At 34.8% G+C, this 72,089-nt stretch overlaps 6 protein-coding genes, 1 non-coding gene and 2 pseudogenes across 9 annotated transcripts; 2 read left to right on the top strand and 7 right to left on the bottom strand.

The window, feature by feature from the left end:
* Nucleotides 1–658, top strand: part of LOC112088291 — an 8,963-nt pseudogene extending 8,305 nt beyond the window's left edge.
* Nucleotides 659–2,532: 1,874 nt separating this feature from the next.
* Nucleotides 2,533–3,677, top strand: LOC18009937 (annotated as a pseudogene).
* A 3,439-nt stretch (nucleotides 3,678–7,116) lies between these two features.
* On the bottom strand, nucleotides 7,117–11,309 carry LOC18009924 (shaggy-related protein kinase delta). 3 transcript variants are annotated; one of them, XM_006392295.2, is made up of 14 exons: nucleotides 11,097–11,309; nucleotides 10,551–10,587; nucleotides 10,236–10,461; nucleotides 10,009–10,101; nucleotides 9,869–9,928; nucleotides 9,514–9,786; nucleotides 9,245–9,319; nucleotides 8,762–8,818; nucleotides 8,539–8,679; nucleotides 8,400–8,450; nucleotides 8,151–8,246; nucleotides 7,760–7,843; nucleotides 7,571–7,673; nucleotides 7,117–7,477 (listed from the first exon to the last, which is right to left on the bottom strand). In XM_006392295.2, the coding sequence occupies exons 3-14, from the start codon at nucleotides 10,371–10,373 to the stop codon at nucleotides 7,389–7,391; spliced, it is 1,260 nt and encodes a 419-aa protein (XP_006392357.1). In that variant the 5' UTR covers nucleotides 10,374–10,461; nucleotides 10,551–10,587; nucleotides 11,097–11,309; the 3' UTR covers nucleotides 7,117–7,388. The 3 variants fall into 3 exon arrangements, with proteins under 3 accessions (XP_006392357.1, XP_024015615.1, XP_006392358.1); XM_024159847.1 differs by lacking the exon at nucleotides 11,097–11,309 and adding an exon at nucleotides 10,708–10,936; XM_006392296.2 differs by having other exon boundaries at nucleotides 10,236–10,587; nucleotides 11,097–11,281.
* Nucleotides 11,310–15,124: 3,815 nt separating this feature from the next.
* Nucleotides 15,125–16,634, bottom strand: LOC18009923 (probable purine permease 23). Its single transcript, XM_006392294.2, is given in 3 exon segments — nucleotides 15,125–15,581; nucleotides 15,583–16,417; nucleotides 16,496–16,634. Coding segments are annotated over 3 exon segments (1,146 nt in total). The 5' UTR covers nucleotides 16,509–16,634; the 3' UTR covers nucleotides 15,125–15,283.
* A 7,854-nt stretch (nucleotides 16,635–24,488) lies between these two features.
* LOC18009835 (probable purine permease 18) lies at nucleotides 24,489–26,001 on the bottom strand. Its single transcript, XM_006392293.2, has 2 exons — nucleotides 25,858–26,001; nucleotides 24,489–25,777 (listed from the first exon to the last, which is right to left on the bottom strand). Exons 1-2 carry the CDS (start codon nucleotides 25,889–25,891, stop codon nucleotides 24,633–24,635), a joined length of 1,179 nt encoding a protein of 392 aa, XP_006392355.1. The 5' UTR covers nucleotides 25,892–26,001; the 3' UTR covers nucleotides 24,489–24,632.
* An 18,900-nt stretch (nucleotides 26,002–44,901) lies between these two features.
* On the bottom strand, nucleotides 44,902–45,932 carry LOC18009897 (putative F-box protein At1g58090). Its single transcript, XM_024158579.1, has 2 exons — nucleotides 45,373–45,932; nucleotides 44,902–45,268 (listed from the first exon to the last, which is right to left on the bottom strand). The coding sequence occupies exons 1-2, from the start codon at nucleotides 45,930–45,932 to the stop codon at nucleotides 44,902–44,904; spliced, it is 927 nt and encodes a 308-aa protein (XP_024014347.1).
* A 9,980-nt stretch (nucleotides 45,933–55,912) lies between these two features.
* LOC112082399 lies at nucleotides 55,913–56,017 on the bottom strand. The gene has a single exon (XR_002897071.1). It is a non-coding gene; the product is annotated as a small nucleolar RNA R71 (small nucleolar RNA).
* Nucleotides 56,018–63,333: 7,316 nt separating this feature from the next.
* Nucleotides 63,334–69,867, bottom strand: LOC112088254 (putative F-box protein At1g58090). Its single transcript, XM_024158571.1, is given in 7 exon segments — nucleotides 63,334–63,441; nucleotides 63,443–63,587; nucleotides 63,589–63,725; nucleotides 63,727–63,789; nucleotides 63,791–64,000; nucleotides 64,002–64,118; nucleotides 69,562–69,867. Coding segments are annotated over 7 exon segments (1,086 nt in total).
* A 1,015-nt stretch (nucleotides 69,868–70,882) lies between these two features.
* LOC18009960 lies at nucleotides 70,883–71,858 on the bottom strand. The gene is made up of 2 exons (XM_006392290.1): nucleotides 71,625–71,858; nucleotides 70,883–71,005 (listed from the first exon to the last, which is right to left on the bottom strand). Exons 1-2 carry the CDS (start codon nucleotides 71,856–71,858, stop codon nucleotides 70,883–70,885), a joined length of 357 nt encoding a protein of 118 aa, XP_006392352.1.
* Nucleotides 71,859–72,089: the final 231 nt, after the last annotated feature.

Here is a 72,089-nt window from a genome sequence, read left to right as displayed (position 1 = left end):
AGATAAGGGAACAACCACTGTTATTCTTGAAGCAGTTGCATCTTATGACCTATGGATCTGGCATGCTTTTTTTGGATGCCCAGGCACGTTGAACGATATAAACATTCTTGACCGTTCACCAGTGTTCGATGATGTTGAAAAAGGAAACACTCCAAGAGTAAACTTCTTCGTGAACCAACGTCTATATAATATGGCATACTATCTAGCTGACGGTATTTATCCTTCTTATCCGACATTCGTCAAATCAATTAGACTTCCTCATAGTGAACCATATAAGTTATTTGCACAATGTCAGGAGGGATGTCGTAAGGACATCGAACATGCATTTGGAGTGTTGCAGGCTCGATTCAAAATCTTTCACGAACCAGCTCGCTTGTGGGATATAGCCGATTTGGCTATAATTATGAGGTCATGTATAATATTGCATAATATGATTGTTGAAGATGAACGAGATACATATTCTCAGAATTGGACTGATTATGATCAGTCTGAGGCAAGTGGGTCTACTACACCACAGCCATTTTTTTGACCGAGGTGTTACCTGCATTTGCAAATCATGTCCGTGCTAGATCCGAGTTTTGATTCAAATATACATCACAAATTGCAAGCAGATCTCGTCAAACACATATGGGCAAAATTCGGAATGTTCCATGATTAAAGAGATGTTAAAGTATTTGTGTGTGATTTGAAAATTTCATTGTTTGTGAGTTGAGTCTATCATAATTTTTAAAGTACTATGTGTGTTTTATTTACTTTTTTTTCATATGCTTATTCATGTATTGTATTTAATTTTAAGGTTTTCATAATTTTAATTGTTTTAATAATAATTATTTCTATTTTCATTTTTATTAATTAAAAATGTAGTTAAAATATAAATGTTTTTTTTAATTTTAAGTACTTAATTTAGTTTTATTCAAAATTATTATTAATTTGTACTATATAATCATAAAACATAATAAAAATATAAAGTAAAAGTTGTGGGGTTGAGTGTTGAATTTTTATTAAATAAAACCATTGTAAATGTAAAAGTTGAATTGTTTGTTGAATAATTAAGTGGAAAAGAGAGAAGATGATGTGGAGTGTTAAAAGAGAAAAAAAAGGATGTTGAAAATTATAATCATTGTATATAGTCTAAGGCCTAAGAGCATGTGCAATAAGAGAGACCTTTTGGGTTTCTTAAATATTTTTATATTATTAAACTTGATTAAGAGACCAATCAAAGAAACTTTCATTTTTAGGAGGTCCAATGGTAGAAATCCAATTAGATTTTTTAAAAAAAAAAATTCTTATAATAATGATTCTACACTTTCTCCATCATCCACCGTTGATTCTACACATTTCTTCTTCAACTTTTTCATCCACTCAAACAACCCCACATGTATTTAAGAGGCATCTCTTAATTACAGCTCTTAATTAAGAAACGTCTCTTGCCAAATTTTTTCTTTTTAATTTAATTAAATACCCTAAACCTTCAGAAGTCCTTCTAAAATACCTGGTTGCACATGCTCTAAGGGTTTAACTGGTTTAAAGGCACCGCGAGAGTTTGCAGAAATTGGCTCTTGCGATTTCGGGAATTATTTAGTAGTTTGCACGATTGGTTTAACAATTGAAAATTGGTATTTTTGCGGAACATTTTTGACTGACTAACCAGCAGATGTATCAGCAGCTAAACATAAACTTACAAAAAATATAATATATTTAATAACAAAAAAACATAATAATTATAAAAAACATAAAAAAACTATATTATTATGTTAAATATCAAAATCACTGGTTTAATATAATTAATAATAAAAAATTATATACTGAATAATTATTCAAAAACTAATAATTTTTATAATGATATGTTTTATTTCAATTGTTGGGAACATCACCCAAAATTGTGTCTAGTAATGTAACAAACTAGAAAAAATTTGCTTCAATACGTGGATCTTCAGGATTTTGGATACTCAGGATTTGTTATATGCATGATCTAAAATTTATTCAATAGATCCAATTTCTCCATAATTTTATGGCACTCACGTTTGTGTCTTGACTTTCTTAATAAGTATGAAAGCCATGATTAGTGTACGAAGACTGAAACTTGATAAATATAACTGGTATGGTTAGGATTTATATATACAGGAGACAATACGGTATGATTAGAGTTTCATAATATTTTTTAACATAATATTTTTTTTTCTTTTTTTCTAGCATTAATTTTTTTTACCTACCCGCTATCGTCTGAAACTGCAAACGCTTACGGGAATTAGCTTTTAGATTTCAGCGTACAAAACGATACGCAGTGAGCAATTTCTATGATTGTTATAAAACGCTACTTACCACTACCAATCACGGGTGATAGAGGTTGAAACAATCAACACTTAAGAGCATGTTCAATGGAATCTTTAAGAGAGTATCTTAGGCATTTTTCTTTTAAAAAAATCTAGATAATGTCAAAAGGGAAGAAACGTCTCTTAATTAAAAGACTGAAGAACGTTTCTTATTTGACAAATGTCAACATATTATTGGAGAATGAAGAGAAAAGGCAATATGTCAAGTTTTTATTGGGGGAAGGGGTAACATGTCGCTTTCTTTCTCTCTCTTCTTCTCCTTTTTTTTATTCTCTCTTTCTACTTTTTGACTTAAGTTTTGATATTAAAATATTTTTTAAAAACTCTTATGAGTTTCTACCGATGCACATGCTATAAGATAAGGATAAAAAAAATCACAAACAAAACCTAATGGTGTCGAGAAAGCTTCGGTCAGAGTTGAAGGAAGAGATACTCACTAGGGTTCCACCTCAATCTCTAGTTCGCTTCGGAGCCGTTTGTAGAGAATGGAACGCTCTTTTCAAGGAGAGGAGATTCGTCAACAACCACTTTGCTTGCGCAAGAGCTCCCTCAGAATTCATGTTACAGACCAAATCCAAGATTTATTCGACAAGCCTCAATCTCAATGACAACATAAAAGTGCGTGAGTTAACCACTTCCTTTGATACTCACGGTTTAGCCTCGTTTAACTGCGATGGGCTCTTCTTCTTTTATGACAAGTCTAATGAAGGAGCCACAGTTTGGAACCCGTGTTTGAGACAGGCTAGGTTGATTGATATCAAGCTTAACCAATGGAGATTGTATATAATTGGCATGGGTTACGATAATAGTAGACCAGAAAGGAGATATAAGATCGTTGGGTATACTAGCAACCTGAGAATGGCCATCTACGAATTTGCAACCAATGCATGGAAGTTTGTTGATGATAACCTATATCATGAAGGAATGTTTACAATACAAACTGATTATAATCTCAAAACCCATCAGTGTGTCCCTGAATGGAAACAATACAAAGGAACATTATCTTATAACAATGTGTCCCTGAATGTAAATTTGTATTGGACTGATTATAATCTCATTGTGCACTGAGTGTTTTGTCCGAATCTTTGATTTTTTGAAAGAGATACTGAAGTCTTTCTGTATTCTACCGTGCACTGTGAAACAACATAGGCATTTCCTGGCGGTTTACAAGGGAGATTGATTTTCTTTGTTAGAACAATGCTATATAACAGAGAAGATTAAGATTTGGGTCACAAAGAAGAAAATTATTAATGAAGACGATGTGGAGACGTGGAGTGAATTAAGTTCATGAGTGTCTTAATACCTAACATCCCTTGTTCAAAAGACGACCAATATACAAGTTGAAGCACCAAGGAACGAGGTGGTTGCACAACATACTTGTCTGTGCAACACAAGATTGTCTTAGCAAAGAAAATTATGCCGTGAAAAGGAGCTGACGTGGCATGACATGAGTGGAGCTAAAGAAGTCATCAAAATCGTGGAGGATATCAAATCTAAAGAAAAGGAAGATTCCAATTTGAGGAGTTGTAGAGTATATAAGGCTTGTAACACCTAAGTGTTAGGGTTAGCCGTCGAGATTTAGAACAGGAGAACAAGAGTGTTCTAGAGTTTTTGGGTAAATTAGAAATTGGTCAGTGGCAAATCAAGTTGTGATGTTACGTGATTAAACAACTTGTAAAAAGTGTGTTTAAGTGATTTCTAATAAAGCAAATAGACAATTTGCGGAATCCGTTCGATTGTTCAATTGATTCTTCTTGTCTAATCATATTCTCGTTCTTACAATTGGTATCAGAGCAGGACACCTAGCCGAAGGAGTATGCTTCGAACAAAGGTGAGATCCTGAGAAGAGAATATGACAACATCTGCACAACTAATTGGTGTTTGTAGTCCCTTGTTGTTAGATGATACAAATTACGGGTATTGGAAACTGAGAATGAGGGCTAATATTAGTGGAATCGATGAGGAGGCAAAGCGATTGAGTATGTTTGGGAAGAACCGTGTGTGACATCACAAGATGGGATGAAGAAAATTAAACCCAAGACAAGGTGGACCGCAACAGAAAAAAGGCTATCAAAATTTAATTGGAAGGCATTGAACAAAATCTTTAATTCGGTGGATCAAAAAAAATTTGAATTAATACAAGGGTGTGAATCAGCTAAGGAAGCATGGGATATACTACAAAATGCTTTTGAGGGTACATCAAACGTCAGGAGAACACAGCTAGATTTGCTTGCATCTCAGTTTGAAAACATTAGAATGAGTGACGATGAGAAGATATCAGAATTCAGTGCCAAGCTCAGTTCAATAGCTAATGAAGCACGAGTTTTGGGTAAACAATACAAAGACGCAAAATTGGTGAAGAAATTTTTGCGATGCTTGCCTGCTAAATTTGCATCACGGAAAGCTGTGATTAAGATGACGATGAATACTGATGAGCTTAAGTTTACTGAGACTGTAGGGATGTTAAAGGCTGAGGAGATGGAAATGGAATCTAAATCACCCAAAGTTATAAGAGATCTAGCATTTACAGTTGATGAAGACCAGCACAAGTTTCAAAAAATTGAAGAAGATGTTCGCTTGATGTTTTAAAAACTTGAAGAAGAAGTAGATCTCTGGTTTAAGACATTCACTGAAAGATTTTCAATAAACGAACGAAGACAGAAAAGACATGAAGTTGAGTGTTACAAGTGTCATGGCATTGAATATGTCAAAGCAGTTTGTCCATCGTTCAAGGAAAAAGGAATCAAGTGTAATGCGTGCAACAATTACAGTCACACAAAAGCAAACTGTGTAACACAGAAAAGGAAGAAGAAAATTGTTCAAAGTTGCAGTGATACAGAGTCATACAGAGATGAAGATGGTCTTAATTTCGTGGCCTTGCATGGAATTATGAAACCTGGGAAAGAAATCAACGAAAAGGAATCTGATTCTGAACCTGAATCAGATGAAGATGATGAAATTGATGTCAAGGCTGAGTATCGACTGCTTTATGATAACTGGGTAAAATTAAGCTATGACAACCTGCAGTTGCAGAAAGATAAAGCTCTCTTGGAAGCTAAAGTTAATATTCTTGAGCTTGAGAATGCTCCAACAGTGGAGAAAAAAGAGATAAACAAGGATATTGAAGTGGAAGTTAATGGGTCAGATGTTTCTTTAGAGAAAGAAGTTCTCAGAGAAAAAAAAAAAAGCATGCTACTATTGTGAAAAGAGTGGTCACTTTAAGAGAAATTGTTTTGAGTTAAAGAAGAAAATCAGAGAGGCTTGGAGTAACAACAATTGCTACCTTGAGAGAAGACACTATGGGAAGGTGTGGATAGTCAAGAAACATCTGTATTCTAGACAGTCAGCTGAGACCAAGATAGCATTGATGCAGAGATCGGAACTAGTTGAATCTAAGAAAACTGCAGAGGTCTGTGTTACACAAAATAATGTTGTGTGCAATTTGGTACTTGCAGAAATCAATGAACGTCACGAGGAGTTGTGTGAAACCAGCAAAGAAGAAGCTACTAACATTGATGTTTTGTTCACAAGCACTACAAATCAAAACAACATTCAGAAAAAGGGTGGTGTCCTTGAAGAAATAAAACAAAAGGAGACAACAGATGAAGTGTTAGGAATGATGAAGGATTTCCTTGTGTTATTCTTGTTATTTTTCTCTGAGTGTGCACTCAAGCAGGAGAAGAATAGATGGAAGAAACAGATCCAGATTGAGAGAGCAGAGAATAAAGAAGCTCAGGATGCAAAATGTTTGAGGTGTCACACTCAGACAAAAAAGGGAAGATTGTTAGCACCAAGGAACGAGGTGGTTACACAACATAATTGTCTATGCAACACAAGATTGTCTTAGCGAAGAAAATTATGTCATGAAAAAGAGTTGACGTGGCATGACGTGAGTAGAGCTAAAGAAGTCAGCAAAATCGTGGAAAATATCAAATCTAAAGAAAAGGAAGATTCCAATTTGAGGAGTTGTAGAGTATATAAGACTTGTAACACATAAGCGTTAGAGTTAGCTGTCGAGATTTAGAACAGAAAAACAAAAGTGTTCTAGAGTTCTTGGATAGATTAGAAATTGGTCAGTGACAAATCAAGTTGTGATGTTGCGTAATTTTGATTAAACAACATGTAAAGAGTATGTTTAAGTGATTTCTAATAAAGCAAATAGAGAATTTGCGGAATCCATTCGATTGTTTAATTGATTCTTCTTGTCTGCTCATATTCTCGTTCTTACACAAGTTACTTGGTCGATGATAATATATACGGAAAGAGCTTCGTCATGTGTTGTAGCCACAAGACTATACGGGATTGCGAGGTGTATAATGTGAGGAGAGATTATAATACATGATTTGGTTGGTACGATACGACACTGCTCTGTTTATGTTCCTAGTTTGATCCCATCCCTTAAGAGACTTTTAGATGAAGAGAACAAGAAGTATTATTTTACATTGTGGTTTTTTTGTTTTGGGTTGGACAAACACATTCTGGTTTTTCATTTTTGGCATTTTAATATCTACCAATTGCTTAGTCTCAGTTTAATAATATATATAGGTCAAACGAACAAACTTCCTATGTGTTCTTGCTCATGTTTCGGTCCAGCACCTCTTATCAAATTTTAGGAGATTTTTACATTGTAGTTTGTTTTGTTATGAATCAATTTTTTTTTTTTTTGGATTCTGTTGTCACTTGTATGAAAGGATAAAAACTTTCACAAACGTCCTGTGCGTTCTTGTTTATGTTCGAATCTAAACCAATCTGAACCACAGATAATCAGCTTATATCAACAATATTTTTGGATAATGTGTTATGGCTTGGAATTGTCAGTCCACATTTGAGTCTTTCAAAATGTTAACAAGTATACATATATATCTGTTCTCTATATCACCGTCCAACAAAGTAGTGTAATATTCATGCATCGCCACTTCGACACAACAAAGATTGGCAAAAAACACAAACATAGAGAGAGTGACGAAGGGAGAAAGACCTCACCGAAACCAAAGACTGAGAGCTGCTAGAAAGCTTATAGAGAAGAGAACACCGATATGCTGCGCAGAAAACAAGTTACGAGTGCAACGCCATGAAGAGGTTCTGCTTACGGGCATGTTCTGGGACAAGCCGGTCCACGGTTTCAGGAGGGATGCCAGAGAGCTCTGTAGGACATAAGGTACATCAACAGAGTTTGATGAAGGATCACAGATTCATATTCAGATTCATAATAAGAAGTAGCAAATAAAGAGCGGTACCTTGTGGTTTAAAGTTGAAAAGCAGAGGAAGTGGCCGACCGTTTGGGAGGCGAGTGTTTGGGTCTCTTAACTCATCAAAGAACGGGTGCATACAAGCTTCCACCTATCAGAACACCATGAGATGTAGAATATGTAACAAAGTCAGACAAAATATGTAACAAAGTCAGAGAAAAACTATGAATAACTTACCGCTGTGCATCTCAAATTAGGAGAATACTGGAAGAACCTACAAAGTAGATCTACTGCTTCAGGTGGCAAACGTTTTTGGAATACCTGAGATTAACCACAAACACATGATGCAAGCAAAACACTCAATAAAGCCAAAAATGGAGAAAATTTCTATAGAGCAAGCCACAAACATTCCATTGATCAAGACCACACAGAAAGAAGTTGTTTTAATTCCACAGTACTATGTCATTAGGTCATGTCTCTCATATGAAAGTTGATTCACGACATATACTCCAATCAACCTCACTAAACGGAGACAACGCTTGAACAAATATATACACCTAGAGTCCAATTGATAAACGAACACCTTATTAGTATTAGGTGATAATGGATAATATTACTAGTGGCATACCTTGTGCCAAGGATGAGGTTTTATCTGCGGAAATTTAAACTCCGTGTAGTTTGGATTCATGCACTTGATCTCCTCCCTTGTTGGTGTACCCAAAACCTGCATCAATTGAAAGCCTATTAAGAAAGAATATAAGAAAAGGCTGACAAAGACCTTTTATATAAAGCTTTTAGGCAACTATTAGTCAGTGCCAAGCCTAACACATGTGCTTGCAACACTAATCCTCAAAGAATTGATAGCAAGAAAGACCACCTTAATGATTTCAACAAGCTGATCGACTCCACTTTCGCCAGGAAACAGAGGCTGAAACAAGTCCGCGAGAGCACACACATCTAAGAGGGTGACAAATAGAATGACAAGCACACTGCTAATGCAAAAACAGCGCTTTAACCTGTCCAAGAAGCAGTTCAGCCATCACACACCCTGTGGACCATATGTCTATTGCAGTTGTGTACTCAGTGGCTCCGAAAATGAGCTCTGGGGCACGATAGTATCTCGAACAAATGTAAGAAATATTGGGTTCTCCTTTCACCTGTAGAACATGAACACATCATATTCCAGGCATAGACTAATAAAACTAAACCACTAAGAGCTAATAGCTGATACGATTTTACCAAAACTTTCGCACTCCCAAAATCACAAATTTTCAGCTGATGTGTGTGTGGGTTCACCTGCACATCACAATCGGTGTAAAGCCAAATATAAGTTCAGTTTAATAAAAACAAGGCCACATTTTATAGAAAAATTTTAATGAATGGGCAGGTAAGGTAAGCAAGTTTATTCTTTATGATATCAAAAGAAGAGACTTCTAAATATTTGAACCAAAGAAACAAAACAGCATTTCCAGTGAAATTAATATTAGCTAGATGTATACATAGCCTCGCTACCCTCCAGGCCTATTATAACGAAATATTTATCATGTCAGCATAAAACCTACTACAAATGATCAAACTTCTAGAAAGTAAATATCAGTGTCTTATATTTATGTAAACTAGTGTCTTTGAAATCCTTGCATGCGGCGGGAAAGAAAATAGCTTACAGAAAAGAAGGTAAATCTGTCATCAGTTTCATTTCGGTGAGAATTAAATGGAACTTACTAGCAGGTTTTGAGGCTTGATATCACGGTGACAAAGACCACAGCAATTATGAAGGTAAGCAAGCGCCCTGCAAATCTGTACCCAATAACATAAAATTCTCAAAAATCGTTGGAGAATGTCCAACAAATTATCAGGTCCAATTCACAGTTAGATCAATATTTGGGGTGTTCCTTTGCATAGAAAATGTATCTTCAATTGTGAGTGAGTATATATGACGCTTACATAAGGAGAAACAAGAAAAAAAAAGATCAAATCCAGGAAATAATCACCTGATAAGTGTAAAGTTTGACATATATCAGTGGCATCAGCTGCTTCATTCTACTGTAGCTTCTGGCAGTACGATTGACAGTCTCGGGAACAAATTCGAGGACGAGATTCAGATACACCTCTTCATTTTCTGTTCTTGAATAGAAGCTATGCTTTAAACCAACAACATTCGGATGATCTAGCATCTGCATAATTTGTAATTCTCTGTTCTTGTAGCGCTTGTCTTGTAAGACCTTCTTGATGGCAACAACCTCGCCAGTTTCTCTGCATTTAGCCTACCACAAGGAAACATTGAAAAAGAATTCTTTGGGGGATCTTAACCAATAGTAAGACAAGAAGAAAGATAATCTGACTTACTTGGAAAACCATTCCAAAGGAACCAGTTCCCACTACGTGTTCTGCTATGTAACTGACTGTCTGCCAATCAAAGATAAACATTTGTATAAGAATTATGTCTCACTAACATTCTAGAAACAAATTCTCAATAACCATCTAACCTGTCTTGATTGACCATTTCGTCCACGGAGTGTGGTTCTGATCACATGGCCAGGTTCTGCACCAGCCCCATCAATGATATCTGGCTCACTGTCCTGCAACAAAGCAAATAAAAAAGTCAAATACATTTTAAACTAATTCATTAAAGAGATGAGCGCATGAGAAAGGAAGATAAGCTAGAACAGCTCAAGGGGATACAAAAGGAGATGCAAAAACTGTATAAGCTTACTCTCTCCTCATCCTCCGTCTTGTCCCTTATCCTCATCTCAAGCATATCTTTGTTCAACCAATCAACTGAACTAGAAGTGTTCTTTACAGGATTGGCGGATCTGGAACTACCTACTCCATTTCCCATGTGTGATTCCATTGTGATTGTTCTTGAGATGACACTTACTAGTACTTGATAGCACCATAAACCTTAGCAAGTTGGTGTCCCATCCCATCAAAGCACCGGCCTTCCTCGTAGAATTGTAAGGTCGTTTTCAAAAGAAATATCAGAGCTCTTAAGCAGAAAAGCAGGAGAATAGGAACATGCAAAACTCACCAAGATCTCTAGTTGCTTATGTTCCCTTGATCAATCACTACAAACATTTCAGCCAACAAAGAAAAAATGAAAGAAGAGACATATTAGCAGAAGCTTTGGACCATTTACATGTGAACAAAGGAATTAAATTAGCAGAGAACCTAATTTTCAAGCTTACAATGATTTGTTCTGAACTCTGAAGTTATTGTGATCACATAGAAACACGAAAAGTCAAAAATCGTAATAAAAATTTCAGCTTTTCAGAAGCACCATTAAACTTTGAAATAGTGGTAATAACACTAATAGTAAAGGTTCCCACTTTCGCAAAATTGAAACCCAGACGAATTATGACAAAACCAGATCTGTTCTTGACTAAAGCCGACAAAGGCCTGTCCTTTACTCAGTTTCTACACAAACAAAAACCCCGAAAAATCAGTAAGTTACTTATAAATAAAAACAAACCCTAAATTCCTCCAAAGAAAAGAGGTCGAAATTGCTCAATTAGAAGCCAAAAGAAGCAAAACGTTTCAACTGATTCTGAGCGGTATCGTGAAGATGATCGATCACCTTGAGCTGTACTGAAGAAGAACGGAAGGTAAAAATCACGCATTTGATGAGCGTCTTCTTCGATTGAAATAAGGGAAATCGACAAGGATTTTCTGTTGATTTAATCACTAAATGGAAAAAGCTGATCACTAGATTTTACTTGTTTCTTTGTTTTTTCCATTTTTCTTTCTCTGTGGTTTGTTTTGTCGATTTTTACCGTTTTTTAAAACAAAAGAGAGAGGTTCAAGAGAAAATAAAGGAATTAAAATTCTTATTTACAAGCTCATTGTAATGCATTGTATAATTCTGTTTTGCGGAATGCATAATTGTAGAATTACGGAAAAAACCTACAGAATAAACGATTTAATACTCATTTTTCTGCTTAATGGATTTTTCTTTGTATTTTTGTTAAGCAAAAACGCAGACTGTATTTTCGCGTTTTATTTTTCATTCAAGATTTTTTTTATTGGCAAAATTTTTGCGGAATTGCGTTTCCACAGATTACCAATCACAGTCTAAATCTTTAATCAGGTTAAAATATAGAGGGTTACTCAATAATCAGGAGTCTAATTAATTCTCTGAACCATCGATGAATAATTTTTGGAAAACTAAATCGACCTGAAAAATTATGCTGAATGGTCAAAAAAAAATTCTTTTATTTTTTCTGAAAAAAACTAGATGTTTAGCTTACATTTTGAGCAGACAATTAGATTTTATAAACTAATCATATTATTAATTTATTAACTTTGTTACTGGTAAAAAATTGATGATCAATATAACAATAATGTTAGATTTTTGACCAGTAAAAAAAATAAGAATAACTAATATTATTTGTAAAAATCTACGACCAATAATGTTTTATTCAGTTATACAATAATTTTAATTACGAACGGTTCTTTTTCTTTCTCTTTTCCAGCTAATTTTTTTAGTCTCTTTATCCCTAGAATGCTCTCTCCATTTTGTTATAATTGTTTTCTTTATGTCCTTTAACTTCTACTTCTTCTTCATTTATCATATTTGTTTTTTCCAAAAATTCTTCTTCTTCTTTCCTTTCTGGTTTGTTTCCATCTTTCTTTTCCGATTTTCCATTTTTATCGTCTTCATTCTCCGGCTTAATATTTTTTTGATTTTCATCGTCCCATCTTCATCCTCAAATTTTTCTGCTTTGTAATCTTCTTCTTATTCTTTATATTTTAGTTTATATTCTCTTCCGTTCTTTTCTTTGGCTTATTCTTCTCTTCTTATACTCCTCAAGGTTTTTCTTTTTCTTTGTCATCTTGCTCTTCTTTTCTGACTTTTACAATTTTGGCTGATAAGGAAGTTCACTTTAGAATTAAAAAAAAATTAGAAACACATATAAAAGTAAAAAATTAAAAACACATTTTTGGTTGATCCTTAGAGATCTCAAGCTCATAAAACTTTTCAAGAATTCCATTTATAATACTTTGGCTGATTTTTTATTTTTGGTTAAAGTTAATTCAATTTGTAGGGTTTAATTTAAAATTAAGTGGTTAAAATCGGATTGAAACACTATAAACCAAATTAAACCGTGTAAACCAAAATAAACCAGGATTTATGTGTAAATATGTTTCGAATTTTTAAATTGTGGAGAAATACGTTTTCAACTTTCAAATTATAGAGATTTATGTCGAAGTCGAAAGTTTGGTTGGATGGATCTGTTACTATATAAAACTTTGGAGGGGAAAATATGTCGTTTTCCCTTAATAAATTATATAGTTTTATAATACGTTATGTAATTGTATAACTTATATGTTAACATGTATGAGATTAAAAATAGGACGCTAAAGGATTATTTTGACTGAGTAATGTATTTACTGTCAGTATTTGCTGCTCTTTTATATATTTATTAGAACTATACATTTACAATTTTCTCCCTTTAAACCAACTAATGTATCTCTTTTTATATACAAGTTATTTACTGAACAAAATAAAAATAAAAAAAGAAGGGGAGTAGCCGTAAGAAGCCGAGAGAGATAAGAAGAGTAATAAGAAAGAAAGAGAAAAGAAGAAGAATAGAGGAGAGGAGTTTGTGAGGAGGAACCGAGGAGGAAGAGAAATAAAGGAGAGAAGAGAGAGAGAGATGAGGAGATTAATGACAAAGCAGAGATAAACAATAGGAAGAAGAACAAGTGTGTGTGTGCGGTATTGTAATAGGATTGTGTTTTTTGAAGATTTCATTGGCAACTGTTACCGTCTAATTAAGTATTCTAGAAAATACAATTCCAAAATAGCAAAAAAGTTTTTAAAGTGGGTTTAGAGATTAACGAATATCCTAATGTTGCAACGATTATTTCTGATGATGTAAAACAAAGAAAATTTATATGATTATGGTTAAGCGAGAGCTATGAAATTTTCATAGGAGTTGAGAGAATTTTCATATAGTCTTAAAATTCATCTGTACGCTCAAATTGAACAATAATTTTTAGAACAACTTAATGTTTTTATCATCAGTTGTATAATGGGGATAATCAATAGATTTTTGCACTGTAATAAGGTCACTAATTTGTGAGATTAAAAAAATGCATTACAAAAATCTCACGTGGATATGTGAGTATTCATCTGGTTCACTTAAATATTAAGTGTATTAATGTCTACTCTATTTTTCTATAAAGGAACTGAATACAAGTCTTAATAAACAACTAGATTTTATCTCGTACATTCGCACGAGAACTATTTTTAATTTATCAAATTTTATAATATAATTTTTATTTTTATTTTTGTTTATATATAATATTCTACTAAGGGATAAAGATTTATTTTTGTTTATATATAATATTCTATTAAGGGATAATTTTCTACTAAGTTGCTTATATTGATTTGTTTTTTTAGTATATATATGACTACAATTAGAAAAATATTATTCTAATTCGTCCATTCATATTAATACGAAAAGTACAATGATTATAAAAACATCATTATAACATATCCATTTATATTAATTCGAAAAGAACCGCAATTATTAAAACATAATTTTAACTCGTCCATTCATATTATTTGTATATTTTATATTTTTTTAAGTTTGAACATATAAAAATTTAAATTTTTTTAATAAAAATATATAATAATATATCATTTTTATTTTTTTATTGAAATTTTATTTAAATTTAAATATTTAAATTAAATCTAAATTAATATTAGATTTATTATTTTGTAAAAATATAATAATAACTTATTTTATAATTTTTAATAAATAATATAACCTATATTTAATGAAATCTATGAAAAAATCTAAATTCAAATTTAAATTTTCGAACTTATTATGAAATATAAATTAAAATATATTATTTTATTAATATTACATTAAATTGATTTGTTTGGTAACATAAATAGAAATTATCCAAAAACAGATTAGTATAAAACCAAGTAAAACCTGTTTGGACACAAATCATGCTTTTGTTTTAATAGTATATAAGCATTGTAATATAGAAAGAAGAAATCAGACTAAAACAATTAATTAACAAATAAATTACAGTAAAACCTTTATTAAATAATCTTTTATAAATTAATAAACATAAATTAATAATATTATTTGGTCTCGAATTGGTTTATATAAAAATTTATCAAATTCAATAAGATATAAGATAATAAATTTTTGAAATTTTTATATAAATATATTGTTCCAACAAAAACATAATTTATAATCATAAATCTTTAAAAATCATAGAGTTGTTTTTTCAATCTGCATCCAAAAATTTATGAAAAGTTCTTGAAATCATATAATTGCTTCCTTATATGAAACTGTTTTCAAAAGTTTAATAGCATCGTTTTCAATTTCATCATCAACATTAATACATTATGAACAGTAACTACAATTTCTTTTTCTAAATTCTGAAATTTTGAGCATATGGTATTTTCTCATAGATAGTCGAGTATATTGATAACCGAGATTAATAATCAAACCTTGAAGTTCATAAATGACAGTTGATTCATCTTGACATAATATAAAATATGTAAATAGTAAAGTATAAAAAAATAAATTTAAAAATATTACTTACACAAACATTTTTTTATAAATTGATAAAACGATAAATTAATAAAATATCGTAGTCATAATAGTATTATTTTATAAAAAATTTACTGTACATAATTGTCAGAGTAGACATTGACATATAAGATTAAGTAGAACGAGAAAATATTGATGAAAAAAAAAAAGACAATAACATACATTTAACATGACTCATGAGAGACTAAGCTTCAACATTGTTTTCTGGTTCTCTTTGATATTTCTTGCTATTCTTGTACAGTGAGCAGAAGTAAGATCCTAAAGCCAAAACGGTTCCTATCAAAGCACCTATTCTAGACCAACTAAACTCATCATCCACAAAATCAAATGCCAACACAACAACCAAAGCCACAAGTGGTGAAGCACACATATGTACAACATCACCAAACACACCCGAAACATAAAGCACCAAACCTACTAGCCCGACCGCCCAAACCTGCCACGACAAAGCCAACCCGACCAAACTCAAAACGTAATATGTTCCCCTTCTTAAACCTCTCGCTATCACCTTTCAACTCCTTAAACTCACCACTCGCAAACAAACCAATAAGGCAAACTACCGAGGCCACAAAAGATACACATATTTGCATCTCTAAGACCATTCTAAACACTTTCTTGTTACCATATCTCTTTGTCTTCACCAAAAGTTTCTCGAAACCTAGTTGGAATAAACAGAGATATAATGCGAAAGCAACTACAGCAGCAAAGGTTAACCAAGCTTGCTTGCTATAGGATACTTCGGCTTCAACAGGCTCTCCTCCAAATTCAGGATTACCGAAAAGGTATACAACAAGAGTGAGGATTATAGATATGATAATCCATCGGTTAAACTTGAATCGGTTTATAATGGCAGTGAAAATCACGGTAAATATCAACTGGGAGGCGGAAATCAACGTGAATATGGCATAGTTTGCGTATAACTTCCCAAGCGCGAATAATTTGCTATGAGCAGCAACAAGAACACCAAGAGCGAAGTAAAGCATGAGAAGACGAAAAGAGAGGAAACGAGTATTGTTGGTTTCAGGGTTTGGTTTTGGTGAAGGAAATATAAAGAAGAGAGGGATAAGGATTGGAAACGCAGCGTTTTGGATCAGAGCTTGAGTCCATGTTCCTTTGTACTGTAGATCTTGGTCATAATCTTCTCGATTGTCTTGGACATAGAAGAAGTTCAAGAGAAGCATGACGAGAGAATCTCCGAGCAAGACTAAGAAAAGACATAAAGAAACAGAGATCCACCATTTTCTTTGATTTAGCATCAACAATCTTCTTTGGCTCAAGCTCTGGTCTGGTTCTGGATTCTGAACTTGTTCTGATTCTTCTGTTAGTTAAAGAAAAATTGGAATTCTCAGTGTTTATCAGATAATATCATAGAAATGAGTTGAGACAGTGAAATTACCATTTCTTGTCATCTGTTTGGAAGCTTCTGACTTCTGGTCTTAACTCTGAAGATTTAATTAAAATATGTAAAATTTCATTCTATGTGGATATCTTATATAATATTTTCAATTGTTTCTCTTAGATATTATGAGAATAGTTCCGACAAAAAAGAAAGAAGATATTATGAGAATAGTTGAGGACAGGTGCGTTAAACAATGACTAGTTCCATCTTGGCGGCGATATAACTATTTTCAGTAATTAAAAATCCAGATAATACGATAAGATCCTGAGACAATATAACTATTTTCAGTAATTAAAAATCCAGATAGATAATACGATAAGATCCTGAGACAAGATTGGTACTTCGAAAATATCTCTATATTTGAATCAAAATGCGAAAAGATGTTAGAATATGGATGAAACCTTAAAAATATTAAAAATTTTCATTCAATTTTATTAATTTGGCCAATAAACTTATTTTTTATAGAACGTAATTGCATATCTTATCTTATACTAATAAAAGTTGAAGTTAAATGCATATGATTAAAAATGGCAATTCTATTGGTCCACATCAACAATCAAAAATAAGAAAAGTTTACAAATTTTTAATATTGTTGCTAAATAAATAAATTAAGAAAGTTTACAAATTCTGATTATTGTTGATTAAAAAAATTCTATATAAATTTTTTATTGGTCCATCTCAACATTGAAAATTACTTTTTTTTTTCAAATTCCATTATTATTTTTAAAAATTATTAAAGATAAAGTAATTATATATAAATTTTTTGTTAATAATAAAAAACTAAAATAAATAATATTAAAATAGAAAATTTTAAATTTAAATTAGATGTATACACACATATTTAGAGATTCTTACATTAGTATCCAAATTTTTGTCACATAACTATAATAATTTTTTAAGTTTTTTTTTTGTGTGTACAACCATTTCAAATTAAAAAAAAAAAATAGAGTTAGGTTTCACAAAAAAATGAGTCATTACAACGTAAAATAACCAACTTGGCTAAACTATAAGTTTAGCTATTAGCTAAATTATAAAGAATATAATGAAACGAGATATAAACAAAGTCTTTACAAACTGCTTTAATATCGAAAAAGAGACCGAAAAATAAGTTTGGCCACCAAATTTGAGAAGAATGATAAATTTCAAGCAATCCGAGAAACATGTCAAGTGATTGATACTCGACACTTTTAAAAAACAAAGCACTAAAAATAGAGAAAGATGTTTCGTCATTAAGACGAAGGAGATTAAGTTATTTGAGGAAGATTTTTGAAATAACATGGCATCTGATACGATTTCAACAACCTAACATTAAGCACAAAAGTAACAATTAGCTGACCAAGAAGCATCCAAATATATTAGGTAAGCCTCAAAAACAAGGAGGCGAGACCAAAATCATGACACTTTTGAAAAACGAAGCACTGAAAATAGAGAAAGAAGTTCTGTCATTAAGCCGAAGATTTTTGAAATAACATAACATCTGATGGGGTTTTAACAACCTAACATTAACCAAAAAAGTAACAATTAGTTGACCAAGCAGCATGCGAATACATTCGGTAAGCCAAAAAACAAGGAGAGACCATAATCACTTGCCTCGTGTGGGATCTTCCAACTTTGATTTCTAAATCTATTATTAAAAAAAAATTAAAAGCTATATGCCTCTAAGAATGTCCACATATGATGTAAATGTTCAATTTGATTGGTTTACATCAATATTTAAAATTAGAAAAAATTTTCAAAATTTAAAATTATATGGTTAACAAAAAATATGTTTATAGAAAAATAAATATATAAGCTATATGCCTCTAAAGACATCCACATAAGATTTAAAAGGTCAATTTTATTAGTGTACATCAATAACTAACATTAAAAAAAGAAATCTAAATTATAAAATTACATTGTTAATACTAAACAATATAGAAAAATTATTAATTAAAACTATTCTATTATGAATAAAAATTAAAGTTATGTTATTTTCAAGGCATCCACATCAGCATTTAAAAATTAAAATTTATTCGTATATATCAAAATTGTAAATTTAAAAAAATTTCCTAATTCTATTGAGAAAGTAAATTAAAGAATAAAAAATCTCTAATAATAAAAAACCATGATATTAAAATCTTCATTATTACTGTTTAAATTATAAATTTAATTTATTATCTATAAAACTATATATTACTTATACAAGTTTATGTTACTTGATTTTAAGACTTTTCATTTAGAATTTTAAATAACTAATAATTATAATTTATATTAATTTTTTCACATATGCAAAACATATTTCCACATAATCTCATTTAATATATTATGCAAAAATGATCGAAAAATTTATATTTTGTATATTCGGTTTGGAATTGCAATAGATTAATGTAGAAGTTTTTAGTTTTGAGGATTTCAATTTGTTATTTTATTTTTTTTAAATTTATATGTATTAAATTGTACCGACTGCCTACTTAAATATAATTAAAAGAAGTAAGATTGAATATGATGAAACTGAATATAATCATATAAAAATCATTTAAATAAATAAATATGATCTATTAGTTGAAAAAACAGATATAACAAAAATAAACATGATGAAAAAAAATCATTCTTATTAGAATCAATGACGTATAATCATTGAAAAATTATTTAAACGTTTACACAACCAATTGATAAAAATATATTTAATTCACAAATTTTGTATGATTTTCTTTATTTTATATTCAAATAATATTTTGGTTTCAAATTTAAAGTTGTTATTAATCTAAAAGCAAATATTTTATTTATTAGTTTGTTTTTTAAATTAATATAACAAAATAAAAAAATTTGTATCGGTTAAACAAGAGAAAAAAAAAAGATTAATTTTTAAATTTATTATTGTTTTTAAAAAATACATATATAATTGGAAGAAAAGTGAACCATGAAAAAAATTATCTTCATGATTTAAAGAAGTGAACGTATAATATTTTATCATCATGTCAATATTATGTTTAGTAAGTACCATTTGACTAATTTATAAAAAAATTTAGTTGATTTGGGTATATTAACTTATAAATGTTTGACCAAATAATACATTTTTAAAATATGACATATTGTATATAGATTTAAAACAAAACCGTTAAAACCTCAAAATTTACATAAAAATTATTATATTAACATTATAATATTTTTAATATATTATTAAATCACTAATATATAAAATTTATATCTTAATAAATATAATTGATTGCATATAATTTTTATTAACAAAATACCCTCGCATAGCGTGGACGCAAAATCTAGTCAAGCTTTAAAAATTTAATCAAAAGTTTCTAGAATGATACATGATAAAAAAATTAGCGTAAATATAGCCGTCAAGTAATCTATCCATCAAGTTTTTTAATAGACCCAAAACATGGCATAAATACATGTATACTAATGATTACTGAGGTCATTATCAAAGTAACAATTGATATTTAGCAAACGTTTTATTTATTTGGCTTTGAAATCTTACATCTTTTTTCTTTTTGTAAACTTCCATCATCTTTTTTTTTTTTTAGTTTTGTATGAATTTCTTTTTTGCCGTATTATATTATAAATTAAAAAAAAAATCAATTAGTAGAACAATTTTTTAACTCATAAGTTATCTGTTTCACAAAAATTAACAGATTAGAATTACAACGAATAACTTTATTTGCACCATTGCACTATGTCGAATATTTATTGTAAGTTTACTTTCATTAATCTGGAAAAATTCGAACACCACATTTTTTGGTATAGATATATAAATTAACACTTTCTTTAACCACATGATCTTTTATATTTTGTAAGAATTAAGAAAAAACAAAAGAAAAAAACAAAATAGTTAGGCTGTAAACTACTAAATTAGGACTATGAAATAAAAGAAAGAAAAGCAACAAAACAAAATAGTTAGGCTGTAACTGATATCTAATAACCCAGTAAACTACTAAATTAGGACTACGAAGATTGAAGAAGACTTTTAAACGAAATAGTAACTTTAGACGGCTCGTTCCTACCTTATAAAGAGTCGACGGCAAGACTTGTGTAGTATGAATTATCTACGGCCTCTTGTTCCTTATCAAACAGTCGGTCCAAAAGCCACGTCGAACACGCTTACATGGATATGTTTCAGACAAAAGCCCGGTAGCAGATCAATCGAAGTCTTATGTCAAGAAATCGTGAATGTGGTAAAGAGATTTCTTATTGATCAAATTGTTGAGGCAATGCCTTTTATACAAGTATGTGTGATGTACATACAAAAACCTAAGCCTAATTATGTAAGCCCAATTAGGCCTAATACCCCCTCTCCCCCTTTAAGGTGGCGTGTGGAGGTTACGAACACCCAGCTTGCAAAGAAATGCTTCAAACTCTTTTCTTCCTAAAATTTTTGTCATAATATCAGCCAATTGGGAAGTAGTAGACACATGTGCCAGGGGAGATCGTATCTCATATAATCTCATCGCGAATAAAGTGACAATCAAGTTCAACATGCTTTGTGCGAGCATGATACACAAGATTCTTAGCAAGCTTGATCGCAGAAAGACTATCAGAATACAACATCGTTGGAGCCGAGCAGTCCATACCTAGAGTAGGAAGTAGTTCACGTAACCAAAGTATCTCAGACACTGTATCCGCCATAGCTCGATATTCGGCTTCAGCCGAGGAGCGAGAGACAACATCATGTTTGCGAGTCTTCCAAGACAATGGTGAACCCCCAAGTTGTATAAACCATCCTGTGAGTGAGCGACGAGTGAGCGGACAAGATGCCCAGTCCGAGTCGCACCAAGCCGTCAATGTTAACGGTGTGTTTGCACGAAGAAGAATCCCCTGTCCTGGACTGTTTTTGAGATACTTGACGACGCGAAGAACTGTATCCCAATGAGCCTGTTTAGGAGCATACATGAACTATGAAAGAACATGAATGACATAAGACAATTCCGGTCTTGTAACTCCCAAATAAATGAGCTTTCCAACCAAGCGTCGATAAAGATACAGTTCAGTCATGGAAGCACCTTTAGCCAACGCCAGTTTATGGTTCTGTTCCAATGGAAACACAACCAGTTTGGAGCCAAGTAAGCCAGTCTCTGTGAGAATATCAAGCGTGTATTTGCGTTGACAGAGATAGATTCCTTCCGAGCTGTGAGCTACTTCGATACCCAAGAAATACCGAAGAAGTCCTAAATCTTTCATGCAAAAACAGTCACTGAGATATTCCTTGAAAACCGAAACAAGAGAAGCAGAGTTACCCGTGATGATGAGATCATCGACGTACACAAGTACGTGAAGAAGAATATCCTCATTTTCATAAATGAACAAAGAATATTCCGATCCATTTTGCTCATAACCGTACTCCTTGAGAGCTGTAGCAAGCTTCACAAACCAGCATCTGGGAGCTTGCTTCAAACCGTAAAGAGCCTTGTGAAGACAACAAACTTTTTTGGGTTCATTGGACTGAAAACCAGGTGGAAATTTCATATAAAATTCTTCGTCTAAATCGCCATGAAGGAAGGCCTTATGAACATCCATCTGATGCACTTCCCAATCATTTGACGCAACTTGTTGAAGAAACGTTCGAACTGTAACCATCTTTGCTACATGAGCAAATATTTCGTTGTAATCGACACCCTCTGTTTGGTTGTTTCCGAGGACTACAAGCCTGGCTTTATGCCGCTCAAGTGTACCATCTGAGTTGAATTTCAACTTAAAAATCCACTTACAACCGAGAGCCTTTTTCCCTGGAGGCAAATCTTCGATAGTCCAGGTTCCAAGTTCCTCTAATGCAACCATTTCATCCTCGGCAGCAAAACGCCACTTCTCATCTTCAAATGCAACTTTGTAACTTTTCGGTTCTGAACCTGCAGTTATGGCGTAGATGAAGGACTGGTATGAATCCAAAAATTGGGCACTAGACAAGTAGTTATCTATAGGATATGGTGTCGCGGTAGGATAAAGGTTATGTAGGAGAGTGAGAACATGATCAGCGAGCCTCACAGATTGTGTTTTCTTACGCATACCACGGCCAAGAACCTCTGGTTCGATTAGCCCAATTAGGCCCAATATCTTAGATACTTGGTGGATGTTATTGGAAGATAAATTTTTAAAAATTTTTAGAGTTTAAAATTATATTGTTATTAGTTTGTAGATTATTATATTTTTATTAAAATCTTCTGTTATTGGTATAATGATTTTGGAAATCTTATGTTATTGGTGTGTTGATTATATAAATTTTTTAAAAAATTTGTGTTATTAAAAGAGTTAAGTATTTATTGATTTTTCAATTCTATTAAACTATAGTGTTATTAAAACAATGATTCTTTATATTTTTAGTCATTAGCAATGACTTTCAATATTCTAGAGGTACCCTGTGTATTCTTAAAATCTTTCTCCAATATATATTATCTATTCATCACCATCAGTTATCCCAAAAAAACAAACCAAAAACAAATCCATAATAAACAATACCACAACAACATGTTTAACAAGACAAAATCTCAGCAACATATAAATAAAAATGTGAGATTCCGCTCCTTCTTCCCTTCCGAAAACCAGACGGGCCGGCTATCAAATCCATGAGAAAACCTGATGCTTTACCGAATGAGGTTTGACTACCAACAAAACATACCCGATTTTTCGGTCTTTTTAGAGAATTCGGGATAGAGATGTTACAAAATTCCAAAAATTTGTCTATAGCTTTATCTTTTCCATGAGATAACAAGCAATTTATCCATCAAAAGACCTGCATAACACACATATTTCAATTCTATCAGCTACAAGCACATGTGTCTCAAAATCAAGAAACTGATATACTTCATCATCATCATTGACTTCCAGTTGATATTGCATCTTGCCACATATTAGAAGTTATTATGTCTCTCTAATTATTAGTAAACTCTCTAGTTGTTGTGATTCAATTTGTTTCACTTTCTTTAAAATTAATTTGTTTATTGTTTGCATTGAAAATCTACGACAATCTACAAAAGTTATTACAAAATCACTAAAAATATTGGTAAATTTTTATAATCCACAGAAATCTTTGAGATTCTTAAAATCTCTAGATTTTTTAAATCCACAAATTTTACATAAATCTTCTTCCCAATAACCTCTTTTGATAACAATAATACTTCTACTTTCTATTTTCTAATCTTATTATAATTTATTATTTTTTTAGATTCTTTACGAATTTTTTTTTAAAATAAACTTTTGGCTGAGTTAAAATTATTTAGCAACTATTTATATATTGACATCATACACCCAAAATTTATGTATATATATATATAATCGTCATAAAAAATTTGAGTTAGTTTTATTGTGCAGGTTAACATATAAATAAAATTTTAGTTGTGAAAGTGATATGATATTATATACATTTTTTTTTTCGACGAAACAAGAAATTATATTAAGTAGAAATAGAAGAGTTTACATAGTTCTTATAAAGGGAAGATGATAACCACAGAGGTGGTTTTATACAACTTGAATAGAACAAAGTATCACTAGAAAGAGATGTGGCCAAAAGATGAGCAGGCTCATTACATTGACGAGATACATAGCGAAATTGTGCTTCTTCAAAACGTTCACCCCATTTCCGAATTTCACAACATAGATTGTGGATTGAATAGAACATGATATTATATACGTATTTATATATATTAACACGGATTAGAATATATATATGCATAATTTGGTTATAAATTTTTATTTATTTAAATTAGACTATCAATTTTGATTAATGAATTTTATATTACATACATCTTACTAATGGTTATAGATAAAGTTGTCAGCTAATCCACCTACTTAATCTTTCTGATCAGTGGACTAAAATAATTTCTGTACAAACTTGTAAGAAAGTAAAATCTTGAATTTTAAAAGCACAAACATTATAGATCTTGTTCAAAATAAAGAAATATATAGAATATGTTTGGAGTTTAGATCAAGAGTGTTAACATATTGTAGTTTTTTAGTACACAATATTGTAGTCTTAAACAAAGCATTGTAAAATAGTAATATACGAAACAAAGAAATCCAACTAAAACAATTAACAAATAAATTACACAGCTTTCAGATCGATACAACATATTTGGACATTAACTTACACGATTAATTAGCCGAACAGGAAAATATTTTGAAAAAAGACACCACATACATTTGACATGAGAGACTAAACTTCAACATTGTTCTCTCTTTGATTAAGTTCATTCCTCTCCTTCTTGTTTTTCTTGTGCAGAGAGTAGAAGTACGATCCTAAAGCCAAACCTGTTCCTATCAAAGCACCTATTCTAAGCCAACTAAAATCATCATCCATAAAATTAAATGCCGACACAACAACCAAAGCCACTAGTGGTGAAGTACACATATGTACAACATCACCAAACACGCCCGAAACATAAAGTACCAAACCTATTAGCCCGACCGCCCAAACCTGCCACGACAAAGCCAACCCGACCAAACTCAAAACATAATATGTTTTCCCTTTCTTAAACCTCTCGCTTTCACCTTTCAACTCCTTGAACTCGCCACTCGCAAACAAACCAATGAGGCAAATAACCGAGGCCACAAAAGAGACACATATTTGCATCTCTAAGACCATTCTAAACACTTTCTTATTACCATATCTCTTTGTCTTCACCATAAGTTTCTCGAAACCGAGTTGGAATAAACAGAGAGATAATGAGAAGGCTACCGAAGCAGAGAAGGTTAACCAGGCTTGAATGCTGTAGAATTCTTCGTTTTCATCAGGCTGTCCTACAAATTCAGGACTACCAAAAACGTATATTATAAGAGTTAGGATTATCGATATAATGATCCATCTATTAAACTTGAAACGGTTTATGATGGCTGTGAAAATAGCCGTAAATATCAATTGAGTGGCGGAAATCAACGTGAATATGCCAAAGTTTGCGTATAGCTTCCCAAGTGCGAATAATTTGCTATGAGCAGCAACAAGAACACCAAGAGCGAAGTAAAGAAAGAGAAGACGAAAAGAGAGAAAACGAATATTGTTGGTTTCAGGGTTTGATTTTGGTAAAGGAAAAATGAAGAAGAGAGGTATAAGGATTGGAAACGCAGCGTTTTGGATCAGAGCTTGAGTCCATGTTCCTTTATATTGTAGATCTTGGTTACTATCTTCTCGATTGTCTTGAACATAGAAGAAGTTCAAGAGAAGCATGACGAGAGAATCTCCGAGGAAGACTAAGAAAAGACATAACGAAACAAAGATCCAGCATCTTCTTTGATTTATCACCAACGATCTTCTTTGGCTCAAGATTTGGTCTGGTTCTGGATTCTGAACTTGCTCTGATTCTTCTGTTGGTTGAATAAAAAGTTAGAATTCTCAGAGTTGATTAGATCAAATGAAATAAGATTTGTTGAGACAATGAAATTACCATTTCTTGTCATTTGTGTGGAAGCTTCTGACATCTCTCTATAAGTTTTCTCTCGTTGTAATCTCTGGAGATTTTTAATTTTCTTTTTTGCAAATTTCACCCTTTTTGGATATCTTTTATAATAATATCTTCCAATTGTTTATCTGTGATATTTTAGTTCCATCTTGGCGGCGATATAATAATCAAACAAAAAAAAAACGTCTCGGCGTAGTGCGTATTATACGAAATCATTTGGATTCTTTGACAGATAAGATAGGTACTTTGAGAATATCTCTGCTAATAAACTAACTCATATAGTCATATCATACATAACGAATAATTTGATAAAAAATCAAAATTCTAAGTAAAAAAATATATCAATTAACAAACAGCATTCAATTATTAATATAATTAGGTATCTTGTCTGCGCAGATCCCGAGAGGTTTAAAATTATTAAAAAAAACTTTATATTATGTAAATAAAGAAAATTAAAACAATTGAGACGTATATAATCAAAATAAAATAAACCTATCAAATAAAACACATAAAATATAATACTAAATAAGTGTATGAAACCCACAAACCAATTGAATTAAGACAAACACAAATTTTTTATTTTCATATTTGTTTTCTTCTTTTTCCTCCTCTTTTTATCTTTTGGTTGTTTTTCTTTATCTTCTTTTCTTTATTCTTCTTCATTGTCTTCCAACCATCCAATATCGGTGTAGGTAGCTCGTAAGTATCAATATTCTAATACCTATGTAGAGATAACACGATAATCACCTTCAAAATATACAAGGAAAGAGAAGAATCACCTACCCACTGTAAGACAACAAAAACCAATAACCAGTTATAACCAAAACCTTGGATAATTATAATACGTATAAACAATAAGAAAAATTATATATAAAAAAAAATCTTTTTGATCGCCATTGTCTTTAATTTCTTCTTCTTCATCTTATTTATATTTCTGTTTTCATATTCCCCATCTTTTCTTTCTCTTCTTCATCGTCTTTGATTTCTACTTTTTCTTTCTCTTATGATTTATCTTCTTCTTCGTTTTCTCCTTCTTCGTTCAGTTCTTCTTCATATTTTTTTATCTTTCAGTTTTTTTCTTCTTCGTATTTTTCTTATTTTTTTTCATTATGTTTGATCAATTCTTCCCCTGATTTTTTTTTGGGTTTTACTCGTATTCTTCTTCTTTATCCCATTTCAATGCATTATTCTTCTTTCTCTTCAAATTTTCTTCTATCAATGCTTTTCAGTGGACTGCTTTAGGATAAATTTAATTCAAAAACTAAATTTTTAAAGCAACAGAGTTATATGACACAAGGATTACTTGTTATATATCAAAACATATGAGAAATGCAACGTTTGAGTATGTTCATTCTTCAATTCACAAGAATTTCAGTAATCTATGTTTCTTAGATTCTGGTGTTAGAGAATCATCAATTTATTTGGTACTCCGATGAAGCCTGAAAAACTAAAAATATAGTTCCAGCAAGCTGAAACAAATTAAAAAGATGATGAAAATTATGACCCGAATATTTCTCTAGCAAACATTCTTCTTCCTCTGTATTGGTGACTCTCCTTCCTTCAGCTGGTTTTATCTCTCATTAGGGATAAAAAATCAATGAGTTCATTAACAAACTAAGAAGTGGGTCAGGGATTAACCATAATGTAATTCAACATCAATTGGATGGTGCTATTTGCAATTGGTTTGCACTCTATTCTCAATAGGATTGTTTTGTTCATGTTACATATCTTTAGTAAATTATGGAACCAAAACTAATCGGAACTGGTTACTTTTTTTTTGCTTAAAAATCCATGTCCACACAAGTTACCACAAAAATGAACCGTAAAATTATATTTAGAAATAAAAATAAACATAAACAGCAATATAAAAAAAATTTATAGTAGAGCCCAAAAAGAAACAAACAACAGTCAAACAAGAAATTAACACCCACTCACAAATATGTTGCCAGAAAAAATTAATACAAACCTAAACTAAAACATGAATTATACACAAAAAAACTTCTTTCTATGGTTTTGATCCATCTAAGAAGATCAAAATAATAAATTAGAGAGTTTACAAATATCAATTAAGCAAATTAGAAGTTCAAATGATTTGTTGACCCAAAAAAAGAAGTACAAATGATTTATTTGTAATTACCTATTAGATCCATTTGAAGATATGATTGCAAAAGTTCGAACCAATCACCTGTAGTGTGCAGGATGAACTCTAGGTTCAAGGAAAAAAATAAAGAAGCCCAGGTCAATCTATATTTACGAACAATAACTCAAATATATCCATATAGAAAACTTAATAAAGAGGAACATGAATATCAAATACGGAGCAACGAATTTTATATATAGAATTGCAAAGCAAAAAAAAAAAAACACAGATATGATATCTCGATGACCAATCTCATAGAGAGTAAAACAGGGATTAAAAATAAGATAGTTGTGATGCATAGTAATATAGAACACGATAGAGAAAAAGCATAGATATTGGACCAGTTAGCATAGAAGAATCCCGATCGGAACAAAACGATGAAATGGTTAGCATGGAAGAACAACTAACAAACAATATAATTTAAACCAGGTCGGGATATACAAAAGATGTATTCATGAAAAAGAGGTTGACGAGTTTTCTAAAAGTTGCTAGACCTTAGAAGACGGTTGTTGTATGTAAAAAAATATGTAGGCGATACAGGTATATATAGTAGGATAGATGATTTAAGGTTTAGGATTTCGATGTCGGTGTTCTATTACCAAAATTGATAGCTATGACCGAGAAAAAAATCACTGGCCCATGAACAAACTCGCTGGTCCATTATCAAAGGAAAATTCATGTTATGGGTTTGTACACGTAGAATTCATAATAGACCTATCAAAACAAATTAAAAAGACACATAATATATATTTTTTAATGTCACATAGGAAAATCTCTATGGTGATGACACATAAGATTTTTGACCTCGCAAATAATAGTATAGATAATACTAATAAAAGTTAAAGGTATATACTTTTAAGGGTGTCCACATAAATTTAATAAAGTAATTTTATTGGTCCACATCAACATTAAAATTTAAAAATAAGTTTACTCTTTGTAGAAAAAAAAAGAGAGGAATGAAATTCGATACGAGAGTAACATTTGTGCCTATTTGTTTGCTTTTTCATATGTAAATTAAACAGAAAATTTGTATTGATTAAAGTAGCTTAAATTTCAACTATCTTTTTTTCTGTATTCCATAGAAAACATATATAATGAGAATAAAATTAAATAAAATGGAAAAAACTTATTCACTTTGATTGGAAGAAGTGAAGTATAATCATTTAAAATCATTTAAAGTCATTTAAAAATTAACATAAATAATATAATACAAGACAAAAGGTGTCATAAATCTGAAAGCAAGAATTGTAATTCTTATTTTTTTTTCAATGTAATATATGAATTTAGAAATTTGTATTGGTTAAATTAGCTACGAAAATAAAATAATTTTTATTTATTATTTTTTTATAGAAAATATATAACGAAGATGAAACTAAAATAATAAAAAATAATATTTTTTTTTATTTGAAGAACTGATGTATAATTTTTAATCTTTGTTTCAACATTATGATTATTAAATAACATTTGATTATTTTGTTACACTTTTAATTAGATTTGATATACTATTTATAAATATTATACCAAATTATAAGTTTTCCAAACAAAACATATTATATATTCAAATTACTCATAATAGACCTGAAGAATATGAAATTTTCAAAGAATATATTTTTTCTAAAGAATATGAAATTAAATAATAGATTACAAATTTATAATAAAAAAAATTGCTAATCTTTTTAGTTCATAAACTAGAGGTAATTAATTTTTTCCTTCATGTTAGGTTAATGCATAAAATAATTATTACATTAGTGTAGTCATGTAGAATAATTTTGTTTTAATCACTGTAATAACATTATTTTGTGTTTAAATAATTTTGTTTTTCATTTTTAGTTTTAAGAGTTATAAAATAGTTAATTTTAAACCTGCATATCATGCCTTCGGATTCAGACTAATCCTCCTTAAGCCTAACATCATTTTTATGTAAGTTTAAGTCGCAGCTTAAATGGTTGGGTGGTCAAAAGTTAATATGATAATTTCGTATTTAGGGAGACTTGACCTCTGGTCTAAACCCACACAGACAAATTTTCTACTGGAAGAGAACTACTCCACTACAACTTTTAGTTTATATGTAGAAACTTATCGATACTTATTATATTAGAGACAAGTATTCTCCTAGATGTGCTTTGGAGGTTCGGTTGGATCTTGTTCCTGATTATTTCGATAATGATCAGGTGCGGACGCATGTGTGACGTTATGGAGTCACGTGCCTCCTACTATTTTTCATTCTTTTATTGAATAAAGCTTAAATAAATCTTATTTAGTATGTTATTTTAATGGGTTTAAAGAAAAAATGTTTTCTATTATTAAAAAATATACTTTTATTGAAAGTGTCCCCGATAAAAAAAATTCTAAATCTGCTATTGATGATGATGATGAATCTCAGTCTCGGATTGAACAATAATGTTTACTTGAAACCAGTGGCGGAGGTATATACAATGAGTTGGGGGCAGTTGCCCCCAATAAAAAAAAATATTTAGTGTAAATTTGTAACAATAATACTAGTTGCCCCCACACTAAATAGCATATATGTTCCCATTAAATACGTTTTGCCCCCAATAGAAAAATGTTCTGGCTCCGCCACTGCTTGAAACGTCTCGTTCCTTGTTCCTATTTTACAGGAACAGGTTGTAACTAGTAGTCAACGATCAATTATTGTTTAATTTAAAGCTTTTACAGTCAAGTCTTATTCCTTATATGGATATGCTTTAGACAACTAATTATCCATATTTTTAGTAGGTTTCTAAGATAAATTTTCATCAAATGAGGAGAATCAAGCTGGATTTCAATAATTATCCATATTTTCATTTACCATATAATCATCCATATTTGTTCTTAGAGATTTGGTCTCTCAACTCAAACTTTGTTCCTTGATTATCCAGATTACATTGATGCGTGAAGCATAATGGAAAAAGAAAAAGTAAAAAAAAAACATTGTATAAAGGATAGATAATTGATTAATAGTAGAGTAATTAAGCATAATATTCATGAAGGACAACATATTTGCAAACTTAACTATGACCCCATCATATGTGGAGAAGAGTAGCTGAAAGGGCAGGGGAAATTACCTCCAACCTCTTGAAAACTTCTTTCTTTTCTCCGTGTTCGACTTTATCTCTTTCTCTTTCATACAACTTTTATTTCTCTTCTTATTCTTTTTTCTATTGAACACACATATGAATTTAATTTAAAAACAGAGATGAATCTGATAAAATTTTGTACACAAAACCTCTTCTCTTCACTGATGGGAATCTAACAATATCCATATAGCCACAGTTCTAATTCTGGTGACGGTGACAGTGCCAACATCGACCACGGTTGTTATAACTATGAAGAATTACACGTTTTAGGTAACTTGGTATACATTTTTGTAGCTTGATAAAATTATTGTATTATGTTCAACTATTATATTTACATCTAACTCAATATTTAACTCGATATAAAATATGTTAGATTGATAACAATAGTTTTACACAATGTTAAAATATTTATTATACAAAGTAAATATTAAAATGTATCGCTAACTTTATATTTAACAAGGTAACTCAATTGTTGTATGTTAGCTTTCATGGTTTTATACTTCAGGCAAAGATAAGTTGTTGTTATACCACGTCATTTTCAAACATTTATGTGTACCTATACCATTTTGTTTATCTCGATAACTCAGTTGTTGTATGTTAATTTTCATGTTCTTTACTAAATTATACATATATATATATATATATATATATAGAATTATATATACTTTTAACATGTAAAAATATATGTTGGATCAAACAAACATTTAGATATATGTGTAATTTTTTATTTAAGAAGGTAATTAACTTATTAAGTGTTCACTATCATATGAATCTATCTGCGTGAAAATAAAGCATATTCGCCACGGGAGAGAGAAAGCAAATCAACACCTTCGAGGATATCTCGATCCGCAAGATCTCGTACTTCAACAAACCTTTGTAACTACACGAGCAAAAATCGCCATACAATGTTGTTGTACCGGCAGCGTAACCGAGGAAACTCACATTTCTCACAGCAATCCAGCGGTGGTACTCAAATAATGAGGTCCATGTCCTTCGACATCATAAGAAGAATCAGACTCACATTTGCTCAAGAAACCACCGCCGGAAAAAATATTGTAGAGAAACTCGTTGAGTTGTGTTATTATTGTATACACCACTGTAATTATTCACCCAAATTTGTGCCTCCACCTTTTTTTTCCATCATCATGCCCACACCCAGATTTTGGGTGTTCATCTCTCCAAAATATATAATGTCGATTTTTAATTTTTGGTTCATGTGAGTGTAAGAGATTGGAGAATTAGAAAATTGTGAGAAGAGAGAAAGATGAAGGAAAATAATAAGGAAGAAAGAAGAAGAAACATAACGGAGGATAATTTGAGATTATGAAAAATTGAACAGTGATCATAATAGTGTTTGGTTAGTTTTGCAAATACAGTCGTATTTAGCATTACAGTATGCAACTACTCTTAATAGTAACGTGTGTTGAAAAATGGATGATTATCCATCCAATTTTTAATTATTTACTTCTACATAGTAAATTAAAGTTGTTTTTACCAACCCTTGTTACCATCTCCTAGTATAAATACGCAGGTAAAAGTTATTATAAGGATCATAGAAGAAGTGAATAAGAGAAATAAATTCTTCTGTTCCTCCTCTCTCGTCTCTTACACCCTCATACACACACAATATATATATATATATATACAAAACACAGATCTCACCTCGTATACATATATCAGCTATAGTTTATAACATATTATCAGCATGATCGTTTCTTGATCCGTTTCTATACCGAAAATGAAAGCTTAAATTCATGTTCAATTTATTTAAAAGTTTATGTATTATTCCAGGATGATAGGCTCTACATTCCCGGATTGATAATTATAGTAGGATATAACTTCACGACATATGATCATATGTAAACTATGTCTCTTCATATCATATAATTGGAGTGGAATGTTAAATCTCTTTCTTGATTTTATATTTGTGGAGTAGAAAGTTATGCCTTCTGTTCAAAACTATGGTAAACTCTGACTCTTCAATTATATAGAAAGTTTTGCCTAACCTTCTATATTGCTTTAAATTTATATTTTCATTATATATGTGTATTTAAAAGTTTTTATCATGTTTTTTGAAATAAAAAATTTAATTGATTTTTTTGCTAAATTTATGATATGCATACAGTTATCGTGTCAAATTTGGCAAAATTTGAAATCCCTATCTTTGATATGTCTAGAAAAAATTACATGTCATTGGCAGTAGGTGCAAAAATGCATATAAAGAGAAAACGAGCTTTCGATACTATCTATAAGTAGTTGACGACATCAGATGAGAAAAAGGCGAAAGTCATGATATTTTTTTGCTCTACCACATCGATAATATTTTAAAAGAAGAATACACACGAAAGAATATCCTGCAGAAATTTGGCAGTCATTTAAAGACATGTTTGATCACCAAAAATATGTGAACTTACCGAAAGTCAAGCATGAGTGGTTGAACCTCCAATTCCAAGATTACAAAAGTGTTGGTAAATATAATTTTTTGATGTTCGTAATTACTTCTAGGATAATTTTATGTGGAGATGAAGTAAGCGATTTCAATATGATAAAAAAACTCTCCAAATATTTCATCGTGGAAAGGTAATCTTGCAGCAACAATACCAGACGAAAGAATACACCCATATATAAAGATAAAAATTAATTCTCCTGTCTCAAAATAAAGGACTCTGCAGGAAGCGTGAGTACTATATCTGGTAATGAAAATATTACAATAGGCTCAGGACGAGCCAGTTTTTCAATGTCAAAGGGGACAAAGTTTGAAAGAAGTAATGCATTATATTTCCCTAAATTATGCAGAAACTTGCTAAATTTCAAAGATATCCGAAGAAATAGGTATCATATAGCAAATATGAATAAGAATGGCATTAAATATCTTTGCATTACATCTAAGAGAAAAAATATATTGGAAGAATTATCAACGATGTCCTCTGGATTATATAGCACAAAAATAAATATGACTGAATCATATGTTATATAAACCCGGAGTTTACTACTATATGTAGAGTGTGGCATGAAAGAATTGGCCACCTTGGATCAGTTATGATGAGAAGGATTGTGCAAAATCGAGTGGCCACCCATTGAAAAATTAGAAGATTTTTCAGAAGATTTTTCAACTGGGAAAATTTTCATGTAGGGCACATTCTCAAGGAAAATTCATAAACAGGCCCACGCCAGCCAAAGTTAGGAATGAATCCCTTGTATTCTTAGAGAGAATACATGGTGTTATATGTTGGCCATTTCATCCATCATGCAGGTCATTTAGATATTTTATGGTATTAATCGATGCATCTAGCAGACGGTCACATGTGTGTGAGAAATATAGCTTTCACAAAATTCATTGTTCAAATAATCAAGTTGAGAGCCCAATTCCCTAATTATGCCATAAAGAAAGCCAGCTTTGATATCGCTGGTGAATTCACTTCAGCGGCTTTTAATGACTATTGTATGTCACTAGGAATCGATGTTGAGCATCTGATTCTGCATGTTCATACAGAAATGGCATCTCTGAGTATATGATTAAACGGTTGCAGTTGATTGCACAACCATTAATATTGAGAACAAAGCTTCCAATTACTGTATGGGAACATGCTACTGCATGCTGGGGCATTGGTCCAGATGATGTCAAGTGAAAATAATGAGTATTCTCCGATATAGTTAATATATGGCAAAGAGCCAAATATATCCCATCTCTGTGTGTTTGGATGTGCGGTTTATGTCCTGATAGCCCTTCTGAAATGAACAAAAAGAGGGACGCAAAAGAGATTGAGAATATATATAGGCTACATGTCTCCAAGTATAATTAGATCTTGGATTGGTAATTGGAGATATGTTTACAGCACATTTTTCCGATTGCCATTTTGAGAAAGTGAATTATCTGCCTTAGGAGGAGGATCTAGAGAATAACCAAAAGATATCACATGGTGTACACAAAATTTGGCTTATCTTGATCCTCCTACCAATCAAATCGAGGTGGAAGTTCAGAAAATTATATATTTGCAAAATTTGGCAAACCAGTTACTTGATGTGTTTACATATACAAAAGGGTGACAAAGTCATATATCCCTACTGCTAATGCTCCATCAAAAATGAATATTCCAGAATAACTGCAGGTTCAATTAAAAGTACGGGAGGCCGATGGGCTCTAAAGAAAAAAATCTCCGAAAGAAAAGAAAATTTGGAGACAAAGTTCCAGAAGAACCGAATAATAAAAAATCTCTTGAAGACATTTGTGACAAGGTTCCACAAAAACCAAATAAAGAAAACTGTTCTCAAGACATATTTGAATAGGTTCCAGAAGAACCAGATAAAGAAGTTCATCTAGAAGATAGACATATTACTGACAAATATGAGATTTTCATCAGCTTCGCCCAAATCGGGACATTATGGACTAAAAGTAAGATAGATGATACAAATATAATATTCTTTTTTTTCAGTATATGAAGAAATTAATAACAAAAATGATGATCCAGACCCAAAATCTGGGTCATAGTGCCAGAAAGGAATGACTTGGAGAAATGGTAAATGGCCATGAGAAATGAATTATTCTCCTTGAATAAAGAAGTCTCTTTGGATCATTTGTCATTACATCTGAAGATGTAATGCCAGTTGGGTCCAAATGAGTCTTTGTGAGAAAGAGAAATGAGAGAAACGAAGTCACAAGATATAAAGCCAGACTTGTGGCACAAGATTTTTCTCAAAGACTGGAATAGATTATGAAAAAACATATTCTCCGATCATGGATGCAATCACATTCATGTACTTGATGAGCGTAATGGCATCTAGAAATCTTTATATGTACCTATGGATGTTGTAACTGCATATTTATATGGATTACTTGATAGTCATGATATATATATGAAAATCCTGGAGGGATTAAAGATTCATGAAGAAACAAAGATGCCTGAAGCATCTAAGAAAATATATTTGGTCAAACTACAACGATCACTTTACGGATTAGAGCAGTCTAGGCGTATGTGGTATATAATCGCTTAAGTGAATATTTATTGAGTAAATGATACATCAACAATGATACATCAAGAATCGAAAGAAGAGAAGAAGGTAGTGGAGATATGTCATGGGAATCTTTTTTTTTTTATGGGAACAAAGATTATTTATTGGGCTTTTTTAAACTCATATCCAACTATTCAATTAGTATGATATTATCCGCTTTGGGCTCAAGTGGCAAAGTCTACACGGATTTAATATTGGGCTCCTTTCCAAAAGGCCTCATACTAATTGGAGTTGGATATTACTTATATACTAGAGTATCTTGGTCTAAACTTCTGATGTGGAACTTGGATTGATATTTCAACAATCCATCCCTCAAGCCAAGAACCACACAAACATGTGGCCTCCCCCAACCTTCTATGAAACTTGGCACCTATCTTGTACCGCCGTACACACCAACATAACTCTTGTCCTAACCCTTGCGCAAACGTTAGAAATACTTTCGATACAAGGCACCAGCACCCCAATCACAAGGTCACCTTGAGGGCTCTCTCTCTCCCACACCAAATACACAGTCCACACCCACTTGTCTAGGTCCACCTTTTTCAGAACTTATATCTGCTACCATTTATTGGGCTTTTCTAAGCCCATATCCAACTCCTCAATTAGTATGATATTGTCCGCTTTGGGCTCAAGTGGCAAAGCCCGCACGGATTCAATTTTGGGTTCCTTCCCAAAAGGCTTTATATAATTTTGGTATATACTAGACTATCTTGGTCTAAACTTCCGATGTGGGACTTGAATTGATATCCCAACAATCCCTCCCTCAAGCCAAGAATCACACAAACATGTGGCCTCCCCCAACCTTCTACAAAAACTGGCACCTATCTTGTACCGCCGTACACACCAACAGAACTATTCTCCTAAACCTTGCGCAATCGTTAGAAAGACTTTCGATACAAGGCACCAGCACTCCAATCATAAGGTCACCTTGAGGGCTTTCTCTCTCTCCCACACCAACTACACAGCCCACACCCACTTGTCCAGGTCCACCTTTTTCAGAACCTAGTTTTGATACCAATTTTTGGGCTTTTAAAGCTCATGCCCAACTCCTTATTAGTATGATATTATCCGCTTTGGGCCTAAGTGGAAAAAGCCGCACAGATTTTTTTTTGGGTTCCTTCCCAAAAGGCCTCATACTAAACTGTTGGACATCTTGCTTATATACTAGACACTCTTTGTCTAATCTTCCGTTGTGGGACTTGGATTGATATCTCAACGATCTCTTCCTCAAACCAAGAACCACACAAACATGTGGTCTCCTCCAACCTTCTGCGAAACTCGGCACCCATCTTATTTCGCCCAACATAACCCTTCGCGCACCCTTAGGAATACTTTTGACACAAGGCATCGGTACCCCAATCGCAAGGTCACCTTGAGGGCTCTCACTCCCACACTGAACACACAGGCCACACCCACTTTTCCAGGTCCACTTTTTCCAGAATATCGCTCTGATACCAATTGTTGGACTTTTTAAGCCCATGTCCAACTCCCTATTAGTATGATATTATCCGCTTTGGGTCCAAGTGGCAAAGTCCGCACAGATTTTTTTTGGGTTCCTTCCCAAAATGCCTCATAATATTTTGGACATGACTTATATACTATACTATCTTGGTCTAAACTTCCAATGTGGGACTTGGATTGTTATCCCAACAATCCCTCCCTCAAGCCAAGAACCACACAAACATGTGGCCTCCCCCAACTTTCTGTGAAACTTGGCACCTATCATGTACCGCCGTACACACCAACGAAACTCTTCTTCTAACCCTTGTGCAACCGTTAGAAAGATTTTTGATACAAGGCACCAACACCCCAATCACAAGGTCACCTTGAGGGCTCTCTCTCTCTCTCCCACACCGAATACACAGCCCACACCCACTTGTCCAAGTCCACCTTTTTCAGAACCTAGGCTCTGATACCATTTATTAAGCTTTTCTAAGCCCATATCCAACTCCCTAATTAGTATGATATTGTTTGTTTTGGGCCCAACTGGCAAAGCCCGCACTGATTTGATTTTGGGGTTCTTCCCAAAAGGCCTCATACTAATTGAAGTTAAAGATTATTTTTATACTATATCATATTGGTCTAAATCCGATGTGGGACCCGACACAAACCTCTGTAGTGTTTTTCATCGTAGAAAGAAGAAAACGGTGGTGGAGATATGTTTTTTTGTTTTGTTTTCTTTTATTAATTAAATATTAAAATAAAAGAATGAATTAATATTAAAATGGTTTATAGACATGTCACTACAAATTTACCGGAGAAGAACAGTACCGGTTATTTTTTTGAAGTCGCAAACATAAATGCTAATTTGACGGTTATAAGTGAAAGTTTATTTTATTTCATGGTTTAAAGTGAGAGTGTAATTCTCTCAAGGTTTAAAATGTTAGTAACTTATACTTTGAAGGTTAAAAATGTGATTTTTCCAATATTGCATTATCTCCAAGGTTCAATTGACTTGAGATTATTTTATAATATAAATTCTAAAGGTGGTCTAGTTGGTTTTTCAGATGCAGGATATTTTCCAGATCCGCATAAAACTAGATCGAAAACCGAATATGTTTTCTCAGTTGTTGGAACAGCGATCTCGTGGTGTTTCCAAAAACAGACTTTGGTAGCCACTTCTTTGAATTATGCAGAAATTATTACTCTCAATGAAGCATGTAGAGAATGCATATGACTCCACTCTATGACACATCATTTACAAGATGAAAGTGGGATAGTCACTGATAAGGAACTAACAAGAGTGTTTGAAGATAATGTTGTATGTGTCGCCCAACTCAAAGAACACTATATCAAGAGTGATAGAACAAAACATACTACTCCAAACTTTTTCTCCTACACTCAAGCACTAGAGAAAAATCAGGAATTGAATATTCAGTATATTCGCTCAAGTGACAATGGAGCAGATCTTCTTACAAATGCGCTTCCTACTACATCATTCAGAAAAATATGGGAATGCGTCGACTATAAGATTTATGAAAGAAAATTATATTCATCACTTTCAAGGAGAATTGCACTGATGTACTTTTTTCTCATTTTCATGGTTTTTATCCTATTGAGTTTTTTCATGATAAAATTTTTAACGAGACAGCATGCAATCAGAGGTGGGCCTATGTTAAGTGATCGAAGGTCACATGACACAAGGTAAATTTATATGTTAGTAGTTTTGTTATATGTAATTAAAGATTCTATAGATTATTTGGTTTATTAAGTCATGGTTGGACATCCCTCACAAGAGTTCAATCCCAGATACATGGTTATTTTTCAATTATTTTTATGTTGGATTATATATTATGAATCCCCTTAACTTTAAACTTGGATCCCCCACTGATGCAATACATCAAAATGGATAATCAAAGGGGAGTGTTGAAAAATTGATGATTATGCATTTAATTTTAATCATTTACTTCTACATAAAGTAAGTTAAAGTTGTTACAAATCTCTGTTACCAACCCCTAAATACAGTAGTTCATAGCTAAGATCGCTCTCATAGGTGATCACATCACTATCTTTGTCTATAATCATGTGGTTGACCTGCTCTGTTGGAGCAAAATGGCAAAGTATTAACCGCATTTGCATAACTCAGACCACTCCGAGAATTAATTAATTGAAGAGTAAACTGAAGAGTGTCTGTTGTTTAAAGTGACAAAGATAAATAAAGAGGCCCTGCTAGAGTGAGCTGAGGAATTTAACGGGCCAAAAGTTTCCTTATTGGGCTAGATTTAGGTTTTTCTTTATCTTGTGGATTTGGGAGTCGGTTTTTTGGAGCTATGAATACAAGGCTTAGGATTTGTAATTATTCATTTACACAAATAATAAGAAAATTCTAAATTGGTGTTTGCCTCAATTTGCGATTTTGCTCTCTTAGATTATTGCTTTCTTTAGCTTAATTCACAATAAGTGGTATCAGAACTCTAGGTTTTTCCGCGTAACATTTTCATGACGAAGGGAAGTTATCTTAAGTTTGATGTTCATAGGTTCGATGGGAAATGAAGAAGGCGCTGTTAGAGAAGAAGCCAGATAAGATCGAGAAGGATGATTGGGACGATATGCAGGATCAAGCTGTTTCGACGATTCGACTTTGTCTCTCTGATGATACTAACCAATCAGGTGATGAACATCATCACTTGCAAGGAGATGTGGGATAAGTTTTAGAAGATGTACATGTCAAAATCGTTATCCAGCAAGCTGTATCTGAAACAGATGTTGTATGAGTTGAAGATGGCAGAGTCAGGCGATCTTATTGGTCATGTCAACAACTTCAACCAAATCATTGGAGATCTGGAGCGTGTGTATGTTAAAATTGAGGACAAGGATAAAGCCATGATCTTAATGTGTTCTCTTCCTCCTCAGTTCGAGAATTTGGTGACAGCTATTACAGTCGAAAAAACAACTATATCGCTTGAGACGGTTTGTACTTCGCTGCAATCCCATTGGGAAAGACGACAGAAAAAAACTGTGGCAGACAAGTCTCAAGGTGATGGTTTTTACGTGAGTAGCAACCAGCAACGAGGAAGGCAATAAAAGAAGCAGGATGGAAGTAAAAGGGACAAGTCAAAGTCTAAGCCAGGAAAGAATTCGATGTGATTTGGTTGAGGTCAGAAAAGTCATTATCAAAGGGATTGTCCTAACAGAAAAAAGAACGGTGGATCTGGTTCTAGAAACATGGTTCAGAATAAGGATTCAGATGATAGTGTAGGCGATTTGTTGGCTGTGACATCTGGTGATCACACAGACTCTTGGATACTGGATACAGGTGCATCATTCCATATGACTCATCACAGAGAATGGTTTTAGACGTATAGGGCTGGAAACATGGGATCTGTTCCAGTAGCAAATGGCATGTTATGTGGTGTCGTTGGTTCTGGAGAGGTCAAGTTTCTCATGCATGATGGCATCATCAGAACATTGACTGATGTTAGGCATGTTCCAGGGGTTAAGAAGAATTTGGTCTCGTTGGGTACTCTTCACAAAAACGGATTCAGACTCAGAGGTGATGAAGATGAAGACGTTTTGAAGGTCTGTAAGGGATCTATGGTAGTGATTAAAGGAAAGATGATAACTAGGAACGTTTACAGGATGTTAGGGAGCGTGGTTGTAGGTGGAGCTGCAGCTGCTGTGTCTGGATCTGATAGCACGGCTCTTTGGCATATGCGCTTGGGGCATATAGGAGAGCATGGGTTGCTTGAACTCCATAAAAGGGGTCTTTTGGATGGTTAAAGAATTGCAAGTGGATTTCTGCAAGTTCTGTGTGATGGGAAAGCAGTCCAAAGTTTCGTTCAAGATAGGACAACACACGACAAAAGGTCTTTTAGACTATGTCCATTCTGATGTGTAGGGTGCAACTCGGGAACTATCATTGGGAGGGTCTAGGTACTTCGTTATCTTCATTGATGACTTCTCCAGGAAGGTTTGGGTGTACTTCTTAAAGCAGAAATCTGAAGTTTTTGCCAACTTCAAGGTTTGGAAGGCTGAAGTTGAAAATCAGGTGGAGAAGAAGGTTAAGTATCTGAGATCAGATAATGGCACGGAGTATACTGATGGGGAGTTCCAGAAGTTCTGTAAGGATCATGGCATTCAAAGACACTTTACTGTCAGGAAAACACTACAGCAAAACGATGTCAGTGAGAGGATGAACATAACTATTGCAGAAAAGGCAAGGTGTTTGAGGTTGAATGCAGGACTTCTAAAGCAGTTCTGGGCAGAGGCAGTAAACATGGCGGTGTATCTCATCAATAGGTCGCCTAGGAATTCTTTAGAAGGGAAGGTCGCTGAAGAGATTTGGACTGGGACAGATATTGATCTGTCAAACTTGAAGATATTTAGATGTCCAGCTTACATGCTGGTTCTAAGTGACGAAAAATCAAAACTGGATTCAAAATCCAAAAAGTGCATATTTCTGGGTTTTGGAAAAGCTGTGAAAGACTTCAAGTTATATGATCCTGTTGATAAGAAGAGGGTATTCAGTCAAGATGTGGTCTTTGATGAGCAATATATGGTGCAGCAGGCGAGATCAGATCAAATTCCTGTGATCATTGAGAATGATACGGATTCTAGTAAATCACAGGAGGAGTCTAGTGAGACTAGACTAGCAGCAGGACGTGATGGAAAACCTGTTGTGGTGGAGCAAGACGTTCAACATGGAAAAGCAGAGGAGAGTTTAGCACTTCAAAGACCAAGACTCATCATTAAGCCGCATAAAAGATTAGGGTTTGAAGATATGGCGAGTTATGCTTTGGTGGTTGGTTCAGGTGATTCAGCAAATTTTTGAGAGGCTATCTCAAGTCCTGAGAAAGATTTCTGGATTGGAGCTATGACAGAAGAGAATGAGAGCCTGGACAGAAATCAAACATGGGATCTAAGTCCTTTACCAAAAGGTAAGAGGGCGATAGGATGCAAATGGTAAAGGCCTTAGATCCCATGTTTTGGTAAAGGCCTTAGATCCCATGTTTAAGGTAAAACATAGAATGTCTGAGAAGGAACCAGTTAAGTACAAGGCAAGATTGGTGGCAAAGGGTTACTCACTGAGGTATATGGACGACCATTCTCCCATATACCTACTGCTTTATGTTGATGATATGCTCATTGCTGCAAGAGATATGGAGGAAATTGATAAGCTGAAAGAGTTATTGAAGAAAGAGTTCGATATGAAGAATCTTGGTGCTGCAAAGAAGATCCTTGGGATGGAAATTCGCAGAGAAAGAAGCTCTAGGAGATTATGGCTTTCTCAAAAGAGATATATTCAGACGATTGTAGACATGTTTGACATGAAAGATGCAAAGATAGTGTCTACACCTTTGGCGATACACTTCTCACTTTCAGCGATGCAGTGTCCTAAGTTTGATCAAGAGATCAGAGATATGTCGAAGGTTCTTTATGCAAGTGTAGTTGGCGGTTTGATGTATGCTATGGTGTGCACTAGACCTGATTTAGCACAAGCAGTTAGTCAAGTGAGCAACTACATGTCCAATCCTCGAAGAGAACACTGGAAAATCGTCAAATGGATTTTCAGATACTTAAAGGGTACAAGCGATCTTGGGCTTATGTTTGGTGGTCAAGAGTGTGGCTCAGTTATGGGATATGTGGATTCAGATTATGCTGGTGATCTAGACAACAGGAGGTCTACTACAGGGTATGTCTTTACTCTTGCTGGAGGTCCTATTTGTTGGAGATCTGTGCTACAATCTGTTGTGGCAATGTCTACCACAGAAACTGAGTATATGGCAATGGGAGAAGCAGCTAAGGAGTTACTTTGGATCAAGGGACTTGTGACAGAATTGGGTGTTGATCAAGGTGGAGTTCAGCTATACAGCGACAGTCAGAGTGCGTTGTCTCTAGCCAAGAACCCGGTATATCATGCAAGGACGACGCACATTCATGTCAGATTTCATAAGATCAGAGAATTGTCTGCATCTGAAGAAGTCTTGTTGGAGAAAGTGCATACGTCAGAGAATGTAGCTGATATGTTGATCAAGCCCGTTACTATGGAGAAGTTCAAGCATTGCTTGGATTTGCTCCATGTCTTCAAGTGCTGAAGAAGTAGAAATCCTCCGAAAGTGATTGGAGTTTGAAGGTGACTTTATGGAGGTTCTTTATCAAGATGTAGATTATTGTTTCTGGTGACAAAAATAACTAAAGAGGCCATGCTAGCGTGAGCTGAAAAATGTAACGGGTCGAAGGCTTAGGGTTTGTAAATACAAAGTTTAAGTTTTTCTTTATCTAATGGATTTGGAAGTTAGGTTTTTGAGGCTATAAATCCAAGACTTAGGATTTATAATTATTCATTCACACATATAATAAAAAAACCTTAAACGGATGTTTGCCTCAATTTGCGATATTTCTCTCTTAAATTATTGTTTTTTTAGCTTGATTCACGACAATGTCGATCTTGGAAGATCAATAAGCCTTGTCGTTCTCTATTATCTGGTTGATTTTAAGGTCTAGTTTTAATCGTAAAGGCAGTAACTTCGGGGTTTTCTTCTTGACCACGTGAATATGATTCAGAGTATTAATTCCTCCTGGCGTACGATATTGTGCGCCTCCTAAAAAAATACGTTTTTGATGAAGCGGTTTTGACATTTTTCGACGAGCTTTCATGCAGAGACATCTGTTGAATTGACCGGATTTTGGGCACGATTAAATCATCCTCATCCGTACTATAACATAATCTATTCACTTGTCGAAATCAGAGTTGATTTGAAAGAGAAATTGAGGTCCAAATTGGGTGACTTGAAAAGCTTGAAAATTGGTAGTATCAAAGATGTAAAGTCCCACATTGGGACACACTAATATACCATCAAGATTGTTTTGTTTCTGTAACGGAGTGCTGCGTAATGTGAAATTTTGGTTGTACAAGTCCATGTTGATTTAAGCTTCTTCCACCAAGGTATAGCATGACCTCGAAACCTCAATGCTACAAGTGCAACTGCGTTAACATAAATTGATATATTTATTTCAGTTTGGTAATACATTCAGTAAAGTAAGAGTTTTTTGTCCTGTTTGGTTTGATTGCCCACGCTAACGTACTATTTTGAAAACAAACCATCTACTAACCCAATTAGGCTCAACAAATGAACCTTCAGTACATAAATTATGAAAGCTCTGTCCTGTAAAACAAATGAGAACGGCCGAGTCGAAAAAGTGAGTTATAACAAAACAAATCAAGGACAATGTAAAAAAAAGAAGAAGCTAAGATCACTCAGGAGCTGGACCAAAACATGCAAGAACACTAAAACTAGAAAGCAACAATGTAAACTAACAAGATTAAACTTGTAAATCCTTGTTCTCTTCATTTAAAGTCTCTCAAGGAGTGGGGATCAAACTGGAAACATAAACAGAGCAGTGGTGTAACCCACCAATCACATCATCTGTTTTAATCTTTCTCCACTTATCTCCCCTGACAATATAGACGCAAGCCTGTCTATCCCTGTCGCTACAACACATGACGAAGCACTTTCGGTAAACATTAACATCAACAAAGTAACTTGTACACTCGTATGACCAAGTGAAATTAGGTATTGAGATACTCATGAACTTAATCCACACCACAGCATCTCCAACCTCAACATTAGTAATTTTCTTCTCTGTCACCCAAATCTCAGTCTTCAGTGTTAAATCGCATTGTTCTAACAACGAAAATCGATCTCCCTTGAAAACCGCGAGAACATGCCTATGGTGCACGGTAGAATACAAAAGGGTTTCAATATCTCTTTCGAAAAATCAAGGATTCGGACGAAACACTGATGGGTATAGAGATTATTAGCAGTCCAATACAAATTCCCATTCAGGGACAAATTATTATAAGATAACGATTGTTGTGTTCCGGGCTCTCCATTGTATTCGTCATCATCAATAAACTTCCATTTGGTTGCAAATTCGTAGATTGCAAAACTCAGTTTGTTGACATTATAAGTAAGCCCAACGATCTTGTAACTCTTTCCTGATCCACTACTATCATAACCCATGCCACATAAAGTGTAATATAATTGTTTAGGTTTCACCTCAATCCATGTAGCCTGTCTCAAACATGGGTTCCAAACTGCGCCTTTATCCATCTTAGTGAAGTAGTCAAATAAGAAGATGAACCCATCGCAGTTAGCAGTGGCTAAAACGGGAAAATCAAAAGAGGTGGTTAACTCACGAACTTTGATATTTGGCTCGTCGTCTTTGAGATTGATGCTTATCGAATAAATCTTGGAATCGGTCTGTAACATGAATTTCATGTCGTTGAAAATAGCGTTCCATTCTTTGCAAACGGATCTGAAGCGAGCTACAGATAGAGTTGGAACCCTAGTGAGTATCTCTACCTCTATATCTGACGGAAGTCTCGGCATAATTAGGTTTTTTTATGTTTTGTTTTTTTCAGATTTTCGTTGAAGCTAACAAGGGGGTAGAGGTTGAAGACAAATGAAACATCATTAGGGTTTTCTTCTTATCTTAGTAACGAGTTTAAAGGATTTAAAGGAGAGGCAGAAAAAAGAAGAATAATATGCCTTTTTCGAGCAATAACAATGGTTCTGAAAAAAAAAGAATTTAAACTAATAATAATTGGTTCAGTATGGTTTATTTGCCACCAAGGCTGGCTCATAAATCTTACAGATCCAGTGCAATAATCTAATTTATAGATCTAATATACAGAAAATTACAGAAATATTTTAAATATTTTTAAAAAGACCCTAAACTCCCTATTTTAAAGTTTGCAAACAAAAAAATTAGATGCCGTGCAAATGCACCTTGAGCATATGGCAAGAGCCAGCACTGTTTGCACGCTTACAAACTAGATTCAATATACACAGTCTCAACACTGACTACTACAAAAGAAATAAGAAATATCATATTTTCTGATGCGAATTTATCCGATATCTAATGCCCGGTGGCATGGAAAACGCTCCCACATCATCAGCTCGACTAAATCAACGCATTGACAAGCACGTTCGTAATCAATTAACGTCGATAAGAGTCCTTGGCGATAGCAAATATGAGGAACAAGGATAGCAAATATGAGGAAAGCAAGCATGGAGTATTGGTTTGCTACGAAGATTTGATCTCTTAAATCTCCATTGTTCTGTTTATCTATGTTAAGGCTCTGTGGACTATTCCTAGGCTCAAAAATCTCAGAACAAAGCCACACAAGTCGTAGAAATAATTTTATTTTTAAATAAATTTTACAATCAATTTTCTTTAAAAACATTAATGATCCCATTTTTCGTCGAGTGACTGTCAACACGATATTTATCTATAGTCATGTGCTTGACAACCTCTGTTGGAGCAAATGGCAAACATAAGTCAGACCACTCCGAGAATCGCTATTACACAAGAAAGCATATCGATTTCTGACCACAAATATAGTTATAACTTTGTCAAAAAATATAGTAATAATTGAAATCAGAACATGTAAAACTAACATCCCAATCCACGAGAACGTTTAAATGACCACTAATCCTCCAAATCAAAAGAAACATCGGCTGGTTTTGAAACTACTTTATTGCAGGTAGAGATTATGGCACCCAATTTGTCTGCTGAAGTTTGGTAAAGGTATCATCGTTGAATATAGTAAGATTTGAAATTAGGTAGGTGATTGTGTTCTTAACAATAAAAAGAGTAGCTTTGAAACTTTTGTACAGATTTGAAAACACATAAATATATTATGGATTTTTTTTTTAAAAACTGTCTTTCAACACTCTATAGTAAACCTTTAAGCATCGTTACACGCCTAGTTTATCGGTTTTACACAACCCTAAGAAAAACTAAGTTTGATACCGATATTTTTCAAGAAAGCATAGAAATCCCTAGCGATCACATACCGTGAATTCAACACAAGAATTTCCACAAAACCCTTAGGGCGCACCTTAAGCTTTTAACCAGAAATCGTCACAAATTCTCAAAACGTTTTTCTCTTTAGCTCTTGTAGAAGTGTTATTGTTATAGTGCAGAACCTCTCCCATTTAAACTAGATAATTCCAGTTCATCACATGGAGATTATCATTTTTCTTCAATCTTGTTCGTCGCTCCTTATTGTCAATAGAAAACTAAGGTTTGACTTCCTTATTTCTTAAAAATTTTAAACTTTCAGCACCAAGTAATTTTCATTCTCTATAATGTTGAATTTACTTGGGCACAAGCCGCGCAACACTTTGCGGAGATTTCATGAAGCTTCTTTATTTCAAGAGGTTCCAACTTCGTAGATAGCAATTTCCAAGTCCACCAACTAGAATAAAGAGACACAAGCTCATTAGGCATTAGTAACATTGAATAAAATTCTGCATATTCTTTCACCGTGTGACTTCCTTGTTTTTGATTTTGTAAGACGATCATAACTGTGGGGTAAGAAGGTTTTAAGCAAGTGCTTTTATTAATTTTCCCAAAAACTGAATTGGTTCTTTGCTTGTACGAGAACGTGTTGATTTAAGCAGCAACCTATTAAGATATATTAGGAGATATTAGGTTTAGTAGGCCTTGTATAGTTAGTTATTAAAATTATTAGAGTAATTTGTTTCACATTGCTAGTTTCTAACTCAAGGTTGACTAATGTACATGTAAATATATGTGTCTTTAGGCTGATGAATAAATCACTTCCGCAAATTACTTTGACATGGTATCAGAACCTAAGACTACATAAAGTTTTGGTCTAGCTCTTGAATCAGAGCATAAGGCTACATAAAGTTTTGGTCTAGCTCTTGATTCAAATTCTTGTTTATAAATTGTGGTTTATTGGAAAGCAAACCGACGAAGTCTTGCTCATTTGTTTTTGGTGGTGAACTCAGACCGATGAGGTTCGAGATTTTTGTAGAGCCATAAGAGCTTGAGATTTCTTCATTCGGTGGAGAAATCTTGGGAATTTCTCTGTTTTTTAGAAATATGATATTTCAGAGTCGAGGAATTAAGGGTTCTTATTGTTCGAAGTATGGTCATGATGTGATATCATGTTATCAGGTATATGGATATCCAGATTGGTGGCTGGAGGAGTATGGAAAACCTACGAAACATGTGTCACACACTGAAAAACATGTGTCACACACGAATGCGTCACAGGTTGATCCACAGGCTGTGACAAGGCTCAAGAAAGATCAATGGCATAAGCTTGTTCGATGGTTTGATTCGAGATTAGAGATAGAAAATCGTGTGAGTGATAACACCTATACAGAAAAATAGATTATTGATAGTGGTGTGTCGCACCATATGACAGGTACGTTAAGTGGTATGTTTGATGTGCATAAAGGCTCACCATGTTTAGTGGGTCTGCCTAATGGAAATGTTGTGGTTGCTGATAGAGAAGGAAGTGTGGCATTGACGGAGAAGTTAACTTTGACACATGTGCTTTTTGTCAAGGAAATCAAGTGAAATCTCATCTCCGTGTCACAGATTATTGATGCAATGAATTGCATTGTGTTGTTCTCCAAGCAAATGTGTCAGATACAGGATCTTGCTTTGCAAATTCTGATTGCAGTGGGTGAAAGAAAATATGGATTGTATTTTCTTCAAGGTATTCAGAAGACCGTGAATGTGGCGAAGGTCAGTAAGTTGGGGTCTTTGGAACTTTGGAATAGAAGGATGGGACATGCTTCTGAAAAGGTTATTAGAAGATTGCCAGAAGTGGATCAAAAGAGTGTTAGTGTTTCTGATTGCGATGTCTTTTTCCAAGCAAAGCAGTGTCGGAATGTATTTCCTGTGAGTACAAAGAAAAGCAAAGAATGCTTTGAGATGATTCATTGTGATTTGTGGGGGCCATATTGAACACAGAGCGTGTGTGGATCCTCTTATTTTTTAACTATCGTGGATGATTATTCGAGAGCTGTGTGGGTTTTTCTTCTTGCTGATAAAACACAAGTTCAGAAAACAATGGTAGATTTCTTTGCTCTCATTCAGCATCAGTTTGAGAAACATGTGAAAATCGTGCGAAGTGATAATGGTAGTGAATTTATGGGTATGAAAGAGTATTTTCGTACATCAGAGATAATTCATCAAACTTCGTGTGTGGGAACTCCTCAACAAAATGGTAGAGTGGAGCAAAAACATCAACATATACTGAATGTCGCACGAGCGTTGAGGTTTCAGGCAAATTTACCAATAGAACTTTGGAGTTATTGTGCTTTGAGTGCTGCGTATCTAATCAATCGTACGCCTTCTGTGTTACACAATGGTAAGAGTCCTTATGAAATCATCTTTGGAAAAGCTCCTGCTTATAGTGAGATACGAGTTTTTGGATGTTTAGCGTATGCTCACAATCAGAAACGTTATGGAGATAAATTTGCGAGTAGAAGCAGAAAATGTGTATTTTTGGGATACCCTTATGCAAAGAAGGGATGGAACTTATTTGACTTGGAGACACATGAGATCTTTGTTTCTCGGGATGTCACTTTTATTAAGGAACGATTCCCATATTTGGAACTAAAAAATGCACAGCGAGATGAGCTTTCTAATTCTAATCAAACGAGGTTATATGTGGATGATAATGCTGGATTTGACGATATAGAACCTGCCTTGACAAGGGAATTTATACAACCTCTCACAAGAGATACAATGACAAAGACTCAGGTTGTGTCAGACAAGGTTGCAGAAGAAGAAAGACAAACTATAGGAAACGAAATACGCGATATCTTAGGAATTACAGCGCCACGAACTTAACCTGCATTGGTTACACAGTCTGAGATTGTGCAGCCTGCTTTAGTGACAGAACCTGCATCGGTTACACAATCTGAGAATGTGCAGTCTGCTTTAGTAACAGAACCTGCATCGGTGACACAGGCTGAAACTGTGCAACAGCCTGCATCAACAGAAACTTTGGGACGAGGAATGAGAAAGAAAGAATCTTCTGTCAAGTTACGCAACTATGTGTGCAATACGACATTTACAATGAATACATCCACTGTGAGTCAGGAGTTGAGTAATGATTACAGTATTGAGAATTATGTGAATTATGAAAGGTTCTCTATGTCACACAAGGCATTTCTGGGTAGTATAACTGAAGGAGTTGTGTCGAAAAGTTTTGCTGAGGCCATGAAGGATCCACGATGGAGAGAAGCTATGAGACTCGAGATTGAGGCCCAAGAACGAAATCAAACATGGTTGATTGAACAATTATGTAAATGGGTTTATACAATTAAGTACAATGCTGATGGCTCGATTGAAAGGTATAAGGCGAGACTCGTGGCATGTGGCAATCGTTATAAAGAAGGGATTGATTATTCTGATACATTTGCTCATGTAGCAAAGATAAGTACAGTTCGATTGGTTCTTCAAGTTGCCGCTGGGAAAAATTGGGAGCTACATTAGATGGATGTGCACAATGCGTTTCTTCATGGAGATTTGGATGAAGAGGTCTTTATGAGGATACCTCAGGGTTTTGGTGCTTCTAAGAAGGGTATGGTATGTCGTTTGCGCAAGTTTCTGTATGGTTTGAAACAAGCTCTGCGATGTTGGTTCGCAAAACTTTCGAAGGCACTTTTGGGGTACGGTTTTACACAGAGTAAGGCTGATTACTCTCTTTTCTCATTAGTTCGTGATAAAGTTCACTTGCATGTTCTAGTATATGTGGATGATCTTGTGGTGTCAGGAAGCTCTCTTGAGGTGATACAAAAGTTTAAAACGTATTTAAGCAATTGCTTTCATATGAAGGACTTGGATTGGAAGTTGCAAGAAATGCAGAGGGTATATACTTATGACAGAGAAAGTATGCTCTGGATATTATTACTGATGTCGGTTTGCTTGGTGGTAGGCCTGTAGAGTTTCTGATGGAGCAAAATCATCAGTTGGGAAGGTCGACGACAAAGATTTTTACTGATCCAGAGAAGTATTGGAGACTGGTTGGAAGGTTGATTTACTTGGCTGCGACTAGACCAGATCTTGCCTACTCAGTTCACATCTTATCTCAATTTATGAATGAGCCAAGAGTAGATCATTGGATGACTGCATTGAGAGTTGTTCGTTACTTGAAAGGGTGCCGGGAATGGGAATTTTGTTGAAATCTGATTGTAATTTACATCTTACAGCTTGGTGTGATTCAGATTGGGATGGATGTCCAATCACGAGGAGATCTTTGAGTGGATGGTTGATACAGTTGGGAAATTCTTCTGTGTCATGGAAGTCAAAGAAGCAAGATGTTGTATCATGCTCTTCAACTGAACCAGAGTATCGAGCTACGGTTTTGGCATTGAAGGAGTTGAAGTGGTTAAAGAGTGTGTTGTTAACGATGGGTATTGCACATTCTGGTCCAATGGATTTATATTGTGACAGCCAGTCTGCGCTTCATACTGCAGCTAATTGTGTGTTTCATGAGAGAACGAAGCATGTGGAGATTGATTGTCATTTCATTCGAGCCGATATACAAGCTGGAATTGTTCAAACCCAACATGTTTCTACTACTCGACAACTGGCGGATATTTTCACTAAAACACTTGGAGGACGTCCGTTCAAAGGAATTTTGTGCAAGTTGGGCATTCGAGATCTCTATGCTCCAACTTGAGGGGGAGAGGGTATTAAGAGATATTAGGAGATATTAGACTTATTGGGTCTTAGTTATTAGAATTATTAGAGTAATTTGTCCCACATTACTAGTTTCTAACTCAAGGTTGACTAATGTACATGTATATATATGTGATTTTAGGCTGATGAATAAATCACTTCCACAAATTACTTTGACACAACCACCAAAATGCATCTTGACATCGGTCGAAACCTCATTGCTACAAGTGGCATTCTACCATGATCTGGTACATGTTTGAAATCCAGAACCTCTTCGACCGTATCTATCGATGAGGTCATCACAATGAGCACCTTCTTGAAAACCGGGGATATGACATAGTAGGACCTTACTGATTTTGATACCAACTGATAGAGAGCGGAAAGTATTTAACAAGAAAAGAGTAAAGATCTCCAGGAAACTACCATCGAACTTGGATCTTAATTTAGACGAAGCGGCTAGAAGGTTTTAAGAATACTCTTATGTGCTTTAAAAACTCTTCACTAAAACTCAAACATAATTCCGCGTGTCTTACAAAACCATTAAGGCAACATTATATACTAAAACATTGGGAAAGATCTAGACCATAACTCTGAAAAGAAAAAGAACTAACAAAGAGAAGGAAAAAACCAAACAAAACAATAACTTGTCAGAAATCCCAATGAGTGTTCGATCCAAAAATCCCTAAATTGATAAAGATAAGCTGCATCACCATCTTTGTTGTGTCGAATGGGGGATGCATGAATATAACACTATGCCGGATAATTATATAGGGGAATATACTTACATGCTGTAAGACTCAATGTGCACTGACAAGTACCAAGCCATAACATAATTATCCAAATATACATTTAATTTAAATTGATGATCTTTGGTTAGATTCAAACCAAACCCTCTGCTAACAGAATTAGGCTAAACGAATTTTGAAATTTTTATCCTTTGCAACACGTGAGAACCGAATGAAAAAAGAAAAGAAAGTGAGTCATAACAAAACAAAGTACACTGTAAAATCACAAGTTAACAACCGCATAATGTTCAAACAAATATCTCTTACTCAAATTGATAGGAGGTGCTGGACAGAAACTTAAACAAGTACACAGAGGAATACTTTGTTTTGTTTGATATGTATATATTAATGAATTGAGACTTAAGGATTGCTAGTTAAAAGAAATAAAAATAAAATAAAATAAAAAACCACAATGTAAAATAATAAGATTAAACTTTTAATTTCTTATTGTTCTCTCCATCGAAAGTCTCAAGGAATGGTGATCAAACTAGAAACATAAATAGAGCAGTGTCGAATCTTCCCAACCAAATCATCCTTTATAATCTTTCTGCAGTTATCTCTCCTTATGATAACACCGAATTTTGACCATTTTTATGGATCACTTTAATGTCTTTTACAGGTGTTTTTATTCTATTTTTAAAGGTTTTCAAAGGATTTATATGTTTTCGTATTTTAAAAGACTTTTCAGGTAATTTGGGATAAAGAGGCACAAATTGGAACAAAAAGACTCTTTTGGATAAATACAGACCGTCAGAACTCTCATGGAGAGACGAAGACCTTCTCACCGTCTGATCACCCTCAAAATTAGATAACTTATAGAAGAATCAACCAGGTTTCAAATGCACTTGGTTTGGAGACATTCCATCCGTTGGATCTCAAGATATTCAATTAGCCCCTGAGCCACTCAAAGACGGCCAGCAAATCACGCGACCTCGGCCACCAGCCCATTCCTCGCGGTCACAAGCATCCCGACCGTGGCCAACCACCTATTTCCCGCGGTCACGTTACTCCCGAATTAAAGCCCATATTTCTGAAGCCCAAAGTCATTTCTCAGCCTCAATTTCGGAACCCTAGAGACCATGGAGTATTGAAGACTATAAATACTTGTCATTTAGGTCGTTTTTAGACACCACCTTCATACTTTTACAGAAACCCTTTTCCTTTAGCCGTTTTATGCGATTTTTATAGAAGATTGTTCCAGTCTGAGCTTCAATAGAGAAGCTTTCTTTCATCTCTTTTCTTTATTGTTTTTGATTGCTTTTATTAAAACCAATGATGATGTCGACCTCAGCCATGTCTGAGTAGATCCCGAGTTAGGCTTAGGGTTCCCAAAACTCTCATAATCGATTAAGACATCTAGGTTTATAGATCTGGGATTTTAACTTTGTTCTCTGTTTGTTCTCGTTCTTATTGCATGTATGCTTGATTGATCACCTAGTATCTGATCTAGATAATTAGTTTGCGAAAGTTTTCATTAAGTATCAGACCTAGAATGAAACAGGCGATTTTTCCGTATGAGTGGAAACCTACCTGCGGCGAGATCGTGAGTATTGACGAGTCTCGTGCAGCTCTTGCGTTCTCTCCCTTCTAGGGCCAGAGTGGAAACCTACTGGTCAGGGTTGCGAGAAACAGTTGGTTATGATCACGACAGTGACGTAGTCATACCGCCGTACTCTAGCTCTAGAATCCTATATTTCGATATCCGTCAATCCCAATCTATCATCTCTAGTGTTAAAACCGATTATGATCCCTGTAGAGTTCCCGAAAGCTCAGCGTTTTTAGCCATAGTTTACAAACCAATCGATCTTTACTTGTTTATTTAGATCTGCACTTTATTTACTTTAGTTGGATATTTTGCTTGTTTCATTTGCATTCATTCGACTTTTCTACTTGCTTTCTAGGATAGATTTATTTGCTTTCTTTCGCTCTAGTTTAATCCGTGACAAACAATCAACCTCTAAATGCAATCTAGTCTAGACATAAAGTTAGAAACCGTAGAAGAATACCAGGCACACAAATCTCTGTGGATTCGATCCCTAAATACTACAACTAATTAGCTGTGCACTTGCGGCTTTCATTTGTTTTTGCTAAAGGTAAAACTTGTTCCCTCACGCAGTTGACACGCATCAAGTTTTTCCCTCACGCAGTTGACACGCATCAAGTTTTTGGCGTCGTTGTCGGGGATTTGTTTCGCTGCCTTTTGTTATTTTTCTTGTTCTAAGTTCTGTTCTAGACACCTGATCTCTAGTTATTTCTTAAAGTTTTGCTGAATTATCTTTCCATTCTTCTGTTTTTCTCTGAATTACATGAATACCAGGCGCAGACCTGTAGAAAACATTCCAATTCTAGAGGAGATAGACAGACACGAAAGAGAACTTCGAAGACTTAGACGAACGCAAGGGATGGCCAACGACGACCAGCCTGGAGATCCTGTTAACCGAGCTTTAAACATGGACCAAGACGGGTCCGAACATGGGGAAAATGAAGAGAACGATCACAGAGGAGGTGATCATGCTCGACAAGATGGAGAAGAGGATGAAGTTCCTCCAAGAAACCATCAAAACCACGAGAGAGAAGAACGTGAAGACCTTGATGCACCTATCAATGCAGCCAATGGTGACCACCAGGGGATGCAGCCGAATGGACGCGTTAACCCCCTGTTCAGCCAGCAAATCAACACCGTAGACAAGCCAGGAACCATCGCATAGCTGATTTCGATGCACCTACTCAAAATTTTCAGAACCAATCCGCAATTCAAGTACCATTTCCGAACTAGAATGAGTTTGAAGTCAAGCCTCAAATCATCTCATTGGTGAAACAAAACCAATTCCATGGAGTTCCTTCTGAACATCCAATGGACCATATCAAGCTCTTTGAAGAAATCTGCAGCATGATGAGAACAAACCAAGTTCCAGCAGACTACTTAAAGTGTAAGTTGTTCCCATTTTCATTAGCAGACAAAGCTCACCGTTGGTTGAAAAATCTTTGTCTGCAGGATCGATTACAAATTGGGAAGAATGTAAATCTGCTTCCTTGAACCACTTCTATACTAAGTCAAGGTTGAACTTGTTGAGAACAAAGATCTCAAGCTTTCAGCAAGGACCGACTGAACCTTTCTATGAAGCCTGGAAACGTTTTAAGGAGTATGAACGTGATTGCCCGCACCATGGATTTCCCAGATCAAGCCTGTTGAGCACATTTTACTGAGGTTTGCAACCAAAATACAAACTTTCGCTTGATACAGCTAGCAATGGAGATTTTGGACAAAAGACGATAGCACAAGGAAAAGCCCTCATCGAGAATTTGGCTCAAGCCAATAGCAATGATTGCCCTGAATACGATCACTCGACGAAGCAGACCAGAGCAGACAACAAGGAGATAACCGAGTTGAAGAACATGATAAGCCAGCTTGTGAAGAGCAACAGTCGCCCAATCCATGTTTGTGAGACCAACAATGGCGCAGAAGATGAAGGACCTAGTGATATCGATCACATTAATCCAGCCTTTCAAGAAGAAGAGGTGAACTATGTAGGAGCACAAGCACCATATCCAAATCGCTTCAACAATGGCTTCAACAACAACTTCCGGAATGCAAATTACAACAATCTCTCTTACCGCAATCCAAATGTGGAGAATCCTCAAGATCAGTACTACCCACCAAAACAAAAATCCTTCCAAAACAAATTCCAAGGTGGAAACTTCGGAGGGACAGGAGCCTATCAACCGTGACAACCATTTAACTATCAAGGTATGGGTTTTAACAATCAATTTGTACAACAGCAAGGAGTTACAACAAACCAGCTAGCTTCACAAATCGGAAGACTTGAGCAGTCATCCAACAACTTGTTATGACAAACGAGAAAGCATCTAAAGACATGAACGTGAAGGTTGACTGCATGTACAATGACCTGAACGGGAAGTTTGAAGCTTTATCTTCGCACGTCAAAAAGCTAGACGTACTAGTAGCCCAAACAGCGACTCTATGAAGAGAAAAAGTGGAGCTCTTCCCGGAAGAGTTGAGGATAACCCCAAGAGATTTTGCAATGCCATAACCACGCTGCCCGAAGAAGAAGCCAGAACCGATGGAAAGAATGAAAAAACCCCAATCTTTGTACCACTTTACAAGGATGTCGATGCCAAGCAGCCACCATTCAAGGTACCTCAACGTTCACCATTTCAAAAGCTTACAAAAGCCGACGATCCAAGACGTTTTGTTTTCCAATGTTTCATTTCAGGAATCAGGTTCACAGACTGTCTATTCGATTCCGGAGCCAATGTCAACATCATGTCAAAGACATTTGCCGGAAAATTGGGCATAAAAACCTTAAAGACATCGACGGTCAAGGTTATCTTTGGAGATTCATCTCAAAAAGATACTGAAGGGGCGATTCATGATCTACAAGTTTAAGAGGGGACAAGATTGTTCCAGCAGATTTCCAAGTCCTGGAAATGGATCAAGACAAGGAGAGACCACTCATTTTCGGGAGACCATTCCTAGCCACTGTAGGAGCAGTAATCGATCATGCAAACCGGCATGCTGTCTTCCTTAATGTAGATCGCAGAAGGTTTTATCCGACTATCTTAGATGATTTTCCAAGCAAAGGAAACCGGCCAAAAGAGAAAGAAAAGGAGAAGCCGAAAGCATTTGCAAAGATCAAGATCATCATTCCACCAGGAACGACATAGACTAGTGAGGACCAAATCCAGGAGCTGATCGAAAACACAAAAAGGGTTTTAAACAATGTTAAAGTCCGAAAGAAGAGTAAAGGAAAGAAGACGGCTCCTCAAGGAGAAGAAGTAAAACCTCCAGCGACCGGAAGTGATAAAGGCACATCAAGTGGAGTGCCATTCAAATCAGCCTAATTCTTCATGCCTATGTCGAGCTAAACGACTTAAAACAAAAGCGCTTAATGGGAGGCAACCCATTTAGGTACTCTTTCTTTTAGTTTTCTTTTCCTTTTTCCAATTTATGTTTTCTTTTTCTTTTAAGTTTCAGGTATTTTTATTAAACAAAAACACAAAAAATCAGAAAATTAGAAAAACCGAGAAAAAAGGAGAGGTTTTTAGCTGCTCGGCCTGGCAGAAAACCTGAACGTTGGACAAAGGCCGCAGGAAAAAGGGCCGCGGTCACGACCAACCGACCCGCGGCCAAAAGCATCATCGACCGCGGTACCGTGAATGTGACCGCGGCCGGGCCTATAACCACCGCGGTCGCGCGTCTCCCGACCGTGGCCGTTGGTCGTTGAGACAGGAACTCGGACTTCCGCCGCTTTTCAAAAGTTCCCGGTGTTTCCCGGTGTTACCTGGTGATTCCTGGTGATTCCAGGTGATTCCCGGTAATTTTCCGGTGATCCCCAGAGCATTCCCGGTAAAGCCCGTTAAGATTTTTCGTAAGTTTTAAACCCCCGTTGCGTACAAGACAAGAAAGGTAAGTTCCCGTAAACTTTTGATTTCCCGGAAATTTCCCGTTTTTGTTACAAAAACGACTTTTAAAGAAAGGAAATGCACTTTTTGGATCAAAAACTACTTTTTCTCTTCTCTTCCAAAAGACTTGGAGATTTAGGAGATAGAACATCTTTTTCAATTCTTAAGCTTTTTAAGAGATTCTTGGCCCAAACCTCACTCTTTTTCAAAGCTGATATCAAATCTGTCATCAAATCTCTATTTACAGCAAGGTATGAAGCTCAAACTCGCCATTTTTAATTGATTTTAGAATTTAGGGATTTCTTAAAAAGCCCAAATCTTGGTTTATTAATGGTGGAAATAGCTTAAGGACAACAGATTATATTTCTAGGTTATCTGAAAATCGATTTTAACACCTAGCTTAAGAGGAATTGAGATTTTTGAAATTTGGATTCTACATGCTTTATAAAAATCGAATTTGGAACAGAAAAATTGATGAATTTGATTAAGTCTTGTGTGATTAGTGATTAGTATTAGGTAACCTATAGATTTGACATGGAAATTGCTCATTAAAACCGATTTTTATAAGATTTCTATGTTGAGAACATCAAAAATCCGAATCTGGTCATGAACTACTCGATTTCTTCAATTCAATGTCAATTATGCTTGCTTGTGGTTTTAACTAATCTCTTGATACTAGGATTAGTATAACTGATTGTTAATGTGTTAAAATCAGCATCCATATTCACTCTTTTTCCAAGAATCATCTCGTCTTGTAGGAAAATGGAACAAAGCAGATCCCGAAGAAGCCGTCACACTGATGACAGCTCTGAGGACATTCCCGATGATGTTACTCTTGGAGAGTACATGCTGAACCAAGCCAGACCGAGAAGAAGAAATTACGTGATGAGGTTGCTCCAGCACTCAAGAGAAACACGGCAACTCCCGAGCCACCACAGATCTGATACATTGGGAAAGAGATGAACCCGAGAGTGGACTATGCAAGACGTTTCAAGAAGCTGAACCTCAAACCAACACCTTGCATTGATTATTTGAGATGCTTGGAATTAGAGAATATGTAATCTAGTACATCGATGCACTTAAGCTGAAACCCTACATGGAGCTGAACCTTCCGACTTATCCCGAGCTAGTCCGCGAGTTCTTAGCAACTGTCACACTCCACCACACGAAGAGGAGGAACCCCAGAGCTTCTGACGGCATCTTGTCATTCTCTATCCGCGGACAGACTTACTGCACTTTTTGAAGCTCTTAAGCTTCCATACACTGATGGCATTCACCTTGAAGAAGAACCCGATTTTGACCTATGGAGAGAGATGGGTCATGGCGTCTATGATAGCGGGAGATCCAAGTCAGCCCTTTTTACTCATCCTGCAGTGAGAGTTGTGCACAAACTCTTAGCACACACGATTTTCTCTAGAGCCAACATGGGATGTATTTTGAAGACCGAGCTCATTACACTTCAGATGCCATTTATGGACGACCCACGACTTGCATGCTTTGCCTGGATCATAGCACAGAACATGGTGAATGTGAAGCATGATTTACATGGTTGCGAGGACGCTACTCCAGCTTACGGGAGCGCTATTACAGCGATACTACAGGCTGTAGGATTCGACTTCTCATCTGATGATCCACTTCCCGACGTCTGGTATGACCTACTTTATCTCTCTCGCGATCACATTATCTCTCGTGCCGCTTTCGATCCAGACAGGTTTGGTTACAAGTATTGCACTGGCACCGAGAAGCACCGAGTCTGTTTACCTTCAGCATCAGTCCCGAGATTGTGTAACGGAGGACGTCCCCGATGGACTCCGGAAGCCGATGAGTTTCTGCCATCTGTGCCTCGTCTACCATTCACCATCGGCCAATACATAGTGGCCAAGGCAAAGCGCGATGCAGGTGCGGCCCGTGCTCACTTTCAGCCATCTGTTTCGACATGCCACACTTCATCATCGACATCATCACACACACATTCTGACATGGAGCGCAGAGTTGAGAGACAAGGACGACGCTTTGAGCGCGTTGTCACTTTTCCTACAGGAGCAGCACCAGTTCGAAGCAGACACATCGGAGGATGAGTGATTGATCAGCACTTCACTGTCGTTTGACAGCCATCACGGTTCTATCATCATTTTCTTTTCTTTTATCTTATTTTATTTTCTCTTTTATTCACCATCTTCTCACCAACTTTTTCACACTGGGGACACGTGTGATTTAAGTCTGGGGGAGGATGTCTATCCGTACTAATCATTTTCTTGCTTTTGCTTTCAAAATTTCAAGTACCTTTTAAATTTTAATATGTAACCTATTCGACCTTAAGTATTTTTCAGGAATGTTTGACACAAAACTATGATGATTTAGACCTGCACACTTCTACACTACGCATGATAGCTCATTTGTGGTTAGCACTAGACTAGGCGGTAGCTAGAGTACTTGCACTACAAACTCCAACCAGAGGACTTCTATTCATGGAGATTCTCTCTGACAGGATATACTAGCTCATTTTATTTGACCTTAATATTGATATCTAATTTCTCATCATTGATTTTAGGCAGGCATCGAGATATACATCTAGGACGTCTTTTACCCTCATTTTTACCACTCTTTGTCGTCCTAGATGACCAGTTCATCTTTATCTGGTACCATACCCTTAACCCAAAACCCTTGTTTTCAATCCTCATGCATTCTCTCTTTAGTTTATATCAGCAGATATGTGCAAAAACGTCAGAGAGAAGAGGAGCGACGCAGTTTTCAGTCACTCACAAGGAAGACTGAATGGAGTTGGGAAGGAAGAGTATCAGAAAACCTTATTAAGCTTTACAGGACTGATTTTAATTGGTAATTTCGTGCTCTCTATGATTCTATATCTAAAGGTGTTCCCTTTTCAAAAAAAAAATGAATGAAAAGAGAGAGAGAAACAAAAAGCCTAATGAGTCTTAGATTGTCGAAATTTTTAGAGCAAGAAGTAACCACTATTCGTTTAAAGATTTTCAAAAATCTAAGTCTGGAGGAGTTAGGAGGGAACCTGAGGAAGAAGACCAGGAATCTATGGCAAGAAGAAAGTGACTGAAAACTGTGGATACCAACAGCTTCACTTTCTCTTGCGGTTTTGCATAATATCTTGCATCCTCCAGATCTTCAGGTAACCCACAAACACTTTAAGCCTTACCCCTAGAATAACCCTTTTTACACCTAGCCTAGATTGCCTTGCTTATATTTTCTTTGATGAGAACCACCGAGATTTTTAATGAATGTTAAGAGCTAGTTGACTGGAAGTTAGATCTTAGTGCAATAGATTTCCGCATGACGGATTAACGGACTAGTTATGCTCGTATTGCTAGTGAGAATTTTCTAGGCTATTCCTGATTGATGCATAATGATTGATATTGGTCTATAAGTTTGGTATCTGAGATTTTGTTTAGTTCCTGCGTTTTCAAACCTCTCACCGAGATTTGGCCCTTGTTTTGTTTGAGGACAAACAAAAGACTAAGTCTGGGGGAGTTGATAACACCGGATTTTGACCATTTTTATGGATCACTTTAATGTCTTTTACAGGTGTTTTTACTCCATTTTCAAAGGTTTTCAAAGGATTTCTATGTTTTCGGATTTTAAAAGACTTTTCAGGTAATTTGGGATAAAGAGGCGCAAATTGGAACAAAAAGACTCTTTTGGATAAATGCAGACCGTCAGAACTCTCATGGAGAGACGAAGACCTTCTCACCGTCTGATCACCCTCAAAATTGGACAACGTATAGAAGAATCAACCAGCTTTCAAATGCACTTGGTTTGGAGACATTCCATCGGTTGGATCTCAAGATATTCCATTAGCCCCGGAGCCACTCAAAGACGGCCAGCAAGTCACGCGACCGCGACCACCAGCCCATTCCCCGCGGTCACAAGCATCCCGACAGCGGCCAACCACCTATTTCCCGCGATCACGTTACTCCCGACTGCGGCCGGCCAATTCCGAATGAAATCCCATATTTCTGAAGCCCAAAGTCATTTCTCAGCCTCAATTCCGGAACCCTAGAGACCATGGAGTATTGAAGACTATAAATACTTGTCATTTAGGTCGTTTTTAGACACCACCTTCATACTTTTACAGAAACCCTTTTCCTTTAGCCGTTTTATGCGATTTTTATAGAAGATTGTTCAAGTCTGAGTTCTTCAATAGAGAAGCTTTCTTTCATCTTTTTTCTTTACTGTTTTTGAGATGTCGACCTCAGCCATGTCTGAGTAGATCCCGAGTTAGGCTTAGGGTTTCCAAAACTCTCATAATCGATTAAGACATCTAGGTTTATAGATCTGGGATTTTCACTTTGTTCTCTGTTTGTTCTCGTTCTTATTGCATGTATGCTTGATTGATCACCTAGTATCTGATCTAGATAATTAGTTTGCGAAAGTTTTCATTAAGTATCAGACCTAGAATGAAACAGGCGATTTTTCCGTATGAGTGGAAACCTACCTGCGGCGAGATCGTGAGTATTGACGAGTCTCGTGCAGCTCTTGCGTTCTCTCCCTTCTAGGGCCAGAGTGGAAACCTACTGGTCAGGGTTGCGAGAAACAGTTGGTTATGATCACGACAGTGACGTAGTCATACCGCCGTACTCTAGCTCTAGAATCCTATATTCGATATCCGTTAATCCCAATCTATCATCTCTAGTGTTAAAACCGATTATGATACCTGTAGAGTTCCCGAAAGCTCAGCGTTTTTAGCCATAGTTTACAAACCAATCGATCTTTACTTGTTTATTTAGATCTGCACTTTATTTACTTTAGTTGGATATTTTGCTTGTTTCATTTGCATTCATTCGACTTTTCTACTTGCTTTCTAGGATAGATTTATTTGCTTTCTTTCGCTCTAGTTTAATCCGTGACAAACAATCATCCTCTAAATGCAATCTAGTCTAGACATAAAGTTAGAAACCGTAGAAGAATACCAGGCACACAAATCTCTGTGGATTCGATCCCTAAATACTACAACTAATTAGCTGTGCACTTGCGGCTTTCATTTGTTTTTGTTAAGGGTAAAACTTGTTCCCTCACGTAGTTGACACGCATCACCTTACAATATACACCTCGCAACCCGTCTAGTCTTGTGGCTACAACATATGATGAAGCACTTCCCATAGATATTATTCTGGACAAAGTAACTTTTATACGGGTTGTAATTAAAACCTGGAGAAGTTAGGTGTTGAGACACTCATGAACTTAATCCACACCACATCTTCTCCATCATCACCATTTGTAATTTTCTTCTTTGTCACCCAAATCTTAGTCTCTAGTGTTTCATCGCATCGTTCTAACAACGAGAACCGTAAGGACATGAGTATGGAGAGAATCTTTATTAGTGCACGGTAGAATACAAAAATGTTTCAGTATCTCTTTCGAGCAATCTAGGACTCGGATAAAACACTGACAGGTTTCGAGATTATAAGCAGTCATATACAAATTTCCCATTCAGGGACACATTATTATAAAGAAATAACGATTTTTGTTCTGGACTTTCCTTCGTATTGGCCATCATCAACAAACTTCCATGAATTCGTTGCACAGTCGTAGATGGCAAGTGTCAGGTGGTTGATATTAACAGTATACCCAACGATCTTGTAACTCTTTCCGGGTCCACTACTATCGTAAACCATGCCTAGTAACGAGAATTTAAGTTTGATCCAACCCCATCTAGTCTCCCTCAAACACGGGTTCCAAACGGTGGATACTGAATCCAAAATTGCTATAAAAGAAGAAGAGCCCATCGCAGTTAACCGAGTGTATACGGGGACTATGAAAGGGGGTGGTTAACTCAATGACTTTGATATTTGAGTCAAAGTCATTGAGATTGACGTTAATGTTGGATGTGATCAAGTCTTCATCATATTTTATTATTATTTTATAAGAGTCATATATAATATAATTAGGTAACTGTTTTATGTCAAACTATTCGAAAAGGTGCTAATAGATTTGGTAACTGCAAAACAGTTACAAATGTATGTATGTGTCTTTTCAATGGGGTGTCTTCTAAAGACATGTCCCTTGGTCAATATATGTCTTTACAATGGGGTGTCTTCTAGAGACATGTCCCTTGGTCAAAGTGTGTCATGTAACTATAAATACTGGTTGTTTATCTAATAAAAATGTGTGGTTTTCATTTTACAAAAAATCAAGTATAATACATTGAGTGTTTATTAAGAAAGAGAGAGATAGAAAAACAGAATAAAATATGTGTTGTCTGATCCTTAAACACATTGAGAGTTCAAAGTTCTACATGGTATCAGAGCTATGGAGACAACTATGCAGCAAGTTATTAGGTCTTTTCAATGGGGTGTCTTCTAAAGACATGTCCCTTGGTCAATATATGTCTTTACATTTGGGTGTCTTCTAGAGACATGTCCCTTGGTCAAAGTGTGTCATGTAACTATAAATACTGGTTGTTTATCTAATAAAAATGTGTGGTTTTCATTTTACAAAGAATCAAGTATAATACATTGAGTGTTTATTAAGAAAGAGAGAGATAGAAAAACAGAGTAAAATCTGTGTTGTCCGATCCTTAAACACATTGAGAGTTCAAAGTTCTACATGGTATCAGAGCTATGGAGACAACTATGCAGCAAGTTATTAGGTCTTTTCAATGGGGTGTCTTCTAAAGACATGTCCCTTGGTCAATATATGGCTTTACATTTGGGTGTCTTCTAGAGACATGTCCCTTGGTCAAAGTGTGTCATGTAACTATAAATACTGGTTGTTTATCTAATAAAAATGTGTGGTTTTCATTTTACAAAGAATCAAGTATAATACATTGAGTGTTTATTAAGAAAGAGAGAGATAGAAAAACAGAGTAAAATCTGTGTTGTTCGATCCTTAAACACATTGAGAGTTCAAAGTTCTACATGGTATCAGAGCTATGGAGACAACTATGCAGCAAGTTATTCCAATCTTCAATGGTGAATCATACGGTTTTTGGAAAATCAAAATGGTTACCATCTTGAAGACACGGAAGTTGTGGGAGATTATCGAAAACGGAATCACAGCGAATCCATCTTCTGAAAGCACACCGGCATCAATCAAAGAGAGAGAAGATCAATTGATGAAAGACATGTTGGCTCTCCAAATCCTTCAAAGTGCAGTTTCAGAATCCATATTTCTGAGAATTGCTCCCACATCGACCGCAAGAGAGACTTGGAACGCTTTGAAAATGGAGTTCCAAGGAAGTTCACAAGTAAAGATGATTAATCTTCAGACCTTAATAAGAGAATATGAGAATCTGAAGATGGAAGAAGGTGAAACCATAAATGATTTCACAACTTAGCTGATTAATCTGAGCAATCAACTAAGAGTTCATGGAGAAGAGAAGTCTGATTACCAAGTGGTTCAAAAGATTCTAATCTCCGTACCACAACAATTCGACAGTATCGTTGGGGTACTTGAACAAACAAAAGACCTATCAACTCTTTCTGTCACAGAATTGATAGGAACATTGAAGCGCATGAGAGGCGTTTAAATCTCCGAGAAGATCGTACCAATGAGGGTGCGTTTTATGGAGAAAAGCTTGGTTCAAGAGGAGGAAACAAGCAAAACAAAATTCGCCATGGGAAGACCAACATGTGGTGTGGCGTGTGTAAGAAGAACAATCACAATGAGGTAGATTGTTTCAGAAAGAAGAGTGAAAGCGTTTCACAAAGAGGTGCAAATGGTGAAAGAAGATGTTATGTGTGTGACAAGCCAGGACACATAGCCAGAGATTGCAAACTTAGAAAAGGTGAAAGAGCACATCTAAGTATTGAAGAATCAGAAGATGAAGATGAAGATGAAGATGAGTGTCATATGCTCTTTAGTGCTGTTGAAGAAAAAGAGATCTCAACAATTGGAGAAGAAACGTGGTTGGTAGATAGTGGATGCACCAATCACATGTCTAAAGATGTTAGACACTTCATCACTTTAGATCGCAGCAAGAAAATTATCATAAGGATTGGTAACGGTGGAAAGGTCGTGTCCGAAGGCAAAGGAGATATAAGAGTATCCACAAACAAAGGAGATCATGTCATCAAAGATGTACTTTATGTACCCGAACTAGCAAGAAATTTTCTTAGTATCTCTCAAATGATATCCAATGGATATCGAGTCATCTTTGAAGACAACAAGTGTGTGATTCAAGATTTAAAAAGAAGGAAAATCTTGGACATCAAGATGAAGGACAGAAGTGTTCTAATTCGTTGGAAAAAATCAAGAGAAGAAGCGTATATGGCTTTCGAAGAAAAAGAAGAACAAACAAGTCTTTGGCACAAGCGTTTTGGTCATGTGAATTATGACAAGATGGAGACAATGCAAACGCTAAATATTGTAGAAGATCTTCCAAAGTTTGAAGTAATAAAAGGTATATGTGAAGCTTGTGAGATGGGAAAACAATCAAGGAGGAGTTTTCCAAAGAAATCTCAAAGTAACACAAACAAAACTTTGGAGCTTATTCATTCAGATGTGTGTGGTCCAATGCAAACAGAGTCAATAAATGGGAGCAAGTACTTCCTCACGTTTATTGATGATTTCTCAAAGATGACAAGGGTGTATTTTTTGAAGAACAAGAGTGAAGTGATCACAAAATTCAAGATATTCAAGCCTTATGTGGAGAACCAATCGGAGAATCGGATCAAAAGGCTTAGAACAGAGGGAGGTGGTGGATTTCTATCAAGAGAATTCATCAAATTATGTCAAGAGAGTGGCATACATCATGAGACAACAACTCCCTAGTCTCCACAACAAAACGGTGTTGCGGAAAGAGAAACAGAACACTTGTAGAGATGGCAAGATCAATGATCGAAGAGAAGAACTTATCTAACAATTTTTAGGCTGAAGCTATTGCAACATCAACATACTTGCAAAACAGATTGCCATCTAAGTCATTGGAGAAGGAGTTACACCAATTGAGATATGGAGCGGAAGAAACCAAGTGTTGATCACTTGAAAGTTTTTGGGTGAGTATGTTACATACACATACCGGATGAGAAGAGAAGAAAGCTTGACACTAAAGCCAAACAAGGGATATTTATAGGCTACAGCAACGAATCAAAAGTATATAGAGCGTTTTTGCTAAATGAAGAAAAGATCGAAGTGTCAAAAGATGTGACATCCGATGAGAAGAAAACATGGAGCCATGATGAAAAAGGAGAAAAAAAAGCGATTCTATCACAAGTCAAGATCAACTTACAAGAACAAGGAGGAGGAAATGATCTAAACGCTCAAATAGATCAAGTAAGTAACGCATTCAATCAACTTTAAGTTTCAAATAGAGGAGTTCAAAACTCAAATGAAGAAGGAGAAGAATATGTTGGTCCAAGAGATCTCCGATCAATCAATGATCTTATGGACCAAACAAATGAAGTTGAAGGAGAGGCACTTATACATGAGATGTGTCTCATGATGGCTGAAGAACCACAAGCCTTGCAAGAAGCAATGAAAGATGAAAAGTGGATAGAAGCCATGAGAGAAGACTTGCGGATGATAGAGAAGAACAAAACCAAGTTGTGGCAGGACCAAAAGACAAAAATGTGATTAGTGTCAAATGCATCTTTCGTTTGAAGACTGATGCAAGTGTAAAAGCAATCAAACACAAAGCAAGATTGGTGGCCAGACGATCCACACAAGAATATGGTGTGGATTACTTGAAACTTTCAAGATATGATACAATAAGAACCATAATGGCGATTGCGGCTCAACAAGGATGGAAACTCTTTTAAATGGATGTGAAGTCAGCGTTCTTAAAATTCACAAAGCGCTATACGGTTTAAAGCAAGCACCTAGAGTATGGTATGGACGCATTGATGGATACTTTATCAAGAATGGCTTTGAGAGAAGCATCAATGATGCATCGCTTTATGTGAAGAAGACCTCAAAGGAGATATTGGTGGTTAGTCTATATGTTGATGACATCATAGTCACGGGAAGCAACATAAAAGAGATTAAACAATTCAATGAGGAAATGAAGAATGAGTTTAAAATGACAGACTTAGGAGAACTAAGTTACTTTCTTGGCATGGAAGTGAACCAAAATGAAGAAGGCATTTTCTTATCACAAGAAAACTATGCAAAGAAGCTTTTGAAGAAATTTGGAATGCAAGACTGCAAGAGTTTGTCAACACCATTAACTCCTCACGGCAAGAAGAAGGAAGTCCTAGATGAGAAACTTGAAGACGTTACAAAGTATAGAAGCATGATTGGAGGACTATTGTATCTTTGTGCTTCATAACCAGATATCATGTATGCAAGTTCTTACTTGTCTCGATACATGGCATCTCCAACAATGCAACATCTTCATGAAGCCAAACGAGTCCTTAGATACGTTAAAGGGACTTTGACATATGGGATTCAATTCAAACAAGTAGAAGAACCAGAGTTGGTGGGATTTTCTGATAGTGATTGGGGTGGTTCAGTTGAAGACAAGAAGAGTACAAGCGGCTATGTCTTCTCAATTGGATCGGGTGCATGCTGTTGGAATTCAAGCAAGCAAAAAACGGTTGCTCAATCAACAGCTGAGGCAGAATACATTGCGATTTGCTCCACAGCAAATCAAGCAATATGGTTACGAAGACTGGTGAATGAGATCGGATTCAAGACTGAAAAAAGTATAAGGATCCTATGTGATAACAAATCTGTGATTGCTATAGGAAAGAATCCGGTTCAACATCGTCGAAAAAAACACATTAACATCAAGTATCATTTCGTAAGAGAGGCTGAACAAGAAGGAAAGATTAAGCTTGAACATTGTCCAGGAGAATTTCAAGTCCCGAATATCTTAACCAAACCTTTAAACACATTAAGGTTTGAGTCTCTACGAGAAGAACTAGGTGTAGTGATGAAGCCATGATCAAGGAGGAGTGTTTGATGTGATCAGGTCTTCATCATATTTTATTATTATTTTATAAGAGTCATATATTATATAATTAGGTAACTGTTTTATGTCAAATTATTCGAAAATGTGCGAATAGATTTGGTAACTGCAAAACAGTTACAAATGTATATATGTGTCTTTTCAATGGGGTGTCTTCTAAAAACATGTCCCTTGGTCAATATGTGTCTTTACAATGGGGTGTCTTCTAGAGATATGTCCCTTGGTCAAAGTGTGTCATACTGTCATGTAACTATAAATACTGGTTGTTTATCTAATAAAAATGTGTGGTATTCATTTTACAAAGAATCAAGTAAAATACATTGAGTATTTATAGAAAGAGAGATAGAAAAACAGAATAAAATCTGTGTTGTCCGATCCTTAAACACATTGAAAGTTCAAAGTTTTACAGTTAATCGAATGAAACTTGGAATCAGTCTGTAACATGAATTCTGGACGAGCTCTTCTGCAAGCAAAGTGGTTGTTGACAAATCTCTTCTCCTTGAAAATAGGGTTCCATTCTCTACAAACGGCTCTGAATCAAGCGAGAGATAGAGGTGATGAAACCCTAATGAGTATCTCTTCCTGTAACTCTGAGGGAAGCTTCCTCGCCACCCTTTGTAACAAATTTAAAGGAAGAGAAGAAAAATAATGCAAAGTAAGAATAATAGCTTTTTCCAAATTTTGAAAAACGCTTATCGTTGAAGCGAACAAGGGACTCATTAGGTTTTTCTTCTTATCTTAGTAACGAACTTAAAGAAAAATAAATAATTTGCCTTTTCGAGTAAATTAATTGTTCAGAACATATTTCCCCTTGTTGATTTTATGTTTCAACCAAGCATTCTTGTCAAAAATCTGTTTCTTGTATAAAAGAAAATTATTTGAAGTAAGTAACTCACCTACTCGTAACATGTGTCAGGTTAAACAATCAGGTTTTGACATGTGTTTAATTAATTTTAATTATATTTTAACAAATCTTATTAAATAAAAAAAATTATAATTAATTATTTCATAATCCTAAAAAAAATAAAGAGTAAATATATTATGTTTTGATTAAAGAAAACAAAAAGAATAAAGAATAAAAGCCACAGTTTGTAAAAAAAAAAACTATTTTTCAGTTTAGCATAAAGAACATTAAACAATATATTACAAATTCACAACCAAAAAATATTTTGCTAATCTTTTTAGTTCATAAGCGATATGTATTTTTTTTTCTTTCATGTCAGTCATGCTAAGTTAATGCATAAAATCGTTATTATTACATTAGTATAGTTATGTAAAATAGTCATGATTCAATTATTGTGATCTCATTATTTTGTTTTTATATAATATTATGATTGTTGATAATTTTATTTTTAAATTTATGTATTACATATTTTCACGGGTAATCTCAATTTTTATGGATTATAAAATATTTAATTATAAACTGGTATATATGCAGTTACTTATCTAGGTATAAAAGAGAAGAAAATAATATATACATATATATATAGAGGTATTAAAAAAAATAGTATGGATTTATGTACGTAGCATGGAGCAATTAAATCCCTAGTGAAGGTATAAAAGAACAAAATAACATGAGTAAGATGTGGTTCGTTAGAGTATAATTTGAGGTGCTAATTGAACTAAGTTAAAATGTATTTTTTTGAACTATTTCAAATAAGTTAAAATTAAATTAATGAGATCATAAGTCATAACTATGATACAACCACTAAATTGGCTAAGAGAGAATAATATATTATAGGTGAGAAGGCCAGCAAATTCCTTCTATCTGGCAAGAAAACGGCGCCGGAAGTGCTATGTGTGACGGCAGCTTTTCTCCTGGCATCATCACCGACACATCAGACGTAGTTACCGGAACCTGCCATGTTTCGTTACTTGCTTATATTTATGTTAAGAGAAAAAAGGAGAAAGAAAAATAACAAAAACAAATAAATCGTTGGAAAAGCATTAAAATAAGATTTAACGACATTTTCGATAAAGATTTCTAGTAATCAAAATCAACGAAAATTTTAACAAAAACATAAAATTTTAAATCAGTTAACGAATATTTCAGAAATTTGAAGGCTTTTTTGTTATTATTAAATTTTGAAGTTTTTCTTTTTTTTTTACAGACTGGGTTCGCTGTAGACATTATCTCTTCCTTTTTTCTTACATTTAGTGAAACTTCAAACAGTCGTGCTTTTCCAGAAGGACAAAAGAAAACCCAAAATTAATATGTTTATTTTCAAAATCCTAACTAAATTCAAGTAATATCATACCACAAATTGTAGTTAAAAATTTAAAATAGCTTTTTGTTGCCCTTCAGTTTCATGGGTTTCTGCTTTATAAAAAGACTAAAATTCTTTGATGTAAAGAAAGCTCTTTAAATAACAAAAATGAGAAAAAAGAAAGAATACGACACAAAGAATAATAGTGATTTTTTATCAAAAAAAAAGGGAGAGTAGTAGTGATGTTAAAAAATTGGTGGTGGTGTTTACCTTAGAAGCGTGTTCAGCAAGTTTCTGGCATTGAGCAGACCCATCGAGAGAAGAGGATTGATCAGGCCTGAAGAGATGCTCGAATATTGCCATTATGAGGAACATTGATATCAATATCGCCGTCGCAACAAACCCAAACGAGATCGCATTCATCGATGACCCTGAACCATCCTTAGTTGTGTATATGCTCCATGTTCTTACTGATCTTTCCGAATCCGACCTTGAATCGTTCATCTCCAAATCTCAGCGTTGCTGTTATGTAAGTGGACACAGAATCAGAGGTCAAGCCTGAATTAAACATGAAATTCAAAGATTAGATATTTTCACTTAATATTGTAGTTTTCTTTCTTTTCTTTTTTTCTTTCAAATGTGTAGAACAGAAGAGATAGAAGAAAACACAGAACATACTCTGTAAAAGCTGATAATATGGTTTCATGTGTGTACGTTATATATGAAACTATATAT

This window comes from Eutrema salsugineum, unplaced genomic scaffold, assembly GCF_000478725.1.
Source record: "Eutrema salsugineum unplaced genomic scaffold, Eutsalg1_0 scaffold_8, whole genome shotgun sequence".
In the NCBI taxonomy this organism is placed as follows: domain Eukaryota; kingdom Viridiplantae; phylum Streptophyta; class Magnoliopsida; order Brassicales; family Brassicaceae; genus Eutrema; species Eutrema salsugineum.
The sequence above is the reverse complement of the archived record's forward strand: the minus strand, read 5'-3'. Positions and strand labels throughout refer to the sequence as shown.

Bases quoted from the DNA above. Each gene is read 5' to 3' on its own strand.
- LOC18009924 (XM_006392295.2), bottom strand. From the start codon at position 10,373: ATGGAATCACACATGGGAAATGGAGTAGGTAGTTCCAGATCCGCCAAT. The intron at 9,787-9,868 runs GTAAGTCAGATT...TCCTTGTGGTAG, and splicing joins CCTTTGGAATGGTTTTCCAA to GCTAAATGCAGAGAAACTGG. The intron at 7,844-8,150 runs GTATGCCACTAG...GGTTAATCTCAG, and splicing joins AACCTCATCCTTGGCACAAG to GTATTCCAAAAACGTTTGCC.
- LOC18009835 (XM_006392293.2), bottom strand. From the start codon at position 25,891: ATGTCAGAAGCTTCCACACAAATGACAAGAAATG. The intron at 25,778-25,857 runs GTAATTTCATTG...TTCAACCAACAG, and splicing joins CACACAAATGACAAGAAATG to AAGAATCAGAGCAAGTTCAG.
- LOC18009897 (XM_024158579.1), bottom strand. From the start codon at position 45,932: ATGCCGAGACTTCCGTCAGATATAGAGGTAGAGATACTCACTAGGGTT. The intron at 45,269-45,372 runs GTATTGGACTGC...CGTGCACCATAG, and splicing joins TTGTCCCTGAATGGGAATTT to GCATGTTCTCGCGGTTTTCA.
- LOC18009960 (XM_006392290.1), bottom strand. From the start codon at position 71,858: ATGAACGATTCAAGGTCGGATTCGGAAAGATCAGTAAGAACATGGAGC. The intron at 71,006-71,624 runs GTAAACACCACC...GAAACATGGCAG, and splicing joins TTGCTGAACACGCTTCTAAG to GTTCCGGTAACTACGTCTGA.